Source organism: Aegilops tauschii, chromosome 2, assembly GCF_002575655.3.
Source record: "Aegilops tauschii subsp. strangulata cultivar AL8/78 chromosome 2, Aet v6.0, whole genome shotgun sequence".
NCBI lineage: Eukaryota > Viridiplantae > Streptophyta > Magnoliopsida > Poales > Poaceae > Aegilops > Aegilops tauschii.
Window position 1 is genome coordinate 378,916,194 of NC_053036.3, and position 72,089 is coordinate 378,988,282.

The window sequence follows — 72,089 nt, forward strand, 5'->3', positions numbered from 1 at the left end:
TCTACCAAGAATAATAGGGCATGAAGGATTGCAATCTATATCAAGAACGATAAAATCTACGGGCACATAATTCCTATTTGCAACAATAAGAACATCATTTATTCTTCCCATAGGTTTCTTAATAGTGGAATCCGCAAGGTGCAAGTTTAAAGAGCAACCATCAAAATCACGGAAATCTAACAAATCACACAAAGTTTTGGGAATAGTGGAAACACTAGCACCAAAATCACATAAAGCATAGAACTCATGATCCTTGATCTTAATTTTAATAGTAGGTTCCCACCCATCATAAAGTTTTCTAGGGATAGAAACTTCCAACTCAAGTTTTTCTTCATAAGATTGCATCAAGGCATCAACGATATGTTTGGTAAAAGCTTTATTTTGACTATAAGCATGAGGAGAATTTAGCACGGATTGCAACAAGGAAATACAATCTATCAAAGAGAAATTTTCATAATTAAATTCCTTGAAATCCAAAATAGTGGGTTTATTAACATCTAGGATTTTGATTTCTTCAATCCCACTTTTATCAATTTTAGCATCAAGATCTAAAAAACCCAAATTTTTGGAACACCTTCTAGGCAAAGGTAAATCATATTCAGTCCCATCATTATCAAGATTCATATTGCAAAACAAAGATTTAATAGGGGACACATCAATAACTTTTAGATCTTCATCTTTATTTTCATAGAAATTTGAAGAACACGCTTTCATAAAGCAATCTTTCTTAGCACGCATCCTAGCTGTTCTTTCTTTGCACTCATCAATGGAAATTCTCATGGCTTTGAGAGACTCATTGATATCATGCTTAGGAGGAATAGATCTAAGCTTTAAAGAATCAACATCAAGAGAAATTCTATCAACGTTCCTAGCCAATTCATCAACCTTAAGCAATTTCTCTTCAAGCAAAGCATTGAAATTCTTTTGCGAATTCATAAATTCTTTTACACTAGTCTCAAATTCAAAGGTCATCTTATCAAAATTTCCATAAGAATTGTTGTATGAATTACCATAATTATTAGAGGAATTGCTAGGATAAGGCCTAGGATTAAAATTTCCTCTATACGCGTTGTTACCAAAATTATCCCTACCAACAAAATTCACATCGATAGATTCATTATTATTCTCAATCAAAGTAAACAAAGGCATATCATTAGGATCGGAAGAAACACTCTTAGTGGCAAATAATTTCATAAGTTCATCCATCTTTCCACTCAAAACATTAATTTATTCTATCGCATGCACTTTTTTATTAGTAGATCTTTCAGTGTGCCATTGAGAATAATTAACCATAATATTATATAGGAGTTTAGTAGCTTCTCCAAAAGTGATTTCCATAAAAGTGCCTCCCGCGGCCGAATCTAAAAGATTTCTAGAAGCAAAATTCAATCTGGCATAAAAATTTTGTATAATCATCCACAAATTCAAACCATGAGTAGGGCAATTACGTATCATTAATTTCATCCACTCCCAAGCTTGTGCAACATGTTCATGATCAAGTTGCTTAAAATTCATGATGTCGTTTCTAAGAGAGATGATCTTAGCGGGAGGAAAATACTTAGAGATAAAAGCATCTTTGCACTTATTCCAAGAATCAATACTATTTTTAGGCAAAGACGAAAACCAAGCTTTAGCACGATCTCTAAGCGAAAAAGGAAATAGCTTCAATTTAACAATATCATTATCAACATCTTTCTTCTTTTGCATATCACACGAATAAACGAAGCTATTTAGATGAGTAGCGGCATCTTCACTAGGAAGGTCGGCGAATTGATCTTTCATGACAAGATTCAACAAAGCAGCATTGATTTCACAAGATTCACTATTGGTAAGAGGAGCAATCGGAGTGCTAAGGAAATCATTATTGTTGGTATTGGTAAAGTCACATAATTTGGTATTATCTTGAGCCATCGTGACGAACAAGCAATCCAACACACGAGCAAACAAAAAGCAAGCGAAAAAGAGGCGAACAAAAAAGAGAGGGCGAATAAAACAGCAAGGGTGAAGTGGGGGAGAGGAAAACGAGAGGCAAATGGCAAATAATGTAATGCGGGAGATAAGGGTTTGTGATGGGTACTTGGTATGTTGACTTTTGCATAGACCTCCCCGGCAACGGCGCCAGAAATCCTTCTTGCTACCTCTTGAGCACTGCGTTGGTTTTCCCTTGAAGAGGAAAGGGTGATGCAGCAAAGTAGCGTAAGTATTTCCCTCAGTTTTTGAGAACCAAGGTATCAATCCAGTAGGAGGCTACGCGCGAGTCCCTCGCACCTACACAAAACAAATAAATCCTCGCAACCAACGCGATAAGGGGTTGTCAATCCCTTCACGGTCACATACGAGAGTGAGATCTGATAGATATGATAGGATAATATTTTTGGTATTTTTGTGATAAAGATGCAAAGTAAAATAAAAGCAAAGTAAAAAGCAAAGGAAATAACTAAGTGTTGGAAGATTAATATGATGAAGATAGACCCGGGGGCCATAGGTTTCACTAGTGGCTTCTCTCAAGAGCATAAGTATTTTACGGTGGATGAACAAATTACTGTTGAGCAAGTGACAGAATTGAGCATAGTTATGAGAATATCTAGGTATGATCATGTATATAGGCATCACGTCCAAGACAAGTAGACCGACTCCTGCCTGCATCTACTACTATTACTCCACTCATCGACCGCTATCCAGCATGCATCTAGAGTATTAAGTTCATGAAAACAGAGTAACGCCTTAAGCAAGATGACATGATGTAGAGGGATAAATTCATGCAATATGATAAAAACCCCATCTTGTTATCCTCGATGGCAACAATACAATATGTGCCTCGCTGCCCCTACTGTCACTGGGAAAGGACACCGCAAGATTGAACCCAAAGCTAAGCACTTCTCCCATTGCAAGAAAGATCAATCTAGTAGGCCAAACCAAACTGATAATTCGAAGAGACTTGCAAAGATAACCAATCATACATAAAAGAATTCAGAGAAGATTCAAATATTGTTCATAGATAATCTTGATCATAAACCCACAATTCATCGGTCTCAACAAACACACCGCAAAAAGAAGATTACATTGAATAGATCTCCATGAGAGAGGGGGAGAACATTGTATTGAGATCCAAAAAGAGAGAGGAAGCCATCTAGCTAATAACTATGGACCCGAAGGTCTGAGGTAAACTACTCACACTTCATCGGAGGGGCTATGGTGTTGATGTAGAAGCCCTCCGTGATGGATGCCCCCTCCGGCGGAGCTCCGGAACAGGCCCCAAGATGGGATCTCGTGGGTACAGAAGGTTGCGGCGGTGGAATTAGGTTTTTGGCTCCGTATCTGATCGTTTGGGGGTACGTAGGTATATATAGGTGGAAGAAGTACGTCGGTGGAGCAACGTGGGGCCCACGAGGGTGGAGGGCGCGCCTGGGGGGTAGGCGCACCCTCCTACCTCGTGGCCTCCTGCAAGCTTCTCTTAAGTAGGGTCCAAGTCTCCTGGATCATGTTCGTTCCAAAAATCACGCTCCCGAAGGTTTCATTCTGTTTGGACTCCGTTTGATATTCTTTTTCTGCGAAACTCTGAAATAGGCAAAAAACTGCAATTCAGGGCTGGGCCTCCGGTTAATAGGTTAGTCCCAAAAATAATATAAAAGTGAATAATAAAGCCCAATAATGTCCAAAACAGTAGATAATATAGCATGGAGCAATCAAAAATTATAGATACGTTGGAGACGTATCAATAGACATATTTTAGAGTGTAGATTCACTCATTTTGCTCCATATGTAGTCACTTGTTGAAATCTCTAGAAAGAGAAATATTTAGGAACGGAGGGAGTACATATACGAAGCAAAATGAGTAAATCTACACTCTAAAATATGCCCATTTGAAATTTGTAAAAAGACAAATATTTAGGAACGAAGGAGTATAATTTTGTGCATGGCACATGGACCCGGATGCCGAAGAGGCTTCTGGCAATGCTATCAAGCTTCCAGCATTTGTTTACATAATTGACGTACTATGCAAATAATTTTCCAGCGACATGAAATTGTACAATGGTGTGAGCTTTCAGCTTTTGTTTCATGTGTCTTGCCATCGATGCTCTTTCGGAAACAATAAAAAACTACTTCCTTGCTAATCAGAGCTAATATTTACATCACAACTGAAGACAAAGTTGTGAGAAGGTGTTAAATTAAAATCGATCCATGCTTTCATTGGCAGCAACGTCCCCCCAGCTCTGTCTAAATCAACAAGGCATGTTGGGGAGAAGTGTGCGAGTACAAGATCGATGAAAAGAGTGGTGGGAGTGAGGCATGGACGGTGATAAGAGAAGAGGGGAAGCTTGTGTTTTGTGCTAGGCACACCTGGCTAGAGAGGCATATCAATCGATGTGTGCCGTAAAGAAGGAGGTGGGTCGCCTACACACACTGTGGGTGAACGACCTAAAGTGAAAAGACGAATTTGCGCGATGGAGCTAGAGAATGATGAGGGAGGGTTAGAGGGATGCGGGCGTAGGTTTCACTAGTGGCTTCTCTCAAGAGCATAAGTATTTTACAGTGGGTGAACAAATTACTGTTGAGCAAGTGACAGAATTGAGCATAGTTATGAGAATATCTAGGTATGATCATGTATATAGGCATCACGTCCAAGACAACTAGACCGACTCCTGCCTGCATCTACTACTATTACTCCACTCATCGACCGTTATCCAGCATGCATCTAGAGTATTAAGTTCAGGAAAACAGAGTAATGCCTTAAGCAAGATGACATGATGTAGAGGGATAAATTCATGCAAAATGATTAAAAAAACCATCTTGTTATCCTCGATGGCAACAATACAATACGTGCCTTGCTGCCCCTACTGTCACTGGGAAAGGACACCGCAAGATTGAACCCAAAGCTAAGCACTTCTCCCATTGCAAGAAAGATCAATCTAGTAGGCCAAACCAAACTGATAATTCGAAGAGACTTGCAAAGATAACCAATCATACATAAAAGAATTCAGAGAAGATTCAAATATTGTTCATTGATAATCTTGATCATAAACCCACAATTCATCGGTCTCAACAAATACACCGCAAAAAGAAGATTACATCGAATAGATCTCCATGAGAGAGGGGGAGAACATTGTATTGAGATCCAAAAAGAGAGAGGAAGCCATCTAGCTAATAACTATGGACCCGAAGGTCTGAGGTAAACTACTCACACTTCATCGGAGGGGCTATGGTGTTGATGTAGAAGCCCTCCGTGATGGATGCCCCCTCCGGCGGAGCTCCGGAACAGGCCCCAAGATGGGATCTCGTGGGTACAGAAGGTTGCGGCGGTGGAATTAGGTTTTTGGCTCCGTATCTGATCGTTTGGGGGTACGTAGGTATATATAGGAGGAAGAAGTACGTCGGTGGAGCAACGTGGGGCCCACGAGGGTGGAGGGCGCGCCTGGGGGGTAGGCGCGCCCTCCTACCTCGTGGCCTCCTGGAAGCTTCTCTTAAGTAGGGTCCAAGTCTCCTGGATCATGTTCGTTCCAAAAATCACGCTCCCGAAGGTTTCATTCTGTTTGGACTCCGTTTGATATTCTTTTTCTGCGAAACTCTGAAATAGGCAAAAAACTGCAATTCAGGGCTGGGCCTCCGGTTAATAGGTTAGTCCCAAAAATAATATAAAAGTGAATAATAAAGCCCAATAATGTCCAAAACAGTAGATAATATAGCATGGAGCAATCAAAAATTATAGATACGTTGGAGACGTATCAATAGACATATTTTAGAGTGTAGATTCACTCATTTTGCTCCATATGTAGTCACTTGTTGAAATCTCTAGAAAGAGAAATATTTAGGAACGGAGGGAGTACATATACGAAGCAAAATGAGTAAATCTACACTCTAAAATATGCCCATTTGAAATTTGTAAAAAGACAAATATTTAGGAACGAAGGAGTATAATTTTGTGCATGGCACATGGACCCGGATGCCGAAGAGGCTTCTGGCAATGCTATCAAGCTTCCAGCATTTGTTTACATAATTGACGTACTATGCAAATAATTTTCCAGCGACATGAAATTGTACAATGGTGTGAGCTTTCAGCTTTTGTTTCATGTGTCTTGCCATCGATGCTCTTTCGGAAACAATAAAAAACTACTTCCTTGCTAATCAGAGCTAATATTTACATCACAACTGAAGACAAAGTTGTGAGAAGGTGTTAAATTAAAATCGATCCATGCTTTCATTGGCAGCAACGTCCCCCCAGCTCTGTCTAAATCAACAAGGCATGTTGGGGAAAAAAGTAGCTGTCTGGAGCATGCAACATTCCGATCATTTTGTGCAGTTCCACTAAAATAGAGCTGAGCGTCCCTGTTCCAAAGATATTAAGTGTGATTACGATAATAGAGGACTGCTGATGAAACAATAAACACACAAATAGAAGCCGGTCACCTTTGCAGTCTCTCTTAAGACTAACTAGTTGGAGAAGATTAGGCTCGGAGTTGGATGAGGAGGATAGAGCAAAACCAATCTCCCTTTGTGCAGTCGCAATGAAATGTAGAGACGTTGCCCGTGTGACATTTTGGTAGAACTGCACAAAACACTCTTAAGAAAAAAGTGATTTGTGCAGTTCACCAAAAGGTCGCAATAGCAACGAGGTGAAATGGATAGCCCTGTATGCAAAAAAAAGGTAGAAAGGAAACAATTACTGGCCAATAACAGTTGATGACGCATGCGACGACAAAAAAGAAGCATATTCCTTGTCCTAAGGGAAGCTAACAACACGGTTGTGTTTGTCTAAAACGGTGTGAGGACGAGATAGCAATATGGAAAGTACGCCGGATGAGCTACGTTTTGGGCAAAGAACTATGGAAGATCCACATGCAGCGACGTGGGAAGACGGGCAGTGGAGCAAGGCCGGAGAGGATACCTGGAGGTCGTCTGGATGTAACTAGGTGAGCGGCGGTGGGTGGAATCTGCCCATATTGCGGCAGCGAGCAGGTGGAGTAGGCCCTACAACGCCGGAGCTTGGTCAGAGAGAACGGCGTGTGCCGCAGATCGGGACGTGCTGCCTCGGCGCCGTCGAACGGAGAAACGATGCACGTCCTCCCTTTTCGCCGGCGGACGGGATGCGGCCGGATCAGTGACCAACGTTGAGAGAGAGAGTGAGGCCACCGCAGCCTTGTCTGAGATACTCTGAAGAGAGACAAACCAGGCAGGCAGGCTCCATTGTATATAGTGGAGCGGACTACCTTTTTCTCCATAAAAATCGTTTTATATTCTGTGTACGTGCCATTGAGCGATATAACTTTATTTAAAAATAACGCACCAATGCATCAAGTCAAACTTTGTTTCGTGCATGCGTGGTACATGACCTCCGTAGGTAAACAACCGCTAGACGCGTTCAAATTAGCACATGGGCTGCCATTTCGTACAGAAATGAGCTCCACCCTGTACCCGCACGGATGTGGCTGGGCACGAAGCGTGAGTACATGCACGGTGCACCTATTCTCTTCTTGTATACGTACACCACCTACGTGGGGTTTTGTGAGAGAGATACAAACATAGAGAGATATAGTGTGTGGGTTCGTGAGAGTTTTTTTGGGGGGGGGAGGGGTGGGTGGGGTCAATCAAAAAATGTAACATATGCAATGTGTGTGAAATAGAGTCCTAGATATATCATATATATAGAGGGGGCGATCCACGAGAAGAGAGTGGAGGTATCATCGGCTTGAGGTGTCCATAGAATCGAAGAGAGGGATGATGTGTGTGTGTGTGTGCGCGCGCGCGATCGATAAAGAGTGCCATCGAATTTGTGTGTGCCCACGTCAAAGATATAGAGTGGCTGGCCTACTGGAATGAGAGAGGGGACATGTGCAGTTTGTCTCTGTGGCATGGATACCTACCTACAGCGCTCGACTATCGGTGTGTGGTGGGGGGGGGAGGGAGGCCTAATTAACTATAGAGGTACAATGGTTGGTATATGTGTGGATGAGGAGAGAGGCCTACCTCATGTATTAAGGGAGATTGATCTACCTCATGTATTAAGGGAGATCAATCGTCATCCATGCACATGTGTAGGAGAGGAATAAGGTTGGGAGAGAGACAGAGCTAGAGTGTTGAAGGGGGTGGTAGTGGAGTTGCTTCTAACAAATGGTGGGATAGGCTTGCTAGACAACCGGAGGGCACGCCTGCAATATCAATAAGAGAGGGGATGGCTGCCTGTCTGTGCACGTGCGTGTGAGAGACGGGTCAGGAGGCATGCACGAATGATGGGGGCGATATGGATGTGGTAAGCAGACATAACTACATAGGAAGATCAATCGTCCTTTGTCAGAAAAAGGAGAGACATAACTTGTGAGGTACGTCGATCGATGGGGGGGAATAGTTAAAGTCGACCTAGGTATATGTTGGGAGATCGATCGGTATACATGCATGTGTGTGTTAGAAGCCAATGAGGCACGGGGAGAAGGATAGAGAGAGAGAGGGATGCATCTAGGAGGTGGTGCGAGAGTCATACTATATCGAGGGGGGAGAAGTGTGCGAGTACAAGATCGATGAAAAGAGTGGTGGGAGTGAGGCATGGACGGTGATAAGAGAAGAGGGGAAGCTTGTGTTTTGTGCTAGGCACACCTGGCTGGAGAGGCATATCGATCGATGTGTGCCGTAAAGAAGGAGGTGGGTCGCCTAGACACACTGTGGGTGAACGACCTAAAGTGAAAAGACGAATTTGTGCGATGGAGCTAGAGAATGATGAGGGAGGGTTAGAGGGATGCGGGCGTCTGCATGCACGAGAGAAAGTTAGCGCTAGCTAGCTACAAAGATAAGAGGATTGTGTGGGTGTAAAAGACGAATAGAAATCATACTTCATTATAAAAAGCAAATTCGGATATTTGAAGAATTTATCATAGTGTTTTATACCGACGCATGTGTGAATATATATAACGGTGATACACATGGTGTGGTTATGAACATGTTATACTACATATAATATATTTTATCTCTACTCTTATAAAAAATGAAGTTATTGATGATGGCGCCATCCTGCAATATAGGCCGTCCGGTTTATATCTGACGGATAGGAAGGAAACTATGGCAATTTTGAAAAAAAGATACCCACACCCCTCTCCGTATTTGCAAACTAGGCCTCCCCTTGATCACATTGATGTTCTGTGGAACACATGGGCATCTTGCTAGTACTACGTATAACATATAGAACATTGATCATAATTTGGGCTAATGTGTGGCTTTTGCAGCTCAGGTCTAAATACTTGTCATAATGTAGGGGGCGGGGCACTATACTATGTGTGATAAACACGGTGTACACGTATGGAACATGGTTTAGATTATGAATATATAGTTAGTACATCAAATGTACTATTATTTGGAATCAACATCAAGTGTATTCAAAAAATAGAATTCGAGTTCATGTAGTACACATAGTTCATATCTATCTCTATAGTAATCATGTGGTGTGTTATTAAGGTAATACACGAATGATGGTTGAAGTTAGCAACAATCATGATTGTAGATTTGTTATTGAAATAGAGAAACGAATTCAAATTCAGTTCGAATTGCAGCGGTAGTATAGACAGTTGGAATGCACTAAAATGTTGGTATGAGTAGGTTACATGCATTATACAGCAAGCGAAAAAATTTAATTGGACATAACATGGATTCATACTACCGAATAGCATTTAATTGCACTAAATTGTTGGTATGAGTAGCTTTAAATAGCATTTTTATAGTAAAACGGGGCAAGACTCTCTCTTTGTGTGGTGTGAATAGTTTTATTTTTTTCGTTTTCTTTTTGGTTGAGGGAAGTGTGAATTGATTTGGTACGTACAAGTACAATTTTACACGTTAGGCTTGTCCCTAAAATTCAACCCGCGCCTTGTTATATCCCGAAAATTCAGATATCGTACTCCCAAAACTGGCGCCTTCACAACCCGCGCCTTGCTATCCCGAAATTACAACGCGCGCGAAAACTCCCTCCAGCTGCCAAATCCCGACACACAAAATCCCCCTTCTAACCCTGAGCCAAAAGGGCCGCTAGTTCAAATCCGTGTGGGGTACTTTTGTAACACACCCTACATTTTGGACAAGCGCGTCCCTAAGTCATGGTTCACCCCTCCCATCGCCTCCTTTTTGCCATTCGAAATCCCAGGCCGCCATAACCTCTCCGCTCCAGACGCGAAACCCCACCCTCCTCCGTCCGCCACCTCACCGCTGCCCAGCCGGAGCCTCTTCCCCGACGACGTCGTCCACCGCAACAGCTCGACGTCCCTCGTCCACCTCCCCGGATGAGGATCCGTCATCCATCTCGTCGTCCCGCCGGTTCAGCCGCATCCTCCACCTCCAAGGAGCTGCTCCGACGATCGCCTCGTCAATCGCGGCTGCTCCATCCCCATAGCGCTGCCTTAACCTGCTCCACCGGAACCGCAGCATCCTCACCGACTCCTCGGACGAAGCCGAGGCCTACTCGGCGCCACCAAAGAGGTTGTACACTCATCGCATCGCACCTTCTCCTTAGCTCGACCTCCCGGCGCTGACGGTGCTCCATCCCGCACCCCATGGAGCGGCTACCTTGAAGTCGGCGCCGCGGGCGACTGTGACGCCCGGGTACTTCAGCTACCGTGAACCTCTGCTAATGATTCCATGTCACATCGATTACTGTTGCTAATCTCGCGTTAGTTCGAAACCGGTTCGAGTCCAAATTAAAAATCAAACAAACAATAAAAGTTTTCAAACCTTAAAACAAAAATGTTCAGGTTGTACCAAATAATGCATAGGTAATTATGTTGAAGAAACCACATTTTATTGAGATGCTTAAATACTCTAAAATGATTTAAAAAGTAGCAAAAACAATTATTTAAATGAGGTTAAAATAATAAACCGTTACAAACTATTTTGTTTTAGTTGCGAAGCTAATTATGGTAGTGGCATAATTATTAATGCTCTTTTAGGTACAACTTTTGTATTCTATAAAAGCTAAAATTTAATAAAAGAGAAAAGAGAATTAAATAAAAAGAAAAGCCACAACTGTAAACAAAAACAAACAAATAAATAAAAACAAAAGCCCCCCTCCCCCACTCGGCCTCTTGGCCCAGTCGGCTCAGCCGACCAGGCCGGCCCAACCAGCCCACCCCGCACCTCCCCTGGCCTATATGGCCCCCTTGCCCCCCCCCCCCGAAACCTAAAACCGCTACCCCACGATTCCCCCTCACTCCTCCCACTCCCCCTCGATCTGGATCGGGGATCCACCCCGACGACCACGCCTCGCGCCCTGACGTCGGCACCTGTCCCCGATGCCGCCCCGCCCCATTACCGGACCTCCTCCTCGCCCCTCCTTCTCCCTCGCACGTCGCCCGGCCGAAGGCCCCGCCGTCGCCGACCATCGTCGCCGCTCGGATCGCCCTCCGCCTCGCGTCTTCGACCTCGTCGCCCGCTTCCCCGACCTCTTCCCCGCGCCCCGCTGCCTAAGACCCTAAGACCCCGCCTTGAGCTCCGGCCTCCATCCCTCTCTCCCCTTGTTCTCTGTCCCCGGCCACCGAAACCCACTGCCGCGCTCGCCCGCGCATTTGCCTGCCCTGCGTCTGCCTCCCGCTCGTGAACCGTGCCCACCTCCGCAGGCCACGGCCACCGCCGCCACCCGCCCGGTCGCGGCGCCCTGCCTGCGTGGCCCAGCTCCGGCCGCCGCTGCGTGCTTGCCGTACTGCGCTGCTCCCCACCCCGTGCTGCAGCTCCGCGCCAACTCGCGCTTCCAGCGTCCGCACACCCGCAAAGCCCGCGCCCCTGGCGTCGCCCCCTCCCGCGTCCCGCATCACTGGCTTCGGCCTCGCCCGCATTGGCCATCCACCTCGCTCAAAGCTGGTGATGCTCCGGCCATCCCCGGCGCCGGCCGTTGTCAACATCGCGTGCGCGATCCGGACCGCACCTGTAGGTCCAAACCGCAGGCCCGGAGACCCCCTGTGTTGCGTTTCCGGCCGTCTCCGGCGATGTGCCGCCATGGGAGCGGCTCGCCGGAGCTCTCTCCGGCACCCGCCTACGTGGCACCACCCGGGGCCACCCGCTGGGTCGCTGACCAGTGGCCCCGATGGACCCCCTGTACCTATGACAGACGGGTCCCACGCCCTGGAACGGTTAAAAAAATGAAAATAAATAAAAATAAATAAATAAATAAAATTAGATATCAATTAATTAATTAAATAATTAATTAACTTAATTAATTCTGTTTAATTAAACTAATTAAAATCTATTAGCCTAATAACCTAGTTAGACTAAATTAACTAGTTAGTTAATGTAACAGTCCATGACAGGGGGCTCCACCCCCTGTTGACCAGTCAAACGTTGACTGGTCAACAGGGACCCCCTGGCGCACAAGTCAGCGTCTGGTACACTTCTGTGTACGCAGAGCTGGGTGCACCTAGCATTTACCATTTTATTTTCAAATTAATAAATAACCCAGAAATTGTTTTAAACTTTGAAAATTAATATAAAATAATCCGTAGCTCAGATGAAAAAACTTTGTACTTGAAAGTTGCTCAGAACGACGAGACGAATCTGGATACATAGCCCGTTCGTTCGCCACACATCCCTAGCATAGCAAACACGCAACTTTCCCCCTCCGGTTCATCTGTCCAAAACGCGAAACACCGGGGATACTTTCCCGGATGTTTCCCCCCTTCGCCGGTATCACCTACTGCCGCGTTAGGGCACACCTAGCACCGTTACTTGTCATGTCACGCATCGGCATGCTTATGTTTGCATTATATTTATTGTTTCTTCCCCCTCTTCTCTCTGGTAGACAACGAGACTGACGCCGCTGCTGCTGCCCCGATCGACTACGTTGTTGACGACCCCTTCTTGCCAGAGCAACCAGGCAAGCCCCCCCCTTTGATCACCAGATATCGCCTATTCCTTCTCTCTACTGCTTGCATTAGAGTAGTGTAGCATGTTACTACTTTCGGTTAATCCTATTCTGCTGCATAGCCTGTCATTGTTGCTATAGTTGTTACCCTTGCCTGCAATCCTAAATGCTTAGTATAGGATGCTAGTGTTCCATCAGTGGCCCTACACTCTTGTCCGTCTGCCATGCTATACTACTGGGCCGTGATCACTTCGGGAGGTGATCACGGGCATATGCTATATACTTTATACTGTTACATTACTTATGATACTGTTCGGAGATGGGGGCTGAACGGGCAGGTGGCTCCATCCCGGTAGAGGTGGGCCTGGATTCCCGATGGCCCCCGACTGTTACTTTGTGGCGGAGCGACAGGGCGGGTTGAGATCACCTAGGAGAGAGGTGGCCCTGGCCCTGGTTGGCGTCCGCGGTTACTTTCAAAATAACACGCTTAACGATATCTTGGTATTTGATCTGAGTTGGGTCGTTGACCTTATACGCACTAACCGCCACGTGGGACAAGATATGGGCAACCAGCGTCGTGGTATCAGCCGAAGCTCTTTTTGTTGTCAGCGACTAAGCGGCGCGCACCGCATTGGACCATAAGCTCGCGCTTGTATTAAGGGGGCTAGGTCTGCTTCCGGCCGCGTACGCAACGTGCAGGTGTGCAATGGGCGATGGGCCCAGACCCCTGCGCGCATAGGATTTAGACCGGCGTGCTAACCTCTCTGTTGAGCCTAGGTGGGGCTGCGATGTGTTGATCTCACGAGGCCGGACATGACCCAGGAAAGTGTGCCCGGCCAAAGGGATCGAGCCTGTCGGGTAATGTGGTGCACCCCTGCAGGGAAGTTGATCTATTCGAATAGCCATGTCCACGGTAACAGGCGACCCGGAGTTGTACCTTGACCTTATGACAACTAGAACCGGATACTTAATAAAACACACCCTTCCAAGTGCCAGATATAACCCGGTGATCGCTCTCACACAGGGCGACGAGGGGAGGATTGCCGGGTAGGATTATGCTATGCGATGATACTTGGTGAACTTTCCATCTACTCTCTTCCACATGCTGCAAGATGGAGGCTGCCAGAAGCGTAGTCTTCGACAGGACTAGCTACCCCCCTCTTATTCTGGCATTCTGCAGTTCAGTCCACCGATATTGCCCCTTTATACAGATACCCATGCATATGTAGTGTAGATCCTTGCTTGCGAGTACTTTGGATGAGTACTCACGGTTGCTTTTCTCCCTCTTTTTCCCCTTTCCATTCTACCTGGTTGTCGCAACCAGATGTTGGAGCCCAGGAGCTTGACGCCACCATCGACGACGACTCCTACTACACCGGAGGTGCCTACTACTACGTGCAGGCTGCTGACAATGATCAGCAGTAGTTTAGGAGGATCCCAGGCAGGAGGTGTGCGCCTCTTTCGATCTGTATCCCAGTTTGTGCTAGCCTTATTAAGGCAAACTTGTTTAACTTATGTCTGTACTCAGATATTGTTGCTTCCGCTGACACGTCTATGATCGAGCACTTCTATTCTAGCCCTCGAGGCCCCTGGCTTGTATTATGATGCTTGTATGACTTATTTTTATTTTAGAGTTGTGTTGTGATATCTTCCCATGAGTCCCTGATCTTGATCGTACACGTTTGCGTGTATGATTAGTGTACGATTGAATCAGGGGCGTCACAGCGACATCTCCACGGCGGCTCTCCCCCAGTGCGAGGCCCCTTCGGTGGCGGTGGCCATACCAGCCGGATCTGCTGCTACTGCTCTGGCTCTCGCTCGCTCGCTCGCCCAGCTGCTGCTGCTCCGGCTCTCGCTCGATCACTCGATCGCTCGCCCAGTTGCTGCTGCTCCGGCTCTCGCTCGCTCACGCTGCTGCTGCTGCTCTCCCCCTCGCTCGTGGTGCTGCTCTGCTCCGATTTAGGTACACTTTAGTCGACTGAATCTACTTTTGGGTCAGTCGATTTTCAGGGGGTGGGGGGGCTCGCCGGAGTTAAGGAAGAATCACCCGCAACGGGGACGGGGGCTCGCCGGAGAGGTACCCCACTATCTATCTTAGGGTTCAGGGTGGGGGCGGGGGCCTATAGGGCTGGCCGGGGCGGCGGTGGACCGGCGGTGGGGAGTTGTTTCGGGGCGGCGAGGCGGCGCTAGGGCCAGCGGTTCGGCCGGTGGTAGCTGGCGGATCAGGGGGGTGCAGGTTGAAGATGAACTGCAGGCCCTCCCTAAACTACATGTCAAGTGCCTCTCTGCTACCATTGCATTCAATTTCGACAGTAACATTCAGATTCCACAGTAAATTTTAGTTTTGATAGTTAAGTCAGGTCCAAATTAATGTTCAAACGTGAGTTCTAAATTAGTTATGGGGCACATATCGAGGAAGCAATGAATAGTATCTCTGTCTAATATCTGGTTCACCTAGGGTATGCCTATGTAGTTCATCTTGGGTGGGAAACAAATGTAAAGCAATCATCATCTACCTTTTTATTAAATTAAAGCAATCATCAGCCTGCTATCATTATTTTTGGATCCATCCACTGGTTGTTACCATCACTCTAAATTTCTGCATGCTCTCCTTACATAATCTCACCATATTTTTTTGTATGCATGTCAGATATTGTACACAGTCATGCTGAACATGTAGATGGATCCAAAATTTTAATTTCTGTAATGCCACCTGTTTAGTTTCTATATCATATATGGGAATTGTGCAGTCTCATGTCTTTTAGCCAGCCATAATATACGTGAAATGTGCAATGCCATCCTGTTTAACCAGGCATCATATATTGGAATGATATCTTGCCCATCCTTTTCTTCATTACATTTCCATTTGTCGACAATGTTTGTACATTAAACTACTCTTCCTGTGAATCAGCCATTTGGGTGGGAGATTGCAAAATCTGGAGTGAAAACAAGGCCTTCAGCGCAGACAGTGCTACCTGTCGAAGCAGATCTCTTGTTGGGTCCCGATAGCTCCTCAGAGATGGATTCAGAGACAGATGACCAGTCCTATTACCCCACCGAGGTGTATGCTCTAACTTGGCACGGTTATACTGCTCATATCATGCATATGGTGTCTTGCATTGCATAGATTAGACATCATATACACAATATTCAACACCATGTTCTTAGTTCAGACATCATATCTAATGCCCTATGTTTAGAATATAAATCACATATGTGAATTAAATGATGCGATCCTGATTACTTAGATAACATGTAGGTGAATTATGTCATGCGATCCTGTTTAGTTATTCATCATATCTTTGAATTATGTTATGCTATGTTATCCAGTTTAGATAGACATCATATATGTGAAATTATGTCATGCTATCCGTTTTAGTTAAACAATATACATGTCAACTATTTCATGCCCTCTTTTTTCCACACTATCTATTGCATTTGTCTCTTATACAATGTATGTACATTCAACTATGTTTCCTGTTTATCAGTCATTTGAATTGGAGCGGGTGATGCCAGCATCTAGCGGACTAAAAACACGGTCTTCAAATAAAACAGTGCTATCTCTTGGTGGAGATAGCACCCCGGTTGCACATGCACGAGAACCAGCCCTACCACACATAACCCAAACTCTCGCAGATTGTACCCCTACTACGAGTGGACAGAGAACCAGCTTCACCCAATCTAACCCCAACCCCAGCAGATAGTAACCCAGTTCCTGTTGACACAACACCATCTCCACCACAGAGCTCCCAAACAAGAGCAGTTAGTAAGGCAGCTCCAGTGCCCAAAGGGCTAGTACTACCACGGCGAACTCCAACTCCACCAGTTAGTACGCCTATTCCTGTGGAGGAAGCACAACCAGCTAGTCGTAGTTTAGCATCTATCGCATTTGATGTTGTTAAATCGTATGTGCGTATCTTCCCATCTTGGAAATATTATACTGAAGATGAAGGAAAATGCCAGTTGCAGGTGTTTGTCCAGGAGTTATGTGTAAGTAATGTTATTCATGGCAATTACTTTGCTTTGTCCCATACATCCTACCTCCATGATGGTTATAATACAGCAAATTTTCCCATTTTTCTCTATAGAGAAGGACCGATTTGGAAACTCAGGATGAGGTAACCTGTGCTAATACCTCTGCTATCTTCAAGAATGCTTGATAGCAGTATCTGAATTACCTGAAGCAAACGTACTTCACCGGCAAAGAAACTCATCAAATTCCCTTACGTTCTCCTGAGACACATTTACTGGACGATGACTGGGAACGCCTTGTTCTGTACTGGTCCCGAACCAAGAATGTGGTAAGGTCTATGAGCTCATTTTCTATTTTAAGTACTATATTCTTGCGTCTTACTGTACTCTGTTCATGTAGAACAAGTGCCTAAACCTGAAGAACAACTGTTCTAATTTAAGATTCCATTGCTATCATAGTTCAAAAAAGCGCTAGGCGTTAATTGTGCGTTTTGCCACCGCCTTGCGCTTTACTGACCAAAGCGCATGCTTATCCGCAGTTATGCACAGATTAAGCGTAGTTATGCGCAATGCGTTTCGCCAACGCCTAGAGCCTAGGCGCGCTTAAGCGCTCGCTTAGGCGTGCCTTTTTTAACTATGATTGCTATCGTGCATACTGCTTTGCTCTTGTATCACTGTATTTACTCATACAAACTTATTTTTAAATTGAAGGATCCAATCGAAACTTCAATGGCACAGCAGGTATGTTCACGCATGTTTCTTTAACAGGCTTGCTCTTATCAATAGCTCTGTTGATTTCAATTTCAATTGTGTATAAAGTTGACTTCTCATATCATGCACATTACTAGCATCATAACAGAGCCAATAGTGTTGTTGTACATGTAGACCCGTGACCCATCTGAAATCTTGTTGTGCGTGTAGTTTCCCACGCTTTGTATTCTTTCACTGCTGCTTTGTCTTAAACTGATATGATTTGAACCGTGTCTCTATTTTGATTTGGCAAGACAATGCAGTGACCATAGGACATAGACATATGTTTGTTTGATGCTTTTATTATGTACTAGTACTTGGCAATAGAAGACTTGGTAGTTTAATCCTGTCCACCTTACTAATGAACCGGTTCACCGAAATGAGTTTCATATACTAGTACATGCTAAACTGTTATGTGTCTGCTTGTTTCTTCTTTTAGAATCCTGACAGAATATTGGGGAAGAGTGCCTTATTAAGCAATGGTAAAGGAAGTAATGCAGATAAGGTTCAGGATAGTGACACATCCTTGTTGGTCTCCAACAAAGCTGATAAAACAGCTAAGGAAGACTATCTTGAAGACAGTGAGACAACCCCAAAGTCCTGTCTTGGTTTAGTGTTGGAGTTACTAGCCACTACCGCTTGCGCAAGCTATTCAAACTCACTGTCTAAATCAGTTCGGTTTCTTGAGTCTCAACTACAAGCTGAAAGACATCGATCAGCTGTGCTGCGACAAGAAGCGGAAGGACTGCGGAAGTCCCTGGAGCATTCAGATGCATACTTTCTGGTGCAACAGCAAGCGTTGGAGGATTTTAGCGCCAAACAGGACAAAGCTAATAAGCTTGCTAAGCTTATTGCCAGCATGGTGGATACCACGTTTCTTGAGCTCTTATGAAGTTGTTTCAGTTATGCTCTTGTTTTGCTGCCGCGTTTATTTGCACTGGTGGCCAATTTTGACGGCCAGTGTATGTAATATGCTGCTTTATTCCCTATATTTGCACTGGTGGCGAACTTTGATGCCCAGTGGATGTAATATGTGTAATAGAGGTAATAGGCTAGCGTTAATTGCTTGCTTATTTATTTCCTTATTGTCTTGTTTAGTTGTTTGCTTGTAGTCACTACAGTTCTTTTTCTGTGTTTTTCTAGTGGCCACAATAACCTATTTTTGGAAACTAGGCTAAAATAATCATGGCAACACACGAACTGTTGTAACCATGGGACTCCTGCGGGCCGTATGATCCATGGGCCTTCTACGGGCCGTAGGATCCATTGGCCTTCTATACGGGCCGTAGGATCCATGGGCCTTCTACGGGCCGTACGATCCATGGGCCTTTTACGGGCCGTAGGATCCATGGGCCTTCTACGGGGCGTATCATCATTTCGCCAATCATGGGCCGTACTATTCGTTGACAATAACGGGCCGTTTATTGGCCGTATTTGATAACTCTATGAAAATAGCCCAACGGGTTTTTTTCGACATAAAAACGGCCCAACGTATTAACTGGCTGCAAACGGGCCGACTGTAACCATGGGCTGAATTTGGCCCACAAGCAGAAAATGACAGTAACGGGCCGTAAGTAACCGAATGCTGGAAATGAGCCCAAGAATAAATGGGCCCTGAGAAGGCCGAAAGATATCATGGGCTGGAAACGGCCCAACGGAATAATGGGCCGTTAATGGGTATAAAGTGAAACACTATTCATTATGGGCCAGATTTACCACGGGCCGTTAAGGGGCCGAGGGTTACTAAGGGCCTCATATGGGCCGAAAGACGTCATGGGCCATACATGGGCCGGAAGTTAAAATGGGCTGGAATTATATTGGACGGCCCAGATGACGCTACTGGGCCTAATTCGGATAGGCCGTAAACGGGCCCTGGGATAGCGGGCTGTAAATGGGCTATATGCGAACAGGCCATTAACAGGCTTGCCTTGGGCCGGCCCGTCACCTTTTGACCAAGTCAAACGGGTCGGCCTTTTCACACGAATGGGCCTCTGTTGGGACATGCCACGTGTCGGCGTATCATAGGTGCTTTGGGTCCAATGAGTGGATGACATCTGTCCCAACGGTGAGCCGACACATGTTTCGTCCAGCCAATGATGATTTTACACGTGGAAAATCCCCATTGGTCGGGGCTGTTAACGGGTTACCGGATCCAAAACCGGACCCGATAGCATAACGGCGTTCCGTTACGGTGGATGCCACGTGTCGGTCACCCTTGATGAAAGCACTTCTGTGACGCGCGATTTATCGTCATGGAAGTGGACACTTCCGTGATGATAATTTTGGTAATGTCATGGAACACTTCCACGACAGCACAGGTATGACTATCTTGATTCTGTCATAAATTTGTCATGGATGTACATGCATGACAGAAAACGTGACCTACTGTGACAAACACGTATCATCACGGAAGTGCATTTTTTTGTAGTGTGCCCCCCTGCCCCCGTATATAAAGGAGCAAGGGGGGAGAGGCGGCCGGCCAAGGAGGGGGCGCCAAGGGGGGAGTCCTACTCCCACCGGGAGTAGGACTCCTCCTTTCCTTGTTGGAGTAGGAGAAGGGAAGGAAGGGAGAGAGGAGGAGAAGGAAAAAGGGGGGCGCCGCCCCTCCCCCTTCCTTGTCCAATTCGGACTAGAGGGGGAGGGGGCGCGCGGCTGTCCTGGCCGCCCCTCCTCTTCTCCCACTAAGGCCCATGAGGCCCAATTAACTCCCCGGGGGGTTCCGGTAACTCCCCGGTACTCCGGTATATGTCTGAAACCTTCCGGAACCTTTCCAGTGTCCGAACATAGTCGTCCAATATATCGATCTTTACGTATCGACCATTTCGAGACTCCTCGTCATGTCCGTGATCATATCTGGGACTCCGAACTACCTTCGGTACATCAAAACACAAAAACTCATAATACCAGTCGTCACCGAACTTTAAGCGTGCGGACCCTACCGGTTCGAGAACTATGTAGACATGACCTGGACACGTCTCCGGTCAATAACCAATAGCGGAACCTGGATGCTCATATTGGCTCCCACATATTCTACGAAGATATTTATCGGTCAAACCTTATAACAACATATGTTGTTCCCTTTGTCATCGGTATGTTACTTGCCCGAGGTTCGATCGTCGGTATCTCAATACCTAGTTCAATCTCGTTACCGGCAAGTCTCTTTACTCGTTCCGTAATACATCATCCTGCAACTAACTCATTAGTTACAATGCTTGCAAGGCTTATAGTGATGTGTATTACCGAGTGGGCCCATACATACCTCTCCAACAATCGGAGTAATCTCGAAATACGCCTACTCAACAAGTACCTTGGAGACACCTGTAGAGCACCTTTATAATCACCCAGTTACGTTGTGACGTTTGGTAGCACACAAAGTGTTCCTCCAGTAAACGGGAGTTGCATAATCTCATAGTCATAGGAACATGTATAAGTCATAAAGAAAGCAATAGCAACATACTAAACGATCAAGTGCTAAGCTAACAGAATGGGTCAAGTCAATCACATCATTCTCCTAATGATGTGATCCCGTTAATCAAATGACAACTCATTTCTATGGCTAGGAAACATAACCATCTTTGACTAACGAGCTAGTCAAGTAGAGGCATACTAGTGACACTCTGTTTGTCTATGTATTCACACATATATGATGTTTCCGGTTAATACAATTCTAGCATGAATAATAAACATTTATCATGATATAAGGAAATAAATAATAACTTTATTATTGCCTCTAGGGCATATTTCCTCCAGGGCACCATATCAATTATCCCAAATAAAAAGGCAAACGAAAATATTTTTGTATTTTCGTAAAAACTTTTTAGAAGTGGGGGAGATGAAAACGAGAGGTACATGAAAAATAAAGTAAATTGCAAGGAGATGAAAGTTTATGTCCATGTACTTGGTAGATGTTGATGATGTATCCCCGGCAGCGGCGCCAAGAAATTCTTCCTGCTACTTGTGAGCTACGTTGGGATTTCCTCGAAGATGAGAGGATGATGTAGTACAGTAGGGGTAAGTATTTCCCTCAGTTATGAAACCAAGGTTATCAATCCAGTAGGAGAAGCAAGCAACACTATGTAAATAGCTCCTGCACAAAACAATAAATACTTGCAATCCAACGCGTAAAGGGGTTGTCAATCCCTCAACGGTTACGAGCAAGAATAATTGTATAGGTTTTGATAGATAGATCTGACAAAAATACAAAATAAAACAAATAAAAGAAAATTGCAGAAAGGTACCTTTAGAATATTTATATGATAAAAGACAGACCCGGGGGCCATAGTTTTCACTAGAGGCTTCTCTCAAGAAGATAACATAAGGTGGGTAGACAAATTACTGTTGAGCAATTGATAGAAAAGCAAATAATTATGACGATATCCAAGGCAATGATCAAACATCTAAGGCTAAAAAAATGATCAAACATAAAGGCATCACGTCCAAGATTAGTAGACCGAAACGATTCTGCATCTACTACTATTACTCCACACATTGACCGCTATCCAGCATGCATCTAGTGCATTAAGTTCATGGAAAAATGGAGTAATGCATTAAGCAAGATGACATGATGTAGACAAGATAAACTCACATGAATAAACCCCATCTTTTTACCCTTAATAGCAATGATGCATACGTGTCATGTCCCTTTCTGTCACTGGATTGAGCACCGCAAGATCGAACCCATCACAAAGCACCTCTTCCCATGGCAAGATAAATCAATCTAGTTGGCCAAACCAAACCAATAAATCGGAGAAGAAATACGCGGATATCTGAATCAGGCATAAAAGAGTTCAGAGAAAACTCAAATAATATTCATGGATAGATCTGATCATAAACTCAGAATTCATTGGATCTCAACAAACACACCGCAAAAAGTCATTACATCAAATAGATCTCCAAGAACAACAAGGAGAACATTGTATTGACAAACATCGAGAGAGAAGAAGCCATCTAGCTACTAACTATGGACCCATAGGTCTATGGTAAACTACTCATGGATCATTGGAGGGGCAACAAGGTAGATGAAGAACCCCTCCGTGATCGATTCCCCCTCCGACGGAGTACCAGAGAAGGCCTCTAGATGGGATCTCTCGAGAACAGAGGCTTGCGGCGGCGGAAAAAGTATTTCGTGTTCTCCCCCGAGGGTTTAATGATTTTAGGGTATTTATGGAGGCGTAGTTAGGTCAAATGGAGCCATGTGGGCCCCACAACCAATCAGGGCGCCCCCCTGGGCGCGCCCTGGTGGGTGGTGGGCCCATGCTTCCACGTAGCTTCTAGTGTCCCTTATGTCCAGAAAAATTCTCCAAAAGTTTCATGGCATTTGGACTTCATTTGGTACTCATATTCTACAAAACTAAAAACAATGAAAAAACAACTGGCACTGGGCACTAAGTTAATAGGTTAGTCCCAAAAAATGGTATAAAGTTGCTTGTAAATGTATATAAAACATCCAATATTGATGATATAATAGCATGGAACAATCAAAAATTATAGATATGTTGGAGACGTATCACTACTGCTTACCCTTCGGTGGTATTACCGCTACTAGGCATGGTACTACCGCTGTGACCTAGTTTTTCAGAATTTTTGCACTCACTACTATTCTCATTTTGTATCTCTTGGCTTACGCAATGGCTATACACCTGCTTTTCCCTCGCTCTGTGTTTGTGGGTTCCAGGTGATGGTAGTTCTGTTCATCATGCTTGTCACAAGAACCCAGAGCGTCCTGGTGGTTCCAAGTGATACCGTACAGCAGATGGTAAACCAACCAGTTATAGTGGTCCTCCAAGACAGCATGTGAAGAATACCGCCAGTAAGCCGAAGGAGAACGAAAAGCACACCCCTGCGGATGAGATGCCTGGGAAACAGTTTGCAGCTTGGCGTATGCACAATCCATATTGGCGTGCTCAGGATGATGCTCTTGTTGGTCGTCCCTTCTGGACAAAGGAGCGGTCTCTGATATATGTGGACATTTTGAAGGCAAAGAATAACCTATTTGTGGCTGTCAAGTCTATTGACATCCCTCGCATGAAGAAGGACCCAGCTTACTTTGGAGAAGCACTTGCTCTTTGTCACCGGTGGGGCCTTATTCCTATCATCACATTCAACAAGGACTATGATGTAGAGCTTGTGGCTCAACTCTATGCCACTGTTCACTTTCATGCCAATGAGGAGAGATCCATGTCATGGAGGGCTGGAAGGAGGAGATTCAAAGTTGATTGGAAGGACTTCATGGACTGTCTGGGCATTGCTGATGAGGGGTGAAAGAACATGCGGTGCCCCCATGTTTGGTTTTGGTAATTGATGACAATCTCTATGGACTAATGGTTGCCTTGAGTTATATTTGAAGGATTTGTCCATAGGCATTTCTTGAAGTTCATGTGTTGGTTTCAAGGAGTTTATGTGGTGACCAAGGTGTTATTAAGGAATTATCCAAAGATTGGTCATGTGAGAGTTGAGCTTATTGCAAGCATGTCTTGGAGAAGAAGATTGTGTGATCATTCATGTATATCTTCAAGACATCATCCAAATGAAGAGAGTTGAAAAGATTCATGGTTGATCAAGACCAAGTCAAGAGTGAATCAACTTGATCAACTCACAAAGCGTAGAATATGTACCGAGAGGGATCAAGCGATCCCATGGTGTGGTGAGCATTGTCCATTACGCTTTGTGTACTAACCCATGATCTTCGTGAGAGTTCTTTGTGGGGTTAGGTTGCGGTGTGCAAGTTCAAGTGAAGCATCATGAAGAGATCAAATGCTTGAAGCTTGCCGTCCATTGTGGTGACAATGGACTTGTGAAGATGTTGCGGTGTGCAAGTTCAAGTGAAGCATCATGAAGAGATCAAATGCTTGAAGCTTGCCGTCCATTGTGGTGACAATGGACTTATGAAGATGTGTGGAAGAGTGGCTCACCCATAATGGAGCATGGGGGAGCAATCAACTAGTCTTCATCGAGCCAACGCAACCAAGAAAGGTGGTCCAACTTGAGGGAGTCAAGATCGTCATCATCTAGCTCAAGTGGACCATGTGCAAGGCAAAGGTTTGCTCTTGATAGGTTTTCTATTTTACCGGTCTCATGATGGTAGGTGGGAGACCGGTTTATAGGATCGATTGTCGTACTATCATGGGGGGCTCTCGATGAGTAGCTTGATCGTATCGTTCATAGAGAGCTCAAACCATTGCATCCTTGCATCATCTTTATTGGTTCTTGTTTGGTTCTTCTCTTTGTGAGCTTTGGAGCTTATGGTCATCTTGATGACAAGCTCGAGTTCATCGAAAACGGAGTTCACTCGCATCTTCTATGATGTTTTCGATGTTGGAGGTTATGCCAGTTCTTCTCGGTTGGAGGTTTCACTCCTCTATTTGTTGGCATACCTCCGCTGTTTTGATGCTACTCGTCTTCCTCTTTCCAACAAGCTTGAGTTTGCTCAATTCGGAGCTCATATGCAGAAGTTATGGCAGTTTTGGTTTCCTAGCGGTAGTACCGCGGGCCGGAGCGGTAGTACCGCTTGGGTGCTACAAGCGGTAGTACCGCTCTAGAGCGGTAGTACCGCTCCTGAGGGGTAGTACCGCTGGTAGCCCCCAGCCGTAGTACCGCTGCGGTCTCGTGGTAGTACCGCCTCGATTCGAGGGGTCTTTTTTCGTGTCGGGTTTTACGGTACTAGCCGCGGCAGTGGGGGCCGTAGTACCGCTCGTATGCGGTAGTACCGCCCTGCCACCGCGGTAGTACCGCTCTGGGCCCAGCGGCAGTACCGCGAGGGGGAGCGGTAGTACCGCTTATAGGGGCAAGCGGTAGTACCGCTGGCCAAGCGGTAGTACCGCTCTCTGCGGGGCTGAAGTGGGGGTAACGGTTGGATTGTTCCCCCCACTATATAAGGAGGTCTTCTTCCCCAATGAACCTTATCTCTTGAACTCGTGTTCTTCCCCCATTGTTGACCTTCTTTGAGCTTGCTAACTCTCAATCCCTCCATGGATTCTTGCTAGTTTTTGAGGGAAAAGAGAGAGGAGATCTAGATCCACATTTCCACCAATCACTTTATCCTCTATGTGAGGGGAACCCATTGGATCTAGATCTTGGAGTTCTTGGTGTTCTCCTTCTTGTTCTTCCTCTCATTTTCCTCCCTAGCATCAGTTGCTTCGGTGGGATTTGAGAGAGAAGGACTTGGGCACTCCGTGTGCCCTTGCCATTGCATTTGGTGCATCGGTTTGAGTTCTCCACGGTGATACGTGGAAGTTACAAGTTGAGAAGCTTATTACTCTTGGGTGCTTGGTGCCCTTGAGCTTGTTCCTCTTGGGTGCTTGGGCGCCCTAGACGGTTGGTGGTGTTCCGAGCTCAATCATTGTGGTGTAAAGCTCCGAGCAAGCGTCGGGGTCTCCAATTAGGTTGTGGAGATCGCCCCGAGCAATTTGACGGGTACCGGTGACCGCCCCCAAGGGTTGCCAAAGTGTACGGGTTCGGTGACCGCCCCCAAGGGTTGCCATTTGTACGGGTTCGGTGACCGCCCTCAAGGGTCCCTTAGTGGAATCACGGCATCTTGCATTGTGTGAGGGCGTGAGGAGATTACGGTGGCCCTAGTGGCTTCTTGGGGAGCATTGTGCCTCCACACCGCTCCAAACGGAGATTAGCATCTGCAAGGGTGTGAACTTCGGGATACATCGTCGTCTCCGCGTGTCTCGGTTATCTCTTACCCGAACCCTTTACTTACGCACTTTACTTTGTGATAGCCATATTGTTTCTTGTCATATATCCTGCTATCACTTAGTTGTTTATCTTGCTTAGCATAAGTTGTTGGTGCACATAGGTGAGCCTAGTTGTTGTAGGTTTTGTGCTTGTCAAATTAACCGCTAGGTTTATTCCGCATTTGTTCAAGCCTAAACCGTAATTATTTTAAAGCGCCTATTCACCCCCCCCCTCTAGGCGACATCCACGATCTTTCAAGGGGGAAGACAACCCAGATGGTCCCCGGCCTCACAAGGATACACCTCCTATTCACAAGTTGAAGCTTATCTGGTACTCTAGGACTGTGACTACTGCCAAGGGGTCCACTCGCACGGAGCTCATCCCATTCTTGGACATTTTTTGCACCGTATCTTTTGCAACACTCTTTTCCCTTCCATTGGGAACCTGGATCTGCAAGTACACTCCTATTTGGTGGATCTTCTCTTGCTTTGCATCAAGAAGAAGGGCAGGACATCTACTCTAGATAATTCCCACATCATGTTGTGACGCCCGGATAATCATGCTACACTAATCCCACGTTAACGGTGCCACGCCACCCCGGTTACTGTTGCTAATCTCGCGTTGGATTAAAAACTTCTCAAATTCAAAAGTTTAAATAAATGTCAGACGTCAAACTTTTCAAAAGTCAAAACAAAATTGTTCGGGAGGTGCCATATTTTGCAAATGTAAATATGGTGTAATAAACACAATTTTATAAAATGCCTAAATGATTTAAAATGAAATAAAACAGAAAAGAAAATAAATAAAAGAAAGAGAAAAAACAACAGAACCCCCCCTCTGGGCCTCGTGGCCCAACTGGCCTTAGCCGCCCGAACAGGCCGGCCCACCCCACCACCACTTAACCCCCCGGTCCACTGACCGAAACCCTAACCGCTCCCCAACCCCCACGCCCCACTCGCACCCACTCCCTCCCCGTCGTCCCACTCCTCCCTCTCGCCCCTCCCTGATCTGGATCGGGGCAACCCCCCCCCCCCCCCGATCCCGTCGCCCCTCGCCACCACCCCGATCCCGCGCCGCCCTGCGCCCCCGACGACGGTGCCTCCTCCCCGGAGCCCCCGCTCACCGACGCCACCGTCCCGCCCTGCCTCTCCACCACCGGCGCCTTCGGACCTCACCGCGCCCCGTGGTCGTCATCCACCCCACCAGCGCAAGGCCACGGTGCCCCCCCATCGCCGGATCGTCGTCGCTCCTCCGCGTCGGCCAACAACATGACGACCGCGTCGACTTGCTGCTCTGACGCCTCCCCGCCACCCCCCTCGAGCTCGCACGCGACCTCCCCTGTGAGCCCCTTGCCCAATCCCTCTCCGCCTCCCGCCATAGGTCGCCGTCCGCGCTCAGACCCTGCTCCGCCCTGGACGCGTCACCCCGTGCCCGTGCGCGGCCTCGCCGTGGTTGCCCGCCACCATGTGTGGCTGCGCCCGCGCCGCGCCTGTGCCCCGTGCTCGCTACCCCTGCCGCCTCCTGCTGCTACCACCTCCGGGCACAGCTGGTCGCGCCCGTCGCCCTGCACCCATCGTCGCCGCCCGCCGGCGAGCGCGCGCCCCGGCTTGCCGTCCCTTCCCCCCCGTTGGCCGTGCCTGAGGCAGCGGACGGGCGCCTGTTGCACCCGTTGCGGTTGCAACCGCACGCCCCACGCCCGCTATGGCCCCTGTGCCTATGACATGGGGGCCCACACTCCAGAACGTTTAATAACAAAAAAAGAATTTAAATAATAATAATAAGTAAAAATATTAAATAATTAATTAATTAATTAACTAAATTAATTAACTTAATTAATTATGTCTAATTAATCAAATAACTAAACTAATTAAACTGTTAGTTAATTATTTAATCAGTCAATGACAGTGGGGCCCACCCCTAATTAATCCTGATTAGGTTAATTAATATGTTTAATTAATGTGTCACTGACCAGTGGGACCCCCTGGTCAGGTTGACCAGTCAACCCCGGTTGACTGCTGACGTCAGCATGACATCATGCTGATGTCATAAATCCAGTTTCGAATTAAATTAAATAATTAATTGAATTCCAGAAATTAATAAATTCTTTTGAAAATCATATCTTTTAATCCGTATCTCGGATGAAAAAACTTTGTACATGAAAGTTGTTCAGAACGACGAGACGAATCCGGATACGCAACCCATTCGTCCGCCACACATCCCTAACCTATTGAACTCGCAACTTTCCCCCTCCGGTTCATCTGTCCGAAAACGCGAAACACCGGGAATACTTTCCCGGATGATTCCCCCCTTCGCCGGTATCACCTAGTACCGCGTTTGGGCACACCTAGCATCACACTTTGTCATGTCATGCATCGTTATGCATCTGTTTGTATTGTATTCATTGTTTCTTCCCCCTCTTCTCTCCGGTAGACTACGAGACCGACGCCGCTGCTGGTGCCCCGGCCGACTACGGTGTTGACGACCCCTCCTTCTTGCCAGAGCAACCAGGCAAGCCCCCCCCCTTGATCACCAGATATCGCCTATTCTTCTCTATACTGCTTGCATTAGAAGAGTGTAGCATGTTACTGCTTTCGGTTAATCCTATTCTGCTGCATAGCCTAATATTGTTGCTACAGTTGTTACCCTTACCTGCTATCCTACTGCTTAGTATAGGATGCTAGTGTACCATTAGTGGCCCTACACTCTTGTCCGTCTGCCATGCTATACTACCGGGCCGTGATCACTTCGGGAGGTGATCACGGGTATATACTATATACTTGATATACATGACACATGTGGTGACTAAAGTCGGTTCGGCTCGTTGAGTACCCGCAAGTGATTCTGATGAGGGGGCTGAAAGGACAGGTGGCTCCATCCCGGTAGAGGTGGGCCTGGGTTCCTGACGGCCCCCGACTGTTACTTTATGGCGGAGCGACAGGGCAGGTTGAGACCACCTAGGAGAGAGGTGGGCCTGGCCCTGGTCAGCGTTCGTGGATACTTAACACGCTTAACAAGATCTTGGTATTTGATCTGAGTCTGGCCATTTGCTTTATACGCACTAACCAACTACGCGAGAACAGTTATGGGCACTCGGCGTCGTGGTATCAGCCGAAGCTCTTCTTAACGTCAGCGACGGAGCGGCGCGCGCCGGATTGGACTGGAACGCCTGCTAGGCTACATCTGCTTCCGGCCGCGAACGCAACGTGCAGGTGTGCAATGGGCCATGGGCCCAGACCCCTGCGCGCATAGGATTTAGACTGGCGTGTTGACCTCTCTGTTGAGCCTAGGTGGGGCTGCGACGTGTTGATCTTCCGCAGCCGGGCATGACCCAGAAAAGTGTGTCCGGCCAAATGGGATCGAGCGTGTTGGGTTATGTGGTGCACCCCTGCAGGGAAGTTTATCTATTCGAATAGCCGTGTCCCTCGGTAAAAGGATGACCCGGAGCTGTACCTTGACCTTATGACAACTAGAACTGGATACTTAATAAAACACACCCTTCCAAGTGCCAGATATAACCCGGTGATCGCTCTCTAACAGGGCGACGAGGAGGGGATCGCCGGGTAGGATTATGCTATACGATGCTACTTGGTGAACTTACCATCTACTCTCTTCTACATGGTGCAAGATGGAGGTGGCCAGAAGCGTAGTCTTCGATAGGATTAGCTATCCCCCTCTTATTCTGGCATTCTGCAGTTCAGTCCACCGATATGGCCCTTTACACATATACCCATGCATATGTAGTGTAGCTCCTTGCTTGCGAGTACTTTGGATGAGTACTCATGGTTGCTTTTCTCCCTCTTTTCCCCCTTCCTACCTGGTTGTCGCAACCAGATGCTGGAGCCTAGGAGCCAGACGCCACCGTCGACGACGACTCCTACTACACCGGAGGTGCCTACTACTACGTGCAGGCCGCTGACGACGACCAGGAGTAGTTAGGAGGATCCCAGGCAGGAGGCATGTGCCTCTTTCGATCTGTATCCCAGTTTGTGCTAGCCTTCTTAAGGAAAACTTGTTTAACTTATGTCTGTACTCAGATATTGTTGCTTCCGCTGACTCGTCTATGATCGAGCACTTGTATTCGAGCCCTCGAGGCCCCTGGCTTGTATTATGATGCTTGTATGACTTATTTATGTAGTAGAGTTGTGTTGTGATATCTTCCCGTGAGTCCCTGATCTTGATCGTACACATTGCGTGCATGATTAGTGTACGATTGAATCGGGGGCGTCACAAGTTGGTATCAGAGCCGACTGCCTGTAGGAATCCCCCTTTCCAACTCCTTGGGTCGAGTCTAGTCATTGAAAAACTTTTAATAACATGGCTGTGTGGCTTACGGGCCCACGTCGCCATTGGGTGGTATTAGGATATTTTACTCCTTGTCTATACTCAGGGACTCTGATCTCTCTCCTATTCAGGTTAAATGGTTTTACTAACTCTAACTCTAGGTTCTCGTAACTACTTCCTCCCGGAGGGCCACTCGATACAGATGATCGCTTGATACAATAGAAGATGCCGAAGTTACTCTCCGATGTTCCCTTGATACTTTGTGCCATCGCTTTTGCAATTCCATTCCATCGATAAACCCTAATGGATAACCAAGTACACTTGCCATTCTTACAATCATTCCCGTTGATCTTGTTATTACAAGATACCTCGAAATTCTCTCTAATGTTCTGAGAATACTTGGTGCCTACTGCCTTGCAGTTCTTTGCAACATGAATACCCCTACGGATAATTTCTCGCATTTACCGAGTATCCACTCATCCCCGGTTGATTCATGTATGTCACCAATCTTCGAAATACCATCCGATCTTTCGAAAATCCTCAGCAACCTATTGCTCTTGAAATTCTTGCTTGCTTACATTATGGTTAATTGTTGGGAATCGTAGCATAATTTAAAATTTTCCTACGCTCACCAAGATGCATCTATGGAGTCTACTAGCAACGAAGGGAAAGGAGTGGATCTACATACCCTTGTAGATCGCGAGCGGAAGCGTTCCAATGAACGTGGATGACGGAGTCGTACTCGCCGTGATCCAAATCACCGATGACCGAGTGCCGAACGGACGGCACCTCCGCGTTCAACACACGTACGGTGCAGCAACGTCTCCTCCTTCTTGATCCAGCAAGGGGGAAGGAGAGGTTGATGGAGATCCAACAGCACGACGGCGTGGTGGTGGATGTAGCGGGTCTCCGGCAGGGCTTCGTCGAGCTTCTGCGAGAGAGAGAGAGAGGTGTTGCAGGGGAGGAGGGAGGCGCCCAAGGCTTAGATGTTGCTGCCCTCCCTTCCCCCCACTATATATAGGGCCAAGGGAGAGGGGGGGGCGCAGCCTTGCCCCTTCCTCCAAGGAAGGGTGCGGCCAGGGGGGAGTCCTTCCCCCCCAAGGCACCTCGGAGGTGCCTTCCCCCTTTAGGACTCTCCCTTTTCTCTTATCTCTTGCGCATGGGCCTCTTGGGGCTGGTGCCCTTAGCCCATATAGGCCAAGGCGCACCCCTTACAGCCCATGTGGCCCCCCGGGGCTGGTGGACCCCCGGACCCCTTTCGGCATTCCCGGTACAATACCGATAAAGCGCGAAACTTTTCCGGCGACCAAAATAAGACTTCCCATATATAAATCTTTACCTCCGGACCATTTCGGAACCTCTCGTGATGTCCGGGATCTCATCCGGGACTCCGAACAACTTTCGGGTTTCCGCATACATATATCTCTACAACCCTAGCGTCACCGGACCTTAAGTGTGTAGACCCTACGGGTTCGGGAGACATGCAGACATGACCGAGACGCCTCTCCGGTCAATAACCAACAGCGGGATCTGGATACCCATGTTGGCTCCCACATGTTCCACGATGATATCATCGGATGAACCACGGTGTCGAGGATTCAGTCAATCCGTATGCAATTCCCTTTGTCAATCGGTATGTTACTTGCCCGAGATTCGATCGTCGGTATCCCAATACCTTGTTCAATCTCGTTACCGGCAAGTCTCTTTACTCGTACCGCAATGCATGATCCCGTGACTAACGCTTTAGTCACATTGAGCTCATTATGATGATGCATTACCGAGTGGGCCCAGAGATACCTCTCCGTCACACGGAGTGACAAATCCCAGTCTCGATCCGTGCCAACCCAACAGACACTTTCGGAGATACCCGTAATGCACCTTTATAGTCACCCAGTTACGTTGTGACGTTTGGCACACCCAAAGCACTCCTACGGTATCCGGGAGTTGCACGATCTCATGGTCTAAGGAAAAGATACTTGACATTGGAAAAGCTCTAGCAAACGAAACTACACGATCTTTTATGCTATGCTTAGGATTGGGTCTTGTCCATCACATCATTCTCCTAATGATGTGATCCCGTTATCAACGACATCCAATGTCCATGGTCAGGAAACCGTAACCATCTATTGATCAACGAGCTAGTCAACTAGAGGCTCACTAGGGACATGGTGTTGTCTATGTATTCACACATGTATTACGATTTCCGGACAATACAATTATAGCATGAATAATGGACAATTACCATGAACAAAGAAATATAATAATAACCATTTATTATTGCCTCTAGGGCATATTTCCAACATTAATCACATAAGTCTAGTAATCTTATTAGCTTCCTTTGTCACTATCATTTTGAGTCCGTCGATTTAATATGCTGCGGATGCTTGCAATCCTCAGGATTTATCCTTCCGGCTCAGACATCATTTTAAGCATGAGCTGGTTCTCGACCAATCGGATTTCCATCGATTGTACCCCTAAGTCTACACAACTTATCCATCCTTAATCAGAGCGTTTGCTCCTGATCCCTTGATCGGAAATCATAATTCTTTTGCATTGAGATTTGACTTAGTAGGTTGTTTCTATAGTCTGATCTCCTTGCATTGATTCTTCCTCTGGTTGAATACCGATGCTCACATCAGATCCCTTGAGGACCACCGGGTCCTTTGTTGGATTTTATCCGATAGCGTCCTTCATATTCAATCACTTTGGAAGTTCTTTCTCCATTGGTAAATCCTATCCTCTGATTGACCAACCATGCTCTGCTTTCGAGCTTGTATTATTTACTCCTGAAGTTTGTGGTATATGTTCCTAAAAGACCCTGATGGGTTGAACCTATGCCTTTCTTAATCTGTGTGAACCCGAAAGTTTTCACGGGTCATACTCCTCTGTTACTTCCCCAGGTAGGTTTCCACAATCAACTCATTTTTAATAAGAGCAAGAAGTGAATGCAAGGTTATGCATTGGAGAAGTGGGAGTCGACCTTGAACTTTGTGTTCATGCCCATGGACACGATGTAGATCTTATCATTAAAGCTTCTCTTAAATTAATTATTCCCTGGGTATAAGTTCATCTTATATCTGGGATCTGGCCTTTTTCAATCGTGGTTCTGACCATGTTCTCCTTTAAATACCATTTCTCATGCAAGTTTAAGCACTTGTCCTCTGCAGAGCAATACCTCCGTCCGACCTCTACTTTGGTATGTCATCGAGTATTACCCCCCTGGTATCTCGAGAATGCCAAGGAACTACTTAACTTCTTATCAGTTCTTCATCAACTAATATTCTTGCCGATTCCATTTTTCCAACGGGTTCTGAATTGTTAGAACCCCTCAAGGACGCCGATAAGTGAATCAATTCCGCACTCCGATTCAATAACTCTAAGTAATTTTTGTTGCTTACGAGTTTAATAATCCTTCAAGTCATTCCTAGCCTACTCGGCTATGTCATTATCGTGCCGATTTTAACTGTGCTACCTGGACCTTCCCAGCATACAAATTTCGACAGTGAGCTAACCTTGCGTCGATCTTCCTCGTCATATCACTTCTCCTTGAACAGCAAACTTGATTTCGAGTTTGTGTCCTACCCGTGGTTCCAATAACCTTTCGCTTTCATCATTCCTTAGACTTGATGTCATCGTCGATCAATTACATCTTCTTGAAAACCTCTCGACAAATTTGTCGTGATCATTGTCAACAATTTGACTTCTTCCAAGTTGTGTGTCGAAATTCAGGATGAGAAATACCATCCTTGCCCCTCGATGAATTGTATTATCATCGACGACATTCTTGCCTCCCCCCCAACACAAACTTGTTCATATTTTGTGTTGTATCTTGATTTCCCTGCTATCTAGCTTATGATATGTTCTACCTTGGAGTATTACCATCTTTTATGTCAAGAATGTCGTGAGCATTACTCCACCTCTTAAGAATTCTTGGTACAGTGATACTTCTCACCATCACCATTCTTTCTTGGTCCCCGTGTTGTTTCTAAACGAAATACCGACAAATGGTCTGTGATGTGTAAATTCTAAACTTCTAGCAACCCAATTGCTTTGAAGTTAGTGGTCTATAGTTTCATTATACGTCTATGGCTTAATGAATCATCATTCGAAAATTGATCATGCTACCTAGCCCATATTTCGGTTGCACATTTCAACCAATGTTTAACGGTGTATGTTTTCCTCGAGCATACATCATTAAGTCATTCGGTCTAGCTAATGTTATCTCCTTGTTCACATAGTTGTGGAAATCCATCTTTTGGAAACCTCAATGGATTGTCGCTGAGTCAATCAGTCACCTCCTCACCTCTCCTTGGTTTAATGATGAACTCTTGTTTTGAAACTCGCTTCCATGGATCGTTTACGAGAATCTCACAATGTCATCTCGTCAAATCGTGTTGCACCTTTTCTTCTCAGGCATCCGGAGTCTGAGGTATCCTGACACCAATCGGATCTGAATCTTGGTCAGATATGATCGTTGGGACATATTTCCAAGAGTTATAACATTGGTCTATTTATGATCTGGTAAGGTGATGTCCTGCCTAACACACCTGGCCGGAGGACCTATTGTTATAAGTTTTCCTTTGTAGCAAGGTTAGCTATTCTTCCATGAGGAAGTTGTAAGACTTACTCTATAAGTTGTTCCTGATGGATCCTTTGTGTATCCATAGCCTGATCTTACCTAATGACCATGTCAATGCTATCTCGAAGCATGTCTGTGTTACTCCGATCTTCAATAAAAACATTTGAAGCACAATGCTAAATGTTTCTTGCTCAATTATCCAAACACCGCTGTATGGGTAATGTCATGAAATTTCCCTCCCCTTACCTAAAGGATTTTCTACATTATATCCTGTCGTGGATATCATGTTCTGCTTGCCCTTGGGAAGGATATACCCCTGAAAGGCATGTTTAAACACATTTTCCTTTCCATTGTTCTATTTAATTTGATAATCATATTTTCCTTTCCACTGTTTGGTTTAACCTTTCTTGTGGTCTATATGATCTAAGCAGTAATATTCTCCTGCTTATGTAAACACCTCGGTGTACAATTCTGTCAGCAAGCCCCTGTTACTATTGTTGATGACATTTCGGTAGCCACCGATGGATGAGAACTTTGCCTATTGGTCTGCCTCGTTTCAACGAGCAGGAGAATGGTTCTCTTCGTCCCTCGCCCTTGGTATCGAGTTGTTGCCGACATAACTGACAGGCTACCCTTTGACATGCCTTGCTACCGTGACCGTGCAAGATGTCAGCCCCTTTCTACTTTAGGCCACATGGTGGGCCATAACCCGTAGTTCCACAGGATCGAAACCTGACTCTCCTGTACAACCCTGTTTCTAATGGTTATTCCCCATGCTTGGCTTCGTATTTAATTCACGGGCCACCTTCCTAGTGCTCTATTCTGGTATCAGACGCAATACTTACTCTCGCTGCTCTGAACCCCCTTCTCACTCTGGTTCAGACTTAGAGCAACTATCTATCCGCTTGGAACCTCTTATTGTACCTTCGTACCTTACTCTCGATGTATTTCATATGTTCAACTCAAGAGATAATCTTATGCTCATCCATGGGTTAACCCCAGATTGTTTCCCTCCTAAGCATTCTGTCGTAGCCGAGCTGCCCCTTACCTATTCGTAAGTACGTTGAAGTTCCCGAAGAAAAGGACGTCTTCACCACGATGACCTGAAGCAGAGAAATGAAGACGTCAATGTAATGGATCGACCTCTTCGAGAAGAGCAACCAAAGACGAGAAGATCCGTTAGAATTTCGTAACCAGAACTTTCCCCCTTGCACCCCTCTTAAATCTCGGGACGAGATTTCTTGTAGTGGAGGAGAATTGTGACGCCCGGATAATCATGCTACAGTAATCCCACGTTAACGGTGCCACGTCACCCCGGTTACTGTTGCTAATCTCGCGTTGGATTAAAAACTTCTCAAATTCAAAAGTTTAAATAAATGTCAGACGTCAAACTTTTCAAAAGTCAAAACAAAATTGTTCAGGAGGTGCCATATTTTGCAAATGTAAATATGGTGTAATAAACACATTTTTATAAAATGCCTAAATGATTTAAAATGAAATAAAACAGAAAAGAAAATAAATAAAAGAAAGAAAAAAACAAAACAAAAACAACAGAACCCCCCCTCTGGGCCTCGTGGCCCAACTAGCCTTAGCCGCCCGAACAGGCTGGCCCACCCCACCACCACTTAACCCCCTGGTCCACTGACCGAAACCCTAACCGCTCCCCAACCCCCATGCCCCACTCGCACCCACTCCCTCCCCCTCGTCCCACTCCTCCCTCTCGCCCTTCCCCGATCTGGATCGGGGCAACCCCCCGATCCCGTCGCCCCTCGCCACCACTCCGATCCCGCGCCGCCCTGCGCCCCCGACGACGGTGCCTCCTCCCCGGAGCCCCCGCTCGCCGACGCCACCGTCCCGCCCTGCCTCTCCACCACCGGCGCCTTCGGACCTCACCGCGCCCCGTGGTCGTCATCCACCCCAGCAGGGCAAGGCCACGGTGCCCCCCATCGCCGGATCGTCGTCGCTCCTCCGCGTCGGCCAACAACATGACGACCGCGTCGACTTGCTGCTCCGACGCCTCCCCGCCCCCCCCCCCCTCGAGCTCGCACGCGACCTCCCCTGTGAGCCCCTTGCCCAATCCCTCTCCGCCTCCCGCCATAGGTCGCCGTCCGCGCTCAGACCCTGCTCCGCCCTGGAAGCGTCACCCCGTACCCGTGCGCGGCCTCGCCATGGTTGCCCGCCACCATGTGTGGCTGCGCCCACGCCGCGCCTGAGCCTCGTGCTTGCTACCCCTGCCGCCTCCTGCTGCTACCGCCTCCGGGCACAGCTGGTCGCGCCCGTCGCCCTGCACCCATCGTCGCCGCCCGCCGGCGAGCGCGCGCCCCGGCTTGCCGTGCCTTCCCCCTCGTTGGCCGTGCCTGAGGCAGCGGACGGGCACCTGTTGCGCCCGTTGCGGTTGCAACCGCACGCCCCACGCCCGCTATGGCCCATGTGCCTATGACATGGGGGCCCACACTCCAGAACGTTTAATAACAAAAAAAGAATTTAAATAATAATAATAAGTAAAAATATTAAATAATTAATTAATTAATTAATTAAATTAATTAACTTAATTAATTATGTCTAATTAATCAAATAAATAAACTAATTAAACTGTTAGTTAATTATTTAATCAGTCAATGACAGTGGGGCCCACCCCTAATTAATCCTCATTAGGTTAATTAATATGTTTAATTAATATTGTCACTGACCAGTGGGACCCCCTGGTCAGGTTGACCAGTCAACCCCGGTTGACTGCTGACGTCAGCATGACATCATGCTGATGTCATAAATCAAGTTTCGAATTAAATTAAATAATTAATTAAATTCTAAAAATTAATAAATTCTTTTGAAAATCATATCTTTTAATCCGTATCTCGGATGAAAAAACTTTGTACATGAAAGTTGCTCAGACCGACGCGACGAATCCGGATACGCAGCCCGTTCGTCCGCCACATATCCCTAACATATCGAACTCGCAACTTTCCCCCTCCGGTTCATCTGTCCGAAAATGCGAAACACCGGGAATACTTTCCCGGATGTTTCCCCCCTTCGCCGGTATCACCTAGTACCGCGTTTGGGCACACCTAGCATCACACTTTGTCATGTCATGCATCGTTATGCATCTGTTTGTATTGTATTCATTGTTTCTTCCCCCTCTTCTCTCCAGTAGACTACGAGACCGACGCCGCTGCTGGTGCCCCGACCGACTACGGTGTTGACGACCCCTCCTTCTTGCCAGAGCAACCAGGCAAGCCCCCCCCCTGATCACCAGATATCGCCTATTCTTCTCTATACTGCTTGCATTAGAAGAGTGTAGCATGTTACTGCTTTCGGTTAGTCCTATTCTGCTGCATAGCCTATCATTGTTGCTACAGTTGTTACCCTTACCTGCTATCCTACTGCTTAGTATAGGATGCTAGTGTACCATCAGTGGCCCTACACTCTTGTCTATCTGCCATGCTATACTACCGGGCCGTGATCACTTCGGGAGGTGATCACGGGTAGATACTATATACTTTATATACATGACACATGTGGTGACTAAAGTCGGGTCGGCTCGTTGAGTACCCGCAAGTGATTCTGATGAGGGTGCTAAAAGGACAGGTGGCTCCATCCCGGTAGAGGTGGGCCTGGGTTCCTGACGGCCCCCGACTGTTACTTTATGGCAGAGCGACAGGGCAGGTTGAGACCACCTAGGAGAGAGGTGGGCCTGGCCCGGGTCGGCATTCGCGGATACTTAACATGCTTAACGAGGTCTTGGTATTTGATCTGAGTCTGGCCATTTAGTCTATACGCACTAACCACCTACGCGGGAACAGTTATGGGCACTCGACGTCGTGGTATCAGCCGAAGCTCTTCTTGACGTCAGCGACGGAGCGGCGCGCGCCGGATTGGACTAGAACGCCTGCTAGGCTAGGTCTGCTTCCGGCCGCGCACGCAACATGCAGGTGTGCAATGGGCGATGGGCCCAGACCCCTGCGCGCATAGGATTTAGACCGGCGTGTTGACCTCTCTGTTGAGCCTAGGTGGGGCTGCGACGTGTTGATCTTCCGCAGCCGGGCATGACCCAGAAAAGTGTGTCCGGCCAAATGGGATCGAGCGTGTTGGGTTATGTGGTGCACCCCTGCAGGGAAGTTTATCTATTCGAATAGCCGTGTCCCTCGGTAAAAGGATGACCCGGAGTTGTACCTTGACCTTATGACAACTAGAACTGGATACTTAATAAAACACACCCTTACAAGTGCCAGATATAACCCGGTGATCGCTCTCTAACAGGGCGACGAGGAGGGGATCGCCGGGTAGGATTATGCTATACGATGCTACTTGGTGAACTTACCATCTACTCTCTTCTACATGGTGCAAGATGGAGGTGGCCAGAAGCGTAGTCTTCGATAGGATTAGCTATCCCCCTCTTATTCTGGCATTCTGCTATTCAGTCCACCGATATTGCCCCTTTATACATATACCCATGCATATGTAGTGTAGCTCCTTGCTTTCGAGTACTTTGGATGAGTACTCACGGTTGCTTTTCTCCCTCTTTTCCCCCTTCCCTTTACCTGGTTGTCGCAACCAGATGCTGGAGCCCAGGAGCCAGACGCCACCGTCGACGACGACTCCTACTACACCGGAGGTGCCTACTACTACGTGCAGGCCGCTCACGACGACCAGGAGTAGTTAGGAGGATCGCAGGCAGGAGGCATGTGCCTCTTTCGATCTGTATCCCAGTTTGTGCTAGCCTTCTTAAGGCAAACTTGTTTAACTTATGTCTGTACTCAGATATTGTTGCTTCCGCTGACTCGTCTATGATCGAGCACTTGTATTCGAGCCCTCGAGGCCCCTGGCTTGTATTATGATGCTTGTATGACTTATTTATGTTGTAGAGTTGTGTTGTGATATCTTCTCGTGAGTCCCTGATCTTGATCGTACACATTTGCGTGCATGATTAGTGTACGATTGAATCGGGGGCGTCAGACATGTGGCGTGAGCTTCATTCTGCTGTGCTTGACTGGAAGGTGCTCATCTATGGCCCTTATCTGTATATGTTGATTGAGACAACTTGGGTTGTTGAGTTTCCTGGAGAGGCGCTTCCTACTGAGCATATGGTGTTTCATGGGGTTCTGAACTTGCGCCTGAAGGACAACTGGGGACTGCACCTGTTGTCCCCAGTGAGGAGATTGCCTCCACGGACTCTGATGATGAAGCTGAGCCGGATTATGAGTTTGTCCCCTCTCCTAAGAAGGTAGCATCTTGGGCATCCAAGCTCATGACAAAGATGAAGAGGCCCTTCTTCATGCAAGCCAAGGGGCAGTACAGGGCTCATGTGGTAGAGAAGGTGGCTCGCACTTGCCATAAGAACATGATGAGGGCCCTGGGTCAGAAGATCACTAGTGGCTCTGAGGAGCGGGTCACGGATGAGGAGAACTGGACCTCACAGCATTGCAAGTGGTCAGACTCACAGGGAGAGCATCAGGCAGTTGTAGCAGAGGAGTCTGAGGAGCACGAGGACTCGGATGAGCACGAGGAGTACTGATGTTCTGGAGCATCACCATCACCTTTGACGTGTTTAGTGCTCCTTTCCCTTTTTGGTGTCTCGATGCCAAAGGGGCAGAGAGTTTACGGATTTGTCGAATCACGAGTGTGTCTTCCTTGTCATTGCTTTTGTTCTCACGTGAACTCTTTCTCGTTTGGTTCGCTTTAAGTTTGTGTGTGGAATCTTCGTACCTATCATATGGTGTGAGACATATGCTACCTTATCTCTATCTTTATGTCAAGTACCGTATTAGCTTGTAAGATGTTATTTATCTTGTGCTCTATCTTTATGCTCACATGCTATTTACTTGCATCCGTGTTTATCCATCTCATATTGTTGATGCAGGTATTGTCGGTCTATAAAATATAGGGGGAGTTTTGATCCTAATGTGTGTGCTTTGCATTCCAAAAGCATACCTAAATAGTGCACACATCTAGGGGAGCCCATCTATATTTTGTAGATGTTGGGATTGCATGTTATCCTATCATATTCTTGTGAAAATCCCGTGTTGTCATCAATCCACCAAAAAGGGGAAGATTGTGAGGGCATATTTCTCCCTTAGTAGTTTTGGTGATTGATGACAATGCTTTTGCAGACTAATCGCGTGCATTGAGCATTTCAGATAATCTATCTTATGGCACAGAGATGATTCGAACCCCTCGGAATGTTTATGAAGACGGTGTTCTTCTTGCGTTTCATTTTTGGTGGACCTGAGTCGTAGGAACACCGTACTATTAAGAGGGGGTCCGTTTCAAAAAGGTTTGGGTGGAATCAACACGTACACAGTCACTTTGCATCCTATTCCCTTCCCAGCAACTGAGCTTGTCCTTCCTTCTGGCTTGGGCTTTTCAGAATAGCATAAGCGATAGTACCGCTCTGCTCAGTGGTAGTACCGCTCCAGCGGTACTGCCACAGTTCAGTGCGGTCCCTACTTATGCTTGTCTTTTGCGTTCTGTAAACGGGCGGTAGTAGAGCGGCAGTTCAGCGTGGTAGCACCGCTCCAGCAATACTATGCCCTAACTGCCACCCCAGTGTCGTAAGTTTACTGGTCATGCTGAGTCTAAGCGGAAGTACCGCTCCGGCGGAACTACCACTGTCTTCTACCGCTTGTTGTTTGTGTTCTAGAATGCTCAGTCCCTCACGCGGAAGTAGAGCGGCAGTTGTTAGCGGTAGTACCGCCCAGGGCGGCACTACCGCCCTGCCTTCCTCTACTGCCGTGGGTTCTAGCTGCTGTTCAACACCACGCGGTAGTACCGCTGGTGGGAGCGGTAGTACCGCTCCGGCGACACTACTGCCTCCCTGATCTGTTCAGTTGAACTCAGTGGCTAGAACTTCCGTGCCAGCGGAAGTACCGCTCACCCGAGCGGTACTACCGCTTGTGCGTGGGCTGTGGGTTTATAACGGTTGGATTTCATCCCCCACTATATAAAGGAGTCATCTTCCCCAAGTTGACCTACCTCTTCCTCCCCCCCAAGCACCATTGTTGCTCACAAGCTCATTCTCGCCCGATCTCTCTCCCTAGCCAAACAAACTTGTTGATTCTTTAGGGATTGCTTGAGAAGGCCTAGATCTACAGTTTCACCAAGAGAAATTTGACTCCCCCCACTAATCCCTTGCGGATCTTGTTACTCTTGGGTGTTTGAGCACCCTGGATGGTTGACGTCACCTCGGATCCACATTCCATTATGGTGAAGCTTCGTGGTGGTTTTGGGAGCCTCCAATTCGGTTGTGGAGAGAGCCGCAACCTTGTTTGTAAAGGTCTGGTCACCTTCTTCAAGAGCACCACTAGTGGAATCACGACATCTCGCATTGTGTGAGGGCGTGAGGAGAATACGGTGGCCCTAGTGGCTTATTTGGGAGCATTGTGCCTCCACACCGCTCCAACGGAGACGTACTTCCTCTCAAAGGAAAGGAACTTCGGTAACACATCATCGTCTCCCCCGACTCCACTTGTGGTTATCTCTTACCTTTACTTTGTGCAAGCTTTACTTGTGTTGTTTATCTTTCTTGCTTGTGGTGTTGTTATTGCTAGCAACATATAGGTTGCTCACCTAGTTGCATATTTAGACAACCTATTTGTTGCTAAACATAATTTGTTAAGAAAAGCTAAAAATTGCTAGTTGCCTATTCACCCCCCCTCTAGTCAACCATATTGATCCTTTCACACACTTTCTTTATCGAAATCTCATCGCCAAAGAACCTCTAGGTTAAGCATCTGTGCCCTCGGATAATCTGGGAATGGGTGACCGACCAGGAAAATATTCTTGGGTGTGCATGAGTGTGGACAAGGTGCGAGGAAAGGCCAGTGTAGATCTGTGAGGTTAGTCTAGTTCCCAGGTGATAGTTGGGAGTAATGATTGTTTGTCGACATGAGAGAACTTGGGTGCTACAAGACGAGACTCCCCTTCTTTAAGTTTGGAGTCGCGCGGATCCTCAACAATGCTTTCCTTCACCAAGCTCGAAGTAGTGCAGATCTATGACGTCGAGACGCCACTTCCTTTCTCGAAGCTTGGAGTCGTGCGGGTCCTCGATGACGAGATGCCACTCACTTTCGCCAAACCATATTCACGCGTAGCCTTGACGTCGAGTTGCCACTTTCCTTAACCAAGCCCGAAGTCGCGTGAATCTTCGACGCCAAGACATTAGTTTTATTCACCAAGATGAAAGTCGCCAGGATCCTCAATGCCACACCGATTTCCTTCACCAAGCGCGAAGTCGCGTGGAAGCTCGACGTCGAGAAGCTAGTCGCCTTCGCCAAGCTTAGTGTTGCGCCAACCCTCGACATAGTTCTCCTTTGCCGAGCTCGGAGTCGTGTAGGTCCCCAAAATCATGACACGACTCCTTTGCCAATCTCGTAGTTGTGCTGATCCTTGATGCCACTAACCATCGCCGAGCTCGGAGTTGCTCGGATCCTTTGAAAAAATGAACTAAAAGGGAAAGAGAAAATGAAAAAAGACAAACACGGAAGAAAATAAAACAAGTTAAAACAAACAAAAAAAGGAAACCAAAAAAAGAGATAGAGAAAAAGAAAAGGTAAAAAGTGATAAAAGGAAGAAAAAAGTGCCACTGTAGTACATTGGTCACACCAGAGCGAAAAGTGTGAAAAGAAAACCAAAAAATCCCATTCTTGCGGTAATACTTCGTAACAAGCACCTCTAGAAGGTTCCTTTGCCTCCTTTTTTCTATGTTTTTATCTCCTAGTTTACATGTCTACTTTTTCATACCTTTTCTTTTAGTGTTCATTTTATTCCTTTTTGTTTTTTATTTTCATTTTATTTTCCCATTCATTTTATTTTTAATTTCCATTTTTTTCTTTTGAAAATCAGGAAGATGGATTTTCAATTTTGTTATCATTTTAAAATTCATGGTCATTTTCGTCATCTTCTGAAATTCATGAATATCCATAAAAATCATAAGTATTTTCACATTTCTGAAAGAAATTCATATTCTTGAATCTTTCCAAAATTTGTGAACATTTTTCAAATTTACTGTGAATATTTTTGTCAAATTTTCAAACTTTTTTCAAATCAATAAACAATTTTAAAAAAATCGCAAACCATCTTTTCGAATTCACCATTTTTTAATTTTTTTTGAAAAGGTAGTTGTTTATCTTTCCAAGCCAGTATAATAGCGGTAGCAAAAGGGGACGCGGATTTTTAGGACATGGTGGCAAGCGAGGATGTAATCTGGGCAGCCCATCCATGCTATGAGATTAGCAATTAATATAGTGATTGAATGAATATCCGAACGATACGTCAGATCAATTCGGCAAATACACATACATGTGTTGGTGGCTAGCCATCTTAAATGGAGCTGGATACGCATGCATAACCATGCAAAATACGGTCATGTCGTTCTGCAATGTTAATCTGACAAGAGCATTTAAAATGCTGGTCAACAGGGTTTAAAGGTGTGTGTATTCAATGCTTACGCCTTTAATGGCATTTAACAAGTGTGGCCCGGCCGTTTTGGTTTTGGTTTGTTTTGTCCAAGTTCATTTTGCATGTGTATAATTCTGGTGTTAGTTCATCAGAGTTGTGTGTTCATGATAATGACGTTGTATTACCTAGCGCATGAAGGGATACCCCCCTAAGAATGAATGTAAACAACATAAACGCATGTGGTAAAAAAATCATTCACGGGAAGGTAACATAAAACAAGTCTCTGGTTCTGAAAATTAGGCACGACAGATTAATTAGCGCAGGCAACTGGAATACTCCTACACTGTACAACTTTCTTTAACCTGCCAGCTAGGAAAAGATAGAACAAGAAGGTGACCATGGCATCAAGCTCCAGCTCTCGCGAGGGCAGAACGTTTGCAGTTTGTTATGTTCACTAGTACTATATATAGCAAGACCTGTGAGAACATACCCAGCCATTACAATTGAGGCAGCATATCAGGGGAGAGAACACCCTCGTTCGTTCTGTACATGGATTAGAGTTGCAAACTAATGTGTGACATACAGGTGTAGCACATGAAGAGACTGCGAGAACCAGAGGAGGAGCTACGGGATGGAGAGGGGCTGGGGACAAAATGAAGACTAGTGTGCAGGTTACCGTAGACATCTGCTCTAGATAAATGAGAGATTAACTCCTCTTTTCAGATTGGTGGGCCATGGCCACTAATTGACTCTGGAAATACATTGTCCATATAGGAATACTTCACCCTGAGAAATGCATATACCTGGTGAGTGTATTACAATAGCACGAATCATGTGGGAACGGGCGGGCATGATAGCGGCCTCGCGTGGTACCATGTCCACTCGTGATTTCGTAGCAAAAGGCAAGAGTCAAAATTGAGTGAAGCCATAGCCCACGAGCGAACGAGCGAGCGTTTAAGCTGCAACTTGCCGCAAAAGGCGTGAAATAGAAGCTCCCAACAAAACTGGCAAAACCTATGTGTCACTCATTGAAGACATTATCAATCAATCACACGGGGTAGAGGAACAAGCAAGCTAAATGTGTCGGCCCAATTAGGTAATGTAGCTTCTACATAAATCTGTTTTGGGAACCTTCTAGAAGGTTTCAGTCTATTTTTGCCTTCCTTTTTTCTGTTATTTTCTTTACATTTTATTTTTGGTTATTTATTGTGACGCCCCGATTTGACCGTACACTAATCATGCATGCAAATGTGTACGATCAAGATCAGGGACTCAGGGGAAGATATCACAACACAACTCTAAAACATAAATAAGTCATACAAGCATCATAATACAAGCCAGGGGCCTCGAGGGCTCGAATACAAGTGCTCGATCATAGATGAGTCAGCGGAAGCAACAATATCTGAATACAGACATAAGTTAAACAAGTTTGCCTTAAGAAGGCTAGCACAAACTGGGATACAGATCGAACGAGGCGCAGGCCTCCTGCCTGGGATCCTCCTAACTACTCCTGGTCGTCTTCAGCGGCCTGCACGTAGTAGTAGGCACCTGCAGTGTCGTAGGAGTCGTCGTCGATGGTGGCGTCTGGCTCCTGGGCTCCAACATCTGGTTGCGACAACCAGGTAGAAAGAAAAGGGGGAAATGAGGGAGGGAAGCAACCGTGAGTACTCATCCAAAGTACTCGCAAGCAAGGAGCTACACTACATATGCATGGGTATATGTGTAAAGGGCCATATTAGTGGACTGAACTGCAGAATGCCAGAATAAGAGGGGGATAGCTAATCCTGTCGAAGACTACGCTTCTGGCCATCTCCATCTTGCAGCATGTAGAAGAGAGTAGATTGAAGTCCTCCAAGTAGCATCGCATAGCATAATCCTACCCGGCGATCCCCTCCTTGTCGCCCTGTTAGAGAGCAATCACCGGGTTGTATCTGGCACTTGGAAGGGTGTATTTTATTAAGTATCCGGTTCTAGTTGTCATAAGGTCAAGGTACAACTCCGGGTCGTCCTTTTACCGAGGGACATGGCTATTCGAATAGTTAAACTTCCCTGCAGGGGTGCACCACATAACCCAACACGCTCGATCCCATTTGGCCGGACACACTTTTCTGAGTCATGCCCGGCCACGGAAGATCAACACGTCGCAGCCCCACCTAGGCTCAACAGAGAGGTCAGCACGCCGGTCTAAATCCTATGCGCGCAGGGGTCTGGGCCCATCGCCCATTGCACACCTGCATGTTGCGTACGCGGCCGGAAGCAGACCTAGCCTAGCAGGCGTTCTAGTCCAATCCAGCGCGCGCCGCTCCGTCGCTGACGTCAAGAAGAGCTTCGGCTGATACCACGACGTCGAGTGCCCATAACTGTTCCCGCGTAGTTGTTTAGTGCGTATAGACCAAATGGCCAGACTCAGATCAAATACCAAGATCTCGTTAAGCGTGTTAAGTATCCGCGAACACCGACCAGGGCCAGGCCCACCTCTCTCCTAGGTGGTCTCAACCTGCCATGTCGCTCCGCCACAAAGTAACAGTCGGGGGCCATCAGGAACCCAGGCCCACCTCTACTGGGATGGAGCCACCTGTCCTTTCAGCCCCCTCATCAGAATCACTTGCGGGTACTCAACGAGCCGACCCGACTTTAGTCACCACATGTGTCATGTATATAAAGTATATAGTATATACCCGTGATCACCTCCCGAAGTGATCACGGCCCAGTAGTATAGCATGGCAGACGGACAAGAGTGTAGGGCCACTGATGGAACACTAGCATCCTATACTAAGCAGTAGGATAGCAGGTAAGGGTAACAACTGTAGCAACAATGACAGGCTATGCATCAGTATAGGATTAACCGAAAGCAGTAACATGCTACACTACTCTAATGCAAGCAGTATAGATAAGGAATAGGCGATATCTGGTGATCAAGCGGGGGGGCTTGCCTGGTTGCTCTGGCAAGAAGGATGGGTCGTCAACACCGTAGTCGAACTGGGGGTCACCGGCAGCCTCGGGGTCTACCGGAAAGAAGTAACGGAGGGGGAACACAATAAATAATAGAGCAATCAAAGCATCACAAAGCGTAACAAGGCAATACGCGGTGCTAGAGGTGACCTAACGCAAGGATAGGTGATACTGGCGAAGGGGGAAAACATCCGGGAAAGTATTCCCGGTGTTCAGCGTTTTCGGACAGATGAAACGGAGGGGGAAAGTTGTGTGTTCGCTATGCTAGGGATGTGTGGCGGACAAACGGGCTGCGTATCCGGATTCGTCTCGTCGTTCTGAACAACTTTCATGTACAAAGTTTTCCCATCCGAGGTACGGTTTATTTTCTATGATTTATCAAAGTTTTAAATCATTTTCTAAATTGTTTTAATTTGAAAATTAAATGTTAAATTGCTATGGGTACACAGAAATGTTCCTAGGGTGTTGCATATCAGGCTGGTAGGTCGGGTCATTGACTGAGTTGACCCAGTCAAAGTTGACTGGTCAAAAGGTGAATAGTGTTGTGGGTCCCACTTGTCATTTTCTCTAGCTTAATTAGATTAGTCATTTTCTTTAATTAACAGTGGGGCCCTATGTCATAGTGTAGTAACTAACCTAGCTAGTACTACTAATTAGTCCCTAATCTAATTGCACGGCCGGCCAGTGATGGTTGTGCACACCCACACACATAGCATAGCCACGGCCATGTCCATTAGCAGAAGCAAGCAACGCTCGGCAGCAGCTAAAGCGGCAGGAACTAAGCAGCTAAGCAATATAGCAGCAACGGCAGTACAGCAGCGCAGCCAGCAGCAGCAGCTACGCGGCCAACAGAGCAGCGGTAGGTAGCACAGTAGCAGTAGCAAGCAGCGGCAGGGGTAGGCGTGCACGGGGAACACGGCCGACTGTCAGGGGCTCGCGGGAGTGCAGCCACGGGCGTGTGCGGGCGCGGCGAGCGCGCGGCCACGGCGGAACGACGACGGCCATAGGCATGCGAGAGCACGGGGCAGAGGCGCTCGAGGCTCGCCGAGCTCGACACGGTCGAGCTAGCGGCCAAGGCGAACAACGGGGTCGGCTACAGGTGGGATAGCAACTACGGGGTGGAATCAAATAGGAAATAGGGGGCTTTTTCTGTGGTGCTCACCCTGAGGTCGTGCGGACGGCTCGTGGACGCTGGGGTGGACGAACGGCAGCGGATCGAAGGAGATCGCCGACGGGCAGAGGAAGAAGACGATGATGCGCTCGTTGATGGGGATCCCAACTCGACCTGGTCGGCATATGCGATGTAGCAGACGGTGCCGGTTCTTCTGGACAAGGTCCTTGGGCCCGAGGTCGATGGTGGGCGCGTGAATCGACGACGGCCATGGCGACGAGGTGCTCGGGTGTGCGCAGGGGAGAAGAAAAGTGGCGCGGGGAAGGAGGGAATGGCGCTAGGGTTCGATCCAGGGGACGAGGGCGTCTGGGGGCTCTTGTAGCCGTCGGGGAGGCGAGGATGGCCGCCACGGCGACATGCCCCGGCCACAGCCGGGGGATCTCTGCCACGATCCCCCCTATGAACAGGAGGAAGGGGACGGTGGCTAGTTGGGCTGGCCGGTGGCCTGGATGCCCAGTTGGGCCGAACGGCCCAGGGGGGGGCCTTTTGTCTTTTCTTTTAGTTTTGATTTTTCTTTTGTTTATTGCCTTTTATTGTTTTTTGTTTATATTCTAATAAACTTAGTTTTATAAAATACCACAGTAGCACCTAAAATAGTGTTTCAAAACATACCACTGCCACAAATAATTTGGCACATTAATTAATTAGTTTGTATTCATTTACTATCCTAAAAGCATTTAAATAATTGATTTAGCCCCTGTTTTATTCATTTTAGAGTATTTTAATATTTTATAAAGGTGTTGTTTCTCTGCCATAATTACCTATGCATTATTTGGCACAACCCGAACATTTAAGTTTTAATGTTTTAAAAACTTTTATCGTTTGGCTTGTTTTTGAATTTGGATTTTGAATCGGTTTTTTGAACTAATGCGAGATTAGCAACTCTAACAGAGGTGATGTGGCATCATTAGCATAGGTTATTGTAGCTTAATTATCCGGGTGTCACATTTATTTTATTTTTTCCTGTTTTCTTTTCGTTTTAAAATGCTCACAAAATCCAAAAAGTGTTCAGAATTAAAGAAAATATTCGTGTTTATAAAATGCTTGATTTTTAAAAAAATGTTCACACCTGCATTAAAAATATTCACCTTGTGTATGAAGAATGTTCTCAAATTTAAAAATGTACACTTTTAAGAAGTGAAATTTTTCATCGGCACGATGATGAAGATATAGTGATTCGAAGACCTGCACTTTTAGGGGATCATCCCGGCCCAAATACGATCAAGGTTTCCATCTTTCTTGATGGGCGACTCAAGGCGTTTTCAAAAACCATTATTGGTAATATTCATGTGGGTGAAACAGTGACAACATCGTTGCTCCAGTATTATTGCAGACTCTTTACCAAAGTCTTTGAAGTATTTCTTCGAACAGAGATTGATACCGTGAAGAAGGTGTTTACAAGAGAATTCATTTTAATTCTTAGTCATAGGAGTTACTTTGCATTTTCTTGGATCTTAGATCCATATCAGTGTACCTGTAATTTTATGACTATTAATAAAGTTGCAGGTGTTTCTAAAAAAAGTATGTCTAAAAAAATAGTACTTCCCAAGAAAGCAATGGAACGCAGTATTTGCAGCACAAGGAGGCAAACCGTCGGGTCTGCACACTGCGCACGCCCGACAAGCCTGGTCCATTTTCTATTTTTTTTGTTTCTTTTCTTTTCTTCCCTTTTTTCTATTTCTTGTTAAAATTTTCGTATTTTCTTTTCAAACTTGTTGAAAATTTCAAATATTGTTTGGAATTTCAAAGAATGTTCTTGATTTCAAAATTTGTTCACAGTCTCAAAAAATATCCACTTTTCAAATTTTGTTCAAAATTTCTCAAAATGTTTCTGTATTTAAATTATTCGTTCACAAATTCAAACAATGTTTATGTTTTATAAATTCGGAATTACAAAAAATGTTTCTGGTCTACCGCTTTTGCTCAGCCCCTCTTATAGCGTTGCTAGTTGCAGGTGAAGTTGAAGATTGCTCCATGTTGGAACATGTTTATGTTGGGATATCACAACATATCTCTTATTTAATTAATGCATCTATATACTTGGTAAAGGGTGGAAGGCTCGGCCTTATGCCTGGTGTTTTGTTCCACTCTTGCCGCCCTAGTTTCCGTCATACCGGTGTTATGTTCCTTGATTTTGCGTTCCTTACGCGGTTGGGTGATTTATGGGACCCCCTTGACAGTTCGCTTTGAATAAAACTCCTCCAGCAAGGCCCAACCTTGGTTTTAACATTTGCCACCTAAGCCTTTTTCCCTTGGGTTCTGCAGACTCAAGGGTCATCTTTATTTTAGACCCCCCGGGCCAGTGCTCCTTCGAGTGTTGGTCCGAACCGAGCTGCCTGCGGGGCCACCTGGGGGAAACTTGAGGGCTGGTTTTACTCGTAGCTAGACTCATCCGGTGTTGCCCTGAGAACGAGATATGTGCAGCTCCTATCGGGATTTGTCGGCACATCGGGCGGCTTTGCTGGTCTTGTTTTACCATCGTCGAAATGTCTTGTAACCGGGATTCCGAGACTGATCGGGTCTTCCCGGGAGAGGAATATCCTTCGTTGACCGTGAGAGCTTATAATGGGCTAAGTTGGGACACCCCTGCAGGGTATAAACTTTCGAGAGCCGTGCCCGCGGTTATGTGGCAGATGGGAATTTGTTAATATCCGGTTGTAGAGAACTTGACACTTGACTTAATTAAAATACATCAACCGCGTGTGTAGCCGTGATGGTCTCTTTTCGGCGGAGTCCGGGAAGTGAACACGGTTTTTGGGTTATGTTTGACGTAAGTAGGAGTTCACGATCACTTCTTGATCATTACTAGTTGATGACCGTTCCGTTGCTTCTCTTCTCGCTCTTATTTGCGTATATTAGCCACCATATATGCTTAGTCGCTGCTGCAACCTCACCACCTTACCCTTTCCTACCATAAGCTTAAATAGTCTTGATCTCGCGGGTGTGAGATTGCTGAGTCCTCGTGACTCACAGATACTTCCAAAACAGTTGCAGGTGCCGATGAGATCAGTGCAGGTGATGCCACCGAGCTCAAGTGGGAGTTCGACGAAGACCCTGGCCATTACTGTGTTTCGTTTCCTGTTGATCAGTAGTGGAGCCCAGTTGGGACGATCAGGGATCTAGCATTTGGGGTTATCTTCTTTTTATTTGGATTTGACCGTAGTCGGTCTATGTGTGTATCTTGAATGATGTATGAATTTATTTATGTATTGTGTGAAGTGGCGATTGTAAGCCAACTCTTTATCCCATTCTTGTTCATTACATGGGATTGTGTGAAGATGACCCTTCTTGCGACAAAACAACAATGCGGTTATGCCTCTAAGTCGTGCCTCGACACGTGCGAGATATAGCCGCATCGTGGGTGTGACAAGTACTCACGGTTGCTTTTCTACCCATTTTCCCCCTTCTTTCTTCTTTCTGGTTGTTGCAACCAGATGGTGGATCCCAGGAGCCAGATGCCACCGCAGACGACTACTACTGCCCGAAGGATGCCTACTACTACGTGGAGACCATCGACGACCAGGAGTAGTTAGGAGGTCCCAGGCAGGAGGCCTTGCCTCTTCGATCGTTGTTGCTTTTGTGCTATCCTTCTTAAGGCTAAACTTGTTTAACTCATGTATGTACTTAGATAATGTTGCTTCCGCTGACTCGTTTGCTTTGGAGCTTATGTATTCGAGCCCTCGAGGCCCATGGCTTGTAATATAAAGCTTGTATTATTTTAATTTGTGTCTAGAGTTGTGTTGTGATATCTTCCCGTGAGTCCCTGATCTTGATCGTACACATTTGTGTATATGATTAGTGTACGATTGAATCGGGGCGTCACAGGTACTCTGAGGATTTTCGGCAAAGTATTTCTTCCCGGCTTAATTGTTGGCTAGGGTCCTTCCCCACATCTTATCTGAGGATCCCTATTGTCCGGTGGTGACGAAGATCCAATTTAGAGTCGAGTCCTGGCAAGGTAGGTGGCTTTCCAAGGGGGAAGGAAAATTTTAAATAATTCATCCGTGTAGAGCTTGCCCATGTTTATCATGGGCTTGTATATGCTCCACGAGAGCCTTCATTAGGAGACTGATATGTATCAATCCACAAGCAGAAATATCACATGGTGAAATAGGTGAATATGTGTAAGCCTAAGGATCAAGGCGGTCTAGGGATAATCTCCACCAAACGGATTGACGTAGCCTTGCTTTCTAAATGATGTGTCATATCATGAATAATGAGGGTGTGCTATGGCTCACTATTATTCGTGCCAAGTTACTGAGGGGTTAGGCACTTGACTGTCAACGGTCGAGTGGCTCTCAATTCTGGCAATCTGTGATCCAACTCATGCCCATCTTACACATTGGCACCTCGATTTATGTGGGCTCAGGTTCATCCATCCTCTTCTGGTTTGACCGGTGGACACGTGATAGTCCGTTTGCTACTCGGTTCCCATCTATTTTCGTCATATGTGAGTTCCCCACATTTTGTTTGAGGCTGCCCAAAATCATCTTGGGCGCCTCGCTATTTGTCGCGCTTTCTGCCATCCTGAATGGGATGAGTGGGAAAGCCTGTTGGAGTGTGTTGCTCTTCACACCCCAAGCCTTTAACTAGACCATGTCTCCTGGCGGCTCGGGGCCAACAAGCGGTTCTTGACTCGCTCCCTTTCACAAGTGGTGGCAGCGTCTCCGGGCCCTGAACCTCTCACCCAACTTTGGGCTGGCAATGGATCCTTGGTGTATTCCTTTAGGGTTTGAGGATCGCAAAAGCCATGGTCCTAGAGATGGTCTATGTCCCTTCTCTGAGGTGGTATCATATGCTATTCTCTTGTGTTACGACTCAGATCTTAGGGAGTTGCTTTCGGGAAGTAGTTGGCCAGTACTGGTGCGATCCGAATTTCCCCAATCTTTACGCTGAATTATGTGCATCCTCTGCAGCTACTAGACGCATTATGTGGTTTGGTATTGGGACCATTACTTGGACCTTATGCATGATCTGTAACAAGCTTCTCATTGAGCATTCTCCCTATCGCGCGCGACTGATGCAATTTTCAAATTATGTGGTTTTCTGCATTTGTGAAAGCCTCTTAGTGGCCTGCCGGAGTGTGCTGCCATGGACAGGCTTACCGATCGATTCAAGACTTTGGCGCTTAAGATTTCGCCACCCCATCCCCGCCACCTCCAGATCCTAATTAGTTGTGTTTTATAAGCTCCCTCAACCTGTTCTGTTTTCTATTTTGTGGGCTTGCCGTGTCATGTCCCCACAAGGAATCCCCTTTATTTTTTGTGTTTGATCTTTCTTTTCCTTTTCCCTTCACGAGACTGTTTTGGCAGCTATATGTCTGATGCTGGTTGGTGCATTGTTTATTAAAAATACCTTTTCTATACACCCTGTACGGAAAAAAATTTAATTTACGAAATTCAAAAAATTCTCAAAGTTTTTTTGAAACAAACTTGACCTTCCGTTGTCTCGCGTAAATAGTTTGGCCAAGAAGTAAGTTCTATAGTATTCTTGGTGGAAAAAAATCAACACTATATACAAGTTACTATTCACACTTTTTGTCCTTAAATTTTCTTTTTCTGAAGTTGACGGGAGTTTTTTCTTCGCGAAATTGTTTATACGAGTACAAAATATGGTAAAGTTTAATTCGAAAAAAGTTTTGGAATTTTTTTACTTTGTCGTATTTACTAATGTTTGCCCATATGAGGTGTATATACACCCAAGAGCCAAAGAGTATTTCCCCATTCCCTCGCCCCTAAGTTGTTGGGGGTTATCCCCTGCCTGGGAGCCCTAATGACCACTTTCCTGGCACGCGGGAGCGCTCCCAACGCTCTATGTGGTGCGCTCCAGCGCCACCACTTGTCATGCTAGGTGCTTTCCACACAAAGGTTTGTATTTTCATTTTTTTCTAATTGGTTTGTTATTTAGTTTTTTATTTTCTGGTTTTTCTATTTCTTTGATCGTTTTGTCAGAAAGCACAGTTGTGTTCCGTGCTTTCAAAAAAAGGGAAGCGTAGTTCTCCTTTCCTGTGAAGCTTTGCCCAAAAGTAAAGTACTTCCTCTGTAAAGTAATATAAGAGTGTCTAGATCACTACGAGCATGGTTTAGTACAGGTTTGAAGCACAAATTTCATTCAAAAAAAAAGTTTGTCCAAACCTATCAACATGAGATCTAGTCTTAAAGATTTCAGCGTGAGAAAAGAAATGGTGAAAATGACTATGTTTTGGACGCACGGTTTGAGAGATGTATCATTTAAAAATCAAATCTAAGAAAAAGCACAAACAAATCCACCCATCTCTTCCTGTGGTAGAACACACAAAAACTCCCTTATTGCGACAACTGGCGCGGATGCATTGTGGCACTTGTGACCACCAGAGGAGATGGGAATTACCTTTGTAAGGTGCGTCCCTTTAATTACTGATTTTTGACATAGTACACGCTAACATGGCAATCCTTTGTGGGCCGGGTCAAGTAGTCGATTTTCTCTTGTTTGACAGCACGTCGCTCTCACATGGAAAGCCTCCATATCCACGCCTGCTGGCGCCCTCCTGGCTCCGCTCGTCGTCACACGCGTCACCCACGTGACAACGCAGGACCCCGTGACTCCTTCATCTGATCCTTGACCTGCACGCCTCCGTGAGGGACCTCGGGAAGCCGCCCCGCGAGGCTCTTGAAGACACCTGATATGCTTTATTTTCGGGAGGTCATATGTGCCACTCAATGTGGCAACGAGTGCTCCTTTGCATAGGGCGCCCTGTCGACTTGGCCGGCCCTTTGCAGATCTTGGAGTGAAGAATCACAAAAGCTAAGTGTGTGTGTGAGGGATCGAACACGAGATCTTTTGCTTGTGTGATAGCCACTTGAGCTGATGAGGATTGCTAACTAATATGCAGCGTGGAACGCTAAGAACTATCAGTACTGATAGATCTCACACATTTTTTTGAAAATTCAAAACACATTTTCTTTTTTCAAAAGAATAAATATTTTTTGAAAAGCGAATCTTTTTCAAAATCGTGAATACTTTAAAAAAATAACAGTTTTTTAAAGTGCAAACCTTTCTTGAAAAATCATGAATATGTTTTGAAAACATGAAAATTTTCAAACACTGAACAATTTTGAAAACTGGAGCATTCCTTAAAATTTAGAGAGAAAAATTAAAACATGAACATTTTTTGAAAACGGGAACATTGTTGAAACTCCAATCAAAATTCGAAAGAACAAACATTTATTTGGATCCGCAAACAAAATTAGAAAACAAGAATATTCTGAACACAATTTGAAAACATGAGCATTTTATTAATTTAGGAACAATTATTTCAAAATACAAACATGTTTTCAATGTTCTAACAGAATTTAAAAAGATCTATGCAAATTTTGAAGATTTAGATCAATTTTTTGGAAACAAAATAAAAGCCTCCAATGAAAATAAAAGGTTTTGAGAATTTATTGCAATTGTGAACAAAAAAAGAAACAACCATCACATAAACATGACATGATGCACAATCAAGTATGATGCATGTCCGATTTAATGAGGCATGGCATGGCAAAGTGCACAAACAATACTACAAATTAAGTGAAGCTCAATATGCAACAAGTTGCATATTGAAGAAACACAACATCAATTATTTAGTTCTCTCTCGTTTATGTACCCAACAATATTAAATGTTATTAAACATGGCAAGGGGTGAAGCATAAGTAAACTAACTATTTAGGCAAGTTTAAATGAGGCCGGAACAACAAACAACAATTCCGGAAAATCCTCATATGCAAATTTAGCAATTTAATGGAAACAACAAATATAAACATTTTAAATGTTGTTTTCATGATGCGGATGACATATGCAAGTTTTAAGCAATTTTACGAAAATATTGACATGAGCATGTTATGAAGCATTTGGTCACCATTGCGGAACGAAAGGGGTGCCACGGCAACGACAACGAAAATGGTGCCACGACAACATTCCGATGATCTGATAACTCATTGAGATACCGGTGCAAAAGAGCAAGTGTGCGGATGTGCGAAACATGCAAAAGATGGTGGGGTGATCCCGATTACCGGTGGTCCCACATGTCGGTGGCATGGAAACAAGGAACTCGCAAGCGACAACTGGGACACGGTGCAAACATACGGTGCATCTCATGCATTGCATGCATTCGTCCATGGGCATCGTTCCGGCGGGTATACCTTTGAAGCGTGCGTTTTCGAGGCGGAACGAGTTCGGCGGTAATGGAAGTAGTTGTTCACGGGTCGCCGAGGGAAGTAGTGGTACACGGCGATGGTAGTTGCACACAGGTCTTCGGCGACGGTAGTGGTACACGTTTTCGTAGATGTTCGGGGTCGTCGGTAGAGGTACTTGACGTCCACGGGGTCGACGATAGAGTTACACACGTTGTCGGGGTACTTGTTGTTCCGGTCTTGGCGTCCGTAGATGTACACGACAATCGTAGTGGTACTTGGCGGTTCCGTGTAGTCGGACTTGACGATCCGAGGGGGTACTTGGCGCATCACCGTGTAGTTGTACATGGGTCAAACAAAGGCATTGACACATCTGGAGGGGCATCGAGGGACTTGTCAAGGCCCTGCCTCGGGAGGTCACCAGTGGTGCGTAGAGGCAGCAGAGATGGTGTTGCGCGGACGCGGGCACAAGACGGGTGAAGGGGTGGCGAGGTGACCAGAGGCGCGAGGAGGGGGATCCTGGTCGCGACAAGAGAAGGCAGCAGGGCGACGTCCTTGTCGGACGGAGATGGTGCAGGCGAACCATGGCGAGGCCGAACGTGGGTCTCGGGCAGGAGGTGAAGAAGATGGCAGGGACGCGATCTCCGGCGAGAAGGCGAAGCAGAGGAGGCTGGGGTCGAGCACGGGCCTGACAGTGGGTCGACGCGGCTGGAGAGGCGACGGCAGGGATGGCCTGGACAAGGCTAGAGGTCGGGGAGGGAGCGGCCGATGGCGGCCGGACCTGGAGTCGAGGCGCCGGACCTCCTGCTCGGCGACAGACGAAGCAGCAAGGAGGAGGCGAGATGGCGCTGCGGTGGAGGGGAACTCGCGGGCACACCATCGGGCAGAGGACGGCGCAGGGCTCTGCTCCTCTCTGTGTGTCGCAGCGCAGGAGGAGGACGATGGGGAGAGGGGATCGGGCGTGAGCGAGAGAGGGATGGCGGCGCGCGTGGAAAAGAGCAGGAGGAGGAGATGGATCGGGGTGAGGCTAGGGTTATAGGTTTAGGTGGGCTGGCTGGGCTAAAGGGCCGGCTTAGTTGGTCGGGCCTAAGAGGCCGGCTGGGCTGGCTCTCGTCTCTCTCCCTCTAATTTTCTAGCAGAAAAGAAATAGAGAGAGGAAAATAAAGAGAGGGTTAGGGAAAGATTTTTCGCATGGGGATTATTTTCCCGGACTTATAAAAATGCGCTTGATCCAGGAAAAATAGAAGTGGCACAAATGCAAGATCTAAATTCAAACTCATTTGAATTAAATTCAAATGGTTTGAACTAGGACAAGGTTTAGGAGTGGCCAAAAATATTGAGACTTGAGGAGCCTCAATAAAAGAGATAAGAATTGTTGACAAAGTTTGAGGCAAGGAATTGAGATAGAAAATGCATGTAACTTAAACTGCAGGTGTGTTATGGTGATTCCAAAGTTAATGGAATATTTTAATATAGCTCCCTAAGTATTGGGAGGATATGTTATAAAGAGAAATCACCATGTTAATTCCCTCGATTTAAATAGATCAAAATCTATGCAATTTATTTAGTTGAGTTTTAAAAATTAAATGACATGATGGCATGATGCAATGAAAAATAAAAGAGCAAGCACAAAAGAAACACACGGTGATCACGAAAATATGGAAGTCTTCTGAAGCGTCAGTCTCGGGGCGTTACAGTACTCATCCAAAGTACTCACAAGCATCAGATCTATACTAAGTATGCATTGGTATCAAAGGAAGGGATGTATCTGTGGACTGAACTGCAGAATGCCAGAATAGAGGGGAAGGCCTAGCCTATCGAAGACTAGCATCTTCATCATCTTCAGCGGTCTTGCAACAATAGAAGAGTGCAGATTAGCATAAAGTAAAGTAGTAGTAGTGTCATCAACCTCGCCCAGAGATCCTTCCTCGACTCCCTGCGAGAAAGCAATCCCAGAGCCATACTATCCAGATATCATCTCAAGTGTCAGGTTCTAGTTGTATCGATAGAGATCCAACTCCGAGTGTCTGTTACCGTAGGACAGGCTATCGATAGATGTTTTCTTCCCTGCAGGGGTGCACCAACTTACCCACCACACTCGCTTAACTCCGGCTGGACAATGTTTACTTGGTCATGTCCGGCCTCGGCTAAACGATACACTGCAACCCGACCTAGGCTTAATAGAGAGGTCAGCACGCCGGACTAAACCTATGCCCCCAAGGGTCTTGGGCCATCGTGCCAGGAACTCCTGCACGTTGCGTGGGCGGCCGGTGAGCAGACCTAGATACCTCCTTAAAAAGGCAGGTGCTTACCAGTCCAACTCGGTGCGTGCCGCTCAGTCGCATGACGTCTATTAAGCTTCGGCTGATGCATACGACGCAGAATGCCCATACTATGCCCACGTGATGGTTAGTGCTATCAGGCCAGAGGGCCCTCGGATCAAATATCCAAATCATAGTGGATTAGGAGCGCGCGGTAATGAGCAGAGACTCACGATCGATGTGACCCCGTCGCCCTGTCTTGAGGACTTGCAGCAAGGGCTAAGAATGCCAGGCTACGCCTCGTAATTATCTCGCGGGCACCTTCCAGGTCAACCTGACTCCACATCACTCGCAATTAAGCTCGCGTGGGTACCCCTCAGGGCCAACCCCTCTTTAGTAACATGGTTCAATGTAAATTCATAGTAACCATAGTAACCGTGTGTCTAACACCGAGGGGAACCCTGAGGAATCACCCTTGATGGAATTCCACCCAATGTTATCGTCAAGGTGAATGAAGGAGGCATCACCCTCGAGGTCCACTCTTGAGGAGCTGCACTACAGTGTCGTTATTGGGAGTGGAGAAGGAGGAATCACCCTCGACGACCATAACCGATGAACTAACCTACAAGGTTAGCATCAGAAGTGCTGATGAGGTATCACCGTCGGCACTCGATAGTAACCTAGTAGTGTCGAGCAACTAAGGGGAAAGTGATGTGCGGTGCTGGGGCCTGGTCTTCAATCATGTCGCTCGAGTCGTCGATGATGAAGCAGGGGCAACAAGGACAAAGTGGGGGTCACTGATGGATCACTAACCAACCTATACTAAGCAGTTAAGGATAAGCAGGTAAGGTACAACAACAGGTACAAAAGCAGGCTATGCATCAGAATAGGAGCACACAATTACAGTAGCAAAATCTAATGCAAGCATGAGAGAATGGAATGGGCGATATCGGGATGATCAAAGGGGGGCTTGCCTGGAAGCTCTGCTAAAATAAAAAGGGTCGTCGTCAATGTATGATGATAGCTGGAACTACATCGGTATTTCCCCGGAGAGGGAGGGATGCTGTAGCACAGCGAAGGTAGGTATTTCCCTTAGTGATGGAACCAAGGTTATCGAACCAGTAGGAGAACCCAGCAACACAACGTAAACAGCCCATGCACACAAATAACAACACATCGCAACCCAACGAGTTAAAGGGGTTGTCAATTCCTTTCGGGTAACGGTGCCAGAAATTGCGTGTTGACAGGAGAAAGTTGTAATAGATTGAAATAATAGATCACAAATAAAATAAAGTGAAGCAAAGTATTTTTGTATTTTTGGTTTAATAGATCTGAATAAAAATGCAAAGGAAAGTAGATCGCAAGGCAAATATATAAAAAGGAAGAACCTGGGGCCGTAGGTTTCACTAGTGGCTTCTCTCGAGAAAAATAGCAAACGGTGGGTAAACAAATTACTGTTGGGCAATTGATAGAACTTAAAATAATCATGATGATATCCATGCAATGATCATTACATAGGCATCACGTCCAAGATTAGTAGACCGACTCCTGCCTGCATCTACTACTATTACTCCACACATCGACCGCTATCCAGCATGCATCTAGTGTATTAAGTTCATGGAAAAACGGAGTGATGCAATAAGAACGATGACATGATGTAGACAAGGTCCGTTTATCTATATGGCGGTAGATATAGATCTCGTCTTTTTATCCTTAGTAGCAACGATACATATGTGTTGGTTCCCCTTCTATCACTGGGATCAAGCACCGTAAGATCGAACCCACTACCGGGCACCTCTTCCCATTGCAAGACAAATAGATCAAGTTGGCCAAACAAAACCCAAATATCGGAGAAGAAATACGAGGCTATAAGAGATCATGCATATAAGAGATCAAAGAAACTCAAATAACTTTCATGGATACAAAAAGATATAACTGATCATAAACTCGAAGTTCATCAGATCCCAACAAACACATCGCAAAAAGAGTCACATCATATGGATCTCCAAGAGACCATTGTATTGAGAATTCAGCGAGAGAGAGAAAGCCATCTAGCTACTAACTACGGACCCGAAGGTCTATAAAGAACTACTCACGCATCATCGGAGAGGCACCAATGGAAGTGGTGAACTCCTCCGTGATGGTGTCTAGATTGGATCTGGTGGTTCTGGACTCTGCAGCGGCTGGATGAATATTTCATCGACTCCCCTAGGGTTCTGATATTTTTGGGGTATTTATAGAGCAAAGAGGCGGTCCGGGGGGTGCCCGAGGTGGGCACAACCCACCAGGGCGCGCCTGGGCCTCCTGGCGCCCCTGGTGGATTGTCCCCTCCTCGGGACTCCCCCCAGGTGCCACCAGGGCCCATCTTCTTCCTTCTGGCCCATAAAAAATCTCCAAAAAGTTTCGGGGCATTTGGACTCCGTTTGATATTGATTTCTGCGATGTAAAAAACATGCAGAAGACAGCAGCTGGCACTGGGCACTATGTCAATAGGTTAGTACCAAAAAATGATATAAAATGACTATAAAATGATTATAAAACATCCAAGAATGATAATCAAATAGCATGGAACAATCAAAAATTATAGATACGTTGGAGACGTATCAGCATCCCCAAGCTTAACTCCTACTCGTCCTCGAGTAGGTAAGTGATAAAAACAGAATTCTTGATGTGCAGTGCTGTTCATCAAGTAAAATCATATTCTTTTCTTTATAGCATGGACATTTGGACTTTTATGCGATTCAAAGCAATAGTCTACTTTTGACATAATAATTTAGATACTCAAGCATATCAACAAGCAACCATGTCTTTCAAAATATCAATGCTAAAACAAGTTATCCCTAGCCCACCATGCTCAAACATTGATCCATTCATGAAACACACTCGAATATTAGCTACACCCAATTCTTAAGCACGATCATATTGCCTCTTAGTTGGTGCTTTTATAAGAGAAGAAGGAGACTCAAAATAAAAATTGCATAAAGTAAAAGAAAAGGCCCTTCGCGGAGGGAAGTAGGGATTTTTAGAGGTGCCAGAGCTCAGAGCGAAAAAAATTGAGATAAAAACATTTTGGGAGGTGTATCCATCCCACCAACGAAAACGACATAGAGCTACGAATACTTTCCATGCTAGATATGCCATAGGCGGTTCCCAAACAGAAAATAAAGTTTATTCCTTTTTCCACCATACTTTCACTTTCCATGGCTAGCTGTATCCACGGGTGCCTTCCATACTAACACTTTCCAAAGAATTTATTATTTGACAACATAAAGTAAATTCATTTTTGCATTTCGGGACTGGGCATCCCTAAGACCTTTGTCTTACTCTCGTGCAATGACAAGTGAATAAACACTCATCGTGAGAATAACACATCCAGCATGGAAAATATTAGCCATCCCTTACCGTTCCGCGAGCGAAACAAACACACAAAAGAGAGGTTTATTTTGAAAATTAGAGATGGCACATACAAATTTGCTTAGAACGGAAAAAGAATACCACATATAGGTAGATATAGTGGACTCATGTGGCAAAACTGGTTTAAAGGATTGGTGCAAAATGAAGGCTAGCAAAAAGATTGAGAAGCGACCAACCAAGAAACGAATAATCTCATAAGCAAGCATTAAGCATAAGTAACACCGAATAATGCACGACAAGTAGGATATAATTTTCCTTGCATGATTATTGACTTTCGTGCATGCATGGGGAATCACAAACCTTAACACCAATATTCTTACTAGAGCACAATTACTCATCAACATAACTCACATATCACATCATCATATCTCAAAACTATTACTAAGAATCAAGTTTATTTTGTCCAATGATCTTCATGACATTTTTTTACTTTATCCTTCTTGGATATCTATCACTTTGGGACTAATTTTCATGTGTTGATTTTCATAAGCTCAAACAAATATAAGTGAAGATCATGAGCATAACAAATTTTCTTTCTCTCAAAATAATTTAAGTGAAGCAAGAGAGAATTTCTTCAAAATTTTACTAACTCTCAAATAAATCTAAGTGAAGCAAGAGAGCATTTCTTCAAAAATACTAAGCACACCGTGCTCAAAAAGATATAAGTGAAGCACTAGAGCAAGTCCTAGCTCATAAAAGATTTAAGTGAAGCATAGAGAGCAATTCTAACAAATCATGGTATAATTTTGGCTCTCTCAAATAAGTGTGTCCATCAAGGATTGATGACTTAAAACACAAAATAAAACAAGCAAAGACACATATCATACAAGACGCTCCAAGCAGAACACATATCATGTGACGAATAAAAATATAGCCTCGAGTAAAATACCGATAGTCGTTGGAAGAAACCGGGGATGCCACTCGTGGGCATCCCCAAGCTTAGTTGGTTGCTCATTTTTAGACAAATAGCTGGGGATGTCGGGGCATCCCCAAGCTTAGGCTCTTACATACTTCCTTCATCCATCGTAAGATAACCCAATACTTGAAAACTTCAATCACACAAAACTCAGCAAAACCTTCGTGAGATCCGTTAGTATAAGAAAGCAAACCACTACTATAAGTGCTGAATAAAACCAATTCATATTTTGTTTTCGTATTATATCTACTGTATTCCAACTTTTATATGGCAAAAACCTCATCAAAGAAAACCATAGAGCCATCAAAATAAGCACACAACACAAAGAAAACAGAATCTGTCAAAACAGAACAGTCTGTAGTAATCTGTATTTGGAGAATACTTATGTAACTCCAAAAATTCTACCAAAATAGGAAGACCTGGGTAATTTGTATATTAATCTTCTTCAAAAAGAATCAGGGCAAAAGCTCTTTTCTGTGATTTATGAAAATTATTTTCGTGAGCGCAAAGTTTCTGTCTTTTTCAGCAAGATCAAACAACTATCACCCAAGAAGATCCTATAGGCTTTACTTGGCACAAACACTAATTAAAACACAAAAAACACAATCATACCAGTAGCATAATCGTGTAAACACACAAGAACAGAAAGCAAAAAGCAAAAAAGAAATTTTATTCATTGGGTTGCCTCCCAACAAGCGCTATAGTTTTACGCCCTTAGCTAGGCATAAGATTTCAACGATGCCCACACAAAAGATAATAATTGAAACACAAATAGAGCATCATAAAACATGTGACAAATAAATTTAAGTCTAACATACTTCCTATGCATAGAAATTTTATAGGAAAACCAATTATCAAGACAAGAAATATCTAGCATATGCAAAGGAGAGGAATAAAACTTTGACAATCTCAACACAACGAGAGGAAATTTAATAACATGAAAATTTCTACAACCATATTTTCCTCTCTCATAATAATTATATGTAGGATCATAATAAAATTCAACAATATAACTATCACATAAAATATTCTCTTTAAGATCCATATGCATGCAAAGTTGACGCTCTTCCAAAATAGTGGGATCAAAATCAACTAAAGTCATGACCTCTCCAAACCCACTTTCATCAAAAATTTCATAAGATTGAACACTCTCCAAACTTGTGGGATTACTTTTACCTAAATTTGACACTCTTCCAAACCCACTTTCAATATTATTGCAAACAAATTCATCATGAGGCTTAAATAAACTTTCAAGATCATAAGAAGAATCACCCCAATCATGATCATTGCAACAAGTAGTGGACATAACAAAACAAGCATCCCCAAGCTTGGGGTTTTGCATATCATTAACACAATTGACATTAATATAATTTATAATAACATCATTGCAATCATGCTTTTCATTCAAGGAGCTATCATGAATCACTTTATAAATTTCTTCGTTTAACACTTCATCACAATTATCAGATTCATAGATCTCAAGCAAAACTTCATAAAGATAATCTAGTGAACTTAATTCACTAGCAATTGATTCATCATAATTGGATCTTTTGAAAAGATTAGCAAGTGGATGAGGTTCCATATCAATAGATTTTTAGCAAGCAAAGATGCAAGCAAATAGAAGACACATGGCAAACAAGCAAACATGAGATCTGACGAGAAAACGGCGAACAAAAAAGAGGGTGAATAAAACGGCAAATTTTTGTAAAGTGGGGGAGAGGAAAACGAGAGGCAAATGGCAAATAATGTAAATTGCGAGGGGATGAGATTTGTGATTAGGAACCTGGTTATGTTGAAGATCCTCCCCGGCAACGGCGCCAGAAATTCTCCTTGATGATAGCTGGAATTACGTCGGTATTTCCCCGGAGAGGGAGGGATGATGTAGCACAGTGAAGGTAGGTATTTCCCTCAGTGATGAAACCAAGGTTATCGAACCAGTAGGAGAACCAAGCAACACAACGTAAACAGCCCCTACACACAAATAACAACACCTCGCAACCCGACGAGTTAAAGGGGTTGTCAATCCCTTTCGGGTAACGGCGCCAAAAATTGCGTGTTGACAGGAAGAAAGTTGTAATAGATTGCAAATAAAATAATGTGTAGCAAAGTATTTTGTATTTTTGGTTTAATAGATCTGAATAAAAATGCAAACGAAAAGTAGATCGTAAGGCAAATATATAAAAAAGGAAGACCCGGGGGCCGTAGGTTTCACTAGTGGCTTCTCTCGAGAAAAATAACAAACGGTGGGTAAACAAATTACTGTTGGGAAAATTGATAGAACTTCAAATAATCATGACGAGATCTGATGTCTACTACGCAACCTTCTTCTTGTAGACGTTGTTGGGCCTCCAAGTGCAGAGGTTTGTAGGACAGTAGCAAATTTCCCTCAAGTGGATGACCTAAGGTTTATCAATCCATGGGAGGTGTAGGATGAAGATGGTGTCTCTCAAGCAACCCTGCAACCAAATAACAAAGAGTCTCTTGTGTCCCCAACACACCCAATACAATGGTAAATTGTATAGGTGCACTAGTTCAGCGAAGAGATGGTGATACAAGTGCAATATGGATGGTAGATATAGGTTTTTGTAATCTAAAAATATAAAAACAGCAAGGTAACTAACGATAAAAGTGAGCACAAACGGTATTGCAATGCTAGGAAACAAGGCCTAGGGTTCATACTTTCACTAGTGCAAGTTCTCTCAACAATAATAACATAATTAGATCATATAACTATCCCTCAACATGCAACAAAGAGTCACTCCAAAGTCACTAATGGCGGAGAACAAACGAAGAGATTATGGTAGGGTACGATCGATCTATTCAAGAGTCCGTAGTAAAATAACATGAAGCTATTCTTTCCGTTCGATCTATCATAGAGTTCGTACTAGAATAACACCTTAAAGACACAAATAAACCAAAACCCTAATGTCACCTAGATACTCCAATGTCACCTCAAGTATCCGTGGGTATGATTATACGATATGCATCACACAATCTCAGATTCATCTATTCAAACCAACACAAAGTACTTCAAGGAGTGCCCCAAAGTTTCTACCGGAGAGTCAAGACGAAAACGTGTGCCAACCCCTATGCATAAGTTCACGAATGGAACCCGCAAGTTCATCACCAAAACATACATCAAGTGGATCACGTGATATCCCATTGTCACCACAGATAAGCACATGCAAGACATACATCAAGTGTTCTCAAATCCTTAAAGACTCAATCCGATAAGATAAGTTCAAAGGGAAAACTCAATCCATTACAAGAGAGTAGAGGGGGAGAAACATCATAAGATCCAACTATAATAGCAAATCTCGCGATACATCAAGATCGTACCATCTCAAGAACACGAGAGAGAGATCAAACACATAGCTACTGGTACATACCCTCAGCCCCGAGGGTGAACTACTCCCTCCTCGTCATGGAGAGCGCCAGGATGACGAAGATGGCCACCGGTGAGGGTTCCCCCCTCCGGCAGGGTGCCGCAACAGGGCCCGATTGGTTTTTGGTGGCTACAGAGGCTTGCGGCGGCGGAACTCCCAATCTATTCTGCTCCTTGATGTTTTTAGGGTATATGGATATATATAGGCGAAAGAAGTTGGTAAGGGGAGCCACGAGGGGCCCACGAGGGTGGGGGCGCGCCCAGGGGGGCAGGCGCACCTCCCTGCCTCGTGGCCACCTTGAAGTTTCCCTGACTTCAACTCCAAGTCTCCTGGATCATGTTCGTTCCAAAAATCATGCTCCCGAAGGTTTCATTCCGTTTGGACTCCGTTTGATATTCCTTTTCTGTGAAACACTGAAACAAGGGAAAAAGCAGAAACTGGCACTGGGCTCTGGGTTAATAGGTTAGTCCCAAAAATAATTTAAAAGTGCGTAGTAAAGCCCATTAAACATCCAAGATGGATAATATAATAGCATGAATACTTCATAAATTATAGATACGCTGGAGACGTATCAGCATCCCCAAGCTTAATTCCTGCTCGTCCTCGAGTAGGTAAATGATAAAAGAAATAATTTATGAAGTGTGAATGCTAGCAGGTGCACAAGTTTGATCAATGATAATTTCAATCACCTTTTCTAGCACCATCATATGTTATAACAGTAGCTCAACTCATAGAACTTTTCATGATCAAGTAACAAACTATTCACATGTTAAAGTATAGATCATAAACTTTCTTAAAAACTAATAAACTATGTTCTCAGTCATCAAACAATTGCAATTCATCTTATTTTCAGGAAGAGTCTATGTCAGAGCTTTGATTCAGCAAACTTCACATACTCAACTATCATTTAGTCTTCCATGATTGCTACCACTCAAAGCATATTTTTAGAACAAATAGTATTCACCGAACACAGAGAAAGATAGGGGCTTAATGTTTCGCCTCCCAACCTTTTACCTCAAGGGTAATGTCAACAGTAATAATTCATGCTCAAATATATTTGAATGGCCATATATGCTTAGATCTTTCTCCACCACATGATGCTTAACAACTAAAGAGTAGGTTGGAATGATAAGGAATACTACTGACTCTTGTATAAAAGTAAAAGATAGGCCCTTCGCAGAGGGAAGCAGGGATTTGCAGAGGTGCCAGAGCTCGAAGCTAAAACAGAGATGAAAATAATTTTGAGAGGTATGCTTTCATTGTCAACATAACGACCAAGATTTACCAATATCTTCCATACTAGATACATTATAGGCGGTTCCCACATAGAAAGGTAAAGTTTTTACTCCCCCTCCACCAACATTCACACTCCACGGCTTGTCCGAAACAACGGGTGCCGTCCAACTATCAACATTCCTGGGGGAGTTTTGTTTAAATTATTTGCGAATTTGTTTTTGATCTTTTGATCATAGGACTGGGCATCCTAGTTACCGGCCATTTTCTCGTGAATGATGAGCGGAGTCCACTCATCGCGAGAATAACCCACCTAGCATGGAAGATACTGACAGCCCCTAGTCGCTACATGAGCGATTCAGGCATACAAAACAGATTATTATTTGAAGATTTAGAGTTTGGCACATGCAAATTTACTTGGAATGGCAGGTAAATACCGCATATAGGTAGATATGGGGGACACTCATGGAAGAAACTTGGTTCAAGGAATTTGGATGCACAAGCAGTATTCCCGCTTAGTACAAATATTTTGGCTAGCAAAGGATTCTAAATAGCAAGCACCACATGTTAGAGGATCCATAACAATATAACTTCTATACAAATATACCTAAGCATAACTCATTATGTTGTCTTCCTTGTCCAACTTCAACTAATTTGCTCAGGTTTGAAAATAATTAATGGGGATCACAATCATAGAAGATGTCCAAGATATTATATTTATATGTGAAATCTCTCTTCCTTCAATATTCTTTCATGAATTGTTAAAGTGACCAATACAATGTTTGCTAATGTTCAATAAATTTACCACCTCTACTTATTATATGTGAAGGCATTACTCCCCATGGGAACGGCATATGACACATATATAATTTCAGATTTATGACATTCAAATCATTCAACCATTTACTCATAGGATATAAGTGAAGCACACGAGTAAATGACAAACTACTCCAAAAAGATATAAGTGAAGATCAATGAGTAGTTAAATAATTATGTAGCTATGTGAAGACTCTCTCTCATTTAAGAATTTCAGATCTTGGGATTTTATTCAAACAGCAAGCAAAGCTAAAGAAAATAAAATGACGCTCCAAGCAAAACACATATCATGTGGTGAATAAAAATATAGCTCCAAGTAAAGTTACCGATGAACGAAGACGAAGGAGGGGATGCCATCCGAGGCATCCCCAAGCTTAGGATTTTGGTTGTCCTTGAATATTACCTTGGGGTGCCTTGTGAATCCCCAAGCTTAGGCTCTTGCCACTCCTTATTCCATAGTCCATCGAATCTTTACCCAAAACTTGAAAACTTCACAACACAAAACTTAACAGAAGATCTCGTGAGCTCCGTTAGCGAAAGAAAACAAAACACCACTTCAAGGTACTGTAATGAACTCATTATTTATTTGTATTGGTGTTAAATCTACTGTATTCCAAGTTCTCTATGGTTTATAAACTATTTTACTAGCCATAGATTCATCAAAATAAGCAAACAACACACGAAAAACAGAATCTGTCAAAAACAGAACAGTCTGTAGTAATCTGTAACTAACGCAAATTTCTGGAACTCAAAAAATTATACCAAAATAGGACGACCTAGATAATTTGATTATTTATCTGTTTCAATTGGAATCAGTATTTTATCACGTTCTGGTGATTTTAAACAATTGTTTTCGTGAACAGAAAGTTTCTGGAATTTTCAGCAAGATCAAATAACTATCATCCAAGAAGATCCTATAGGTCTTACTTGGCACAAAAACTAATTAAAACATAAAACCAGAGGCTAGATGGTTTATTTATTTCTAAACAGGAACAAAAATCAAGGAACAACAATAAAATTGGGTTGCCTCCCAACAAGCGCTTACGTTTAACGCCCCTAGCTAGGCATGATGATTGCAATGATGCTCACATAAAAGATAAGAATTGAAACATAAAGAGAGCATCATGAAGAATATGACTAGCGCATTTAAGTCTAACCCACTTCCTATGCATAGGGATTTTGTGAGAAAACAACTTATGGGAACAATAATCAACTAGCGTAGGAAGGCAAAACAAGCATAACTTCAAGATTTTAAGAACATAGAGAGGAAACTTGAAATTATTGCAATTCCTACAAGCATATATTCCTCCCTCATAATAATTTTCAGTAGCATCTTGAATGAATTCAACAATATAACTATCACATAAAGCATTCTTTTCATGATCTACAAGCATAGAAAATTTACTACTCTCTACATAAGCAAAATTCTTCTCATTAATAGTAGTGGGAGCAAACTCAACAAAATAACTATCATGTAAAGCATAATCCAATTGAAAATTCAAATCATGATGACAAGTTTCATGGTTATATTTATTATTTATAGCATATGTGTCATCACAATAATCATCATAAATAGGAGGCATGCTTTCATCATAATAAATTTGCTCATCAAAACTTGGGGGACTAAATATATCATCTTCATCAAACATAGCATCCCCAAGTTTGTGGCGTTGCATATCATTAGCATCATGGGTATTCAAAGAATTCATACTAACAACATTGCAAACATGCTCATCATTCAAATATTTTATGCCAAGCATTCTATGTAATTCTTCTTCTAGTACTTGAGCACAATTTTCCTTCCCATCATTTTCACGAAAGTCATTAAAAAGATGAAGCATATGAGGCACCCTTAATTCCATTTTTTTTGTAGTTTTCTTTTATAGACTAAACTAGTGATAAAACAAGAAACAAAAAGATTCGATTGCAAGATCTAAAGATATACCTTCAAGCACTCACCTCCCCGGCAACGGCGCCAGAAAAGAGCTTGATGTCTACTACGCAACCTTCTTCTTGTAGACGTTGTTGGGCCTCCAAGTGCAGAGGTTTGTAGGACAGTAGCAAATTTCCCTCAAGTGGATGACCTAAGGTTTATCAATCCGTGGGAGGTGTAGGATGAAGATGGTCTCTCTCAAGCAACCCTGCAACCAAATAACAAAGAGTCTCTTGTGTCCCCAACACACCCAATACAATGGTAAATTGTATAGGTGCACTAGTTCGGCGAAGAGATGGTGATACAAGTGCAATATGGATGGTAGATATAGGTTTTTGTAATCTGAAAATATAAAAACAGCAAGGTAACTAACGATAAAAGTGAGCACAAATGGTATTGCAATGCTAGGAAACAAAGCCTAGGGTTCATACTTTCACTAGTGCAAGTTCTCTCAACAATAATAACATAATTAGATCATATAACTATCCCTCAACATGCAACAAAGAGTCACTCCAAAGTCACTAATGGCGGAGAACAAACGAAGAGATTATGGCAGGGTACGAAACCACCTCAAAGTTATCCTTTCTGATCGATCTATTCAAGAGTCCGTAGTAATTACATGAAGCTATTCTTTTCGTTCGATCTATCATAGAGTTCGTACTAGAATAACACCTTAAGACACAAATCAACCAAAACCCTAATGTCACCTAGATCTCCAATGTCACCTCAAGTATCCATGGGTATGATTATACGATATGCATCACACAATCTCAGATTCATCTATTCAAACCAACACAAAGTACTTCAAGGAGTGCCCCAAAGTTTCTACCGGAGAGTCAAGACGAAAACGTGTGCCAACCCCTATGCATAAGTTCACGAATGGAACCCGCAAGTTGATCACCAAAACATACATCAAGTGGATCACGTGATATCCCATTGTCACCACAGATAAGCACATGCAAGATATACATCAAGTGTTCTCAAATCCTTAAAGACTCAATCCGATAAGATAACTTCAAAGGGAAAACTCAATCCATTACAAGAGAGTAGAGGGGGAGAAACATCATAAGATCTAACTATAATATCAAAGATCGCGATACATCAAGATCGTACCATCTCAAGAACACGAGAGAGAGAGAGATCAAACACATAGCTACTGGTACATACCCTCAGCCCCGAGGGTGAACTACTCCCTCCTCGTCATGGAGAGCGCCGGGATGATGAAGATGGCCACCGGTGAGGGTTTCCCCCTCCGGCAGGGTGCCGGGACAGGGTCCCGATTGGTTTTTGGTGGCTACAGAGGCTTGCGGCGACGGAACTCCCGATCTATTCTGCTCCCTGATGTTTTTAGGGTATATGGATATATATATAGGCGAA

General features: G+C 45.0%; 1 long non-coding RNA gene across 1 annotated transcript; it reads right to left on the reverse strand.

Annotated features, from left to right (window-relative positions):
* Positions 1 to 45,776: 45,776 nt before the first annotated feature.
* LOC141041690 (uncharacterized) lies at positions 45,777 to 48,978 on the reverse strand. The gene is made up of 3 exons (XR_012202779.1): positions 48,592 to 48,978; positions 47,411 to 47,482; positions 45,777 to 46,082 (listed from the first exon to the last, which is right to left on the reverse strand). It is a non-coding gene; the product is annotated as an uncharacterized lncRNA (long non-coding RNA).
* Between the last annotated feature and the right edge of the window lie 23,111 nt (positions 48,979 to 72,089).